This window comes from Peromyscus californicus, unplaced genomic scaffold, assembly GCF_007827085.1.
Source record: "Peromyscus californicus insignis strain IS unplaced genomic scaffold, ASM782708v3 Scaffold_22__1_contigs__length_63687245, whole genome shotgun sequence".
NCBI classification, from domain to species: domain Eukaryota; kingdom Metazoa; phylum Chordata; class Mammalia; order Rodentia; family Cricetidae; genus Peromyscus; species Peromyscus californicus.
Window position 1 is genome coordinate 26,911,463 of NW_026294525.1, and position 72,089 is coordinate 26,983,551.

Here is a 72,089-nt window from a genome sequence, read left to right on the forward strand (position 1 = left end):
TGGCAGACAGTCACCAGGCCAGAACCTGAAACTGGTTCTTCTGGTTCCCAAGCCTAGCATGGTGGTTGTCATCCTCAGCGGTGGTGGCGCACGCCTTTAATCCCAGCACTCGGGAGGCAGAGGCAGGCGGATCTCTGTGAGTTCGAGGCCAGCCTGGTCTACAGCGCGAGATCCAGGAAAAGCGCAAAGCTACACAGAGAAACCCTGTCTCGAAAAACCAAAAAAAACAAAAAAAGAGGTAAGAAAACTGAGTGTTGTCACTGTGTATAGAAAAATCTCAGGGGCTCCTCTGGGAAGTGAGGAAATTGTCTGCAAACCTTTTCATCGCTTCTTGTCACTCATTGAAGATTTTAGCACCTGGATCAACTTTTATCTTTATAAAGTAAAGTGAATAATCAGAGGCCTATTCAATACAGAGCTCATTTGTTAGCTCACTTCCTTCCTTCCTTCCTTTCTTTTTCTTTCTTTCTTTCTTTCTTTCTTTCTTTCTTCCCCCCCCCCCCTCTCTCTTTTTCTTTCACTTGCTTGCTTGCTGTTTTGCTTTTGAGCCAGGGTTTCACTATGTAGCCTCGACTGGTCTCAAACGCAGAGATCTGCCTGTCCCTGCCTCCGGAGTGCTGGCATTAAAGGTGTGTGCCATCATGCCCGGCCTGACAGCTGTCTCTTCTTGGCATCTCATTGCCCGTCTCTTTCTCCTACACACCATGTCAGCCATCCACTCTGCCCCACGGACGCAGCAGCTCGTCCTGGTTTGTCCCGGAACCTCTCTGAGGGTGCAATCTTGGTTCTGGTCACTGCTACAAGGATGCTCCGGTCCCCACCTGTACACTCCCACCTAATGCCTCCTTATTTCATTATCCCTCCTGTCTCACCGTCACTGTCCCTTAAACTATCATTTTCATCATTTCAAGGAAAGGATCTGTAACTTTCCTGGCCGCCTTGCAAATACACGCTTCTTTAAACATCAGCCGTCATAACGGCTTCTGATGTTTTTTCCTTCATTTTTCTTCCCAGTGGTTCTGGGGATCAAATCCATGGCTTGTGCATTCCAGGCAAGTATCCTCCCATTGAGCTATTATACCCCCCAACCCCCGTCCACACCTGCTGTCGTCAGTAGCTGGTACTGTTTCCACATCATGTTGTCTGTGTAACTCCTAAACATCCTGCAGGCCCCAGTTTGATTGATTTGTCGGGTCTATCCAACCTCTCGGACTTAACAAGGGGAGCTCCCCTCCCCCATTACTTCCCGGTCTGTTTCCTAAGTTGTCTTTCTGTGTATATTTCTGGGCAGCGCTTTGTTCAATATCTTTCTCCACGGTTCAAGAGTAGGCATTTCAATTACTGTTGTATTCCTAGCTGTTGACGCACATTCTGGCACACAATGGATACTTTGCAAGTATGTGAACTAATTTCTGTGTGTGTGTGTGTGTGTGTGTCTCTCTCTCTCTCCTTCCCTCCCTCCCTTTCTCCCTCTCCTCCCCCCATTCAAGACAGGGTCTCTCTATCTAGACCAGGCTGGCCTTGAGCTCACAGAGATATGCCAATGAATGAATTTTCTTTTTTCTTTTCTTTTTTTTTTTTCGAGACAGGGTTTCTCTGTGTAGCTTTGCACCTTTCCTGGAACTCACTCTGTAGCCCAGGCTGGCCTCGAACTCACAGAGATCCGCCTGGCCCTGCCTCCCGAGTGCTGGAATTAAAGGCGTGCGCCACCACCGCCCGGCTATGAATTTTCTTAATACTTCCAGTGTCACTTGAGGTTATTCAGTAGCAGAACCAAAATTTGATAACGGTTTGACCTGTCATTGTTTTCCACCACAGTTAAGGTTTGCAATTGAGCAAGCCATCCATCGGAGGCAGAGTTTGTGTTACCATTCCTAACACCCTAACTACTTCCGGAATCCCAGGGCCCCGCATGTGCCTAGTCACTCCAGGGCCTTACACCCTACGCAATCCATGTGCAGCGTGGACACGTAATCTATGCACACGCGTGGCATGGCTACGTAAGCCCTCTGCGCATGTGCAAGGTGATCCTTAAACGCAGACTCCACCCGTTCCCCCCACGCTTCCCGAACATTTCCTTTCCGGCTGGCTTGCTGCTCAAGCCCCATCGTTCCTATCTCCCCACTAATAGACTCTTAAAGTAGATTTTGTTGTATCTCGTGGTCCGTTCTCACACCCGGTAAACAACAGTTTGTTCTGTGGAGGACCCTAGAGCTAAGTTATAATGCCTGTGGGTATCAGTTACGAACCCCAGAGGCCACAGTGCATCACTGAACAGCCCTGAGGACCACAAATTAAAACAAGGATCCTGCCGGCTCGACTGTCAGCCCAGAGATGGTAGCTTCAGTTCTGCCACTGTTCAGGCTAAAGGCAAGCCGGCTTAATATGACAGTTCTTTGATTCAGTATTAAGTGGATCTTCTTAAATGTCCCTTGAAAACTTTCTTTACGTAGAATGCTTATTAGCAGAGAAGGGCTTTTGAAATTCTGAGTGTCTTCAACTTTCCCCTAAAATTATTGTCTTCTGGCAGGACTCCCAGCTTTCATTCAGACACGTTATAATGAGAAGTGTTCCTTCCCCGGGGAGAAATTCAGATCCCCCAGAAACTTCATGTTTTTGCTGACTCTGCTAATATGTATTTAGGTTCGGAGTGAGAAGACAGGATGGTAGCCACCCGGAGAATGAAGAAATGCCTCCCTTGGACCACTTCCTAAGCACAGAGGGGGCGTTGGCTGCTCACTCAGCTCATAGTTCTGGGGAAAGCAAGGAGGTAAATAACTCAGAAAAACTGGGGTAATGGCCACCCAAGGTGAACTAGGGAACAAAGACATCCTTTGTTCTCTGCTTGGTATCCCATAGGGGCAGGGCGGGATACACACTTCTGTCACACATGAGTGTGCAACAGAGCACATGGCTGGATGATCTGTAACTGTACTGTTTTCATGTAGCCTATGAAACACTGGCTTCCACTACATACTAAAGGCGATCTTGACCCTTTTCCTAGAGATCTAATGAAGAGGAGGAACAGGGGTGGGCCTCCACAGTGTTGTTCTCTCTCTCTCTCTCTCTCTCTCTCTCTCTCTCTCTCTCTCTCTCTCTCTCTCTCTCTCTCTCTCTCTCTCTCACACACACACACACACACACACACACACACACACACACATACCAGCCAATTATAGCTTTATAGAAATACCCAAGCAAGAGGCATTTTGTGATCTAGATTATGGCTTGTATTTGTTTACTGGAAGAACCACAGGACACATCCACACACCTCCTGAAGAACACATGGGTGCCCCTGCTGGCATCCCCTGCCTAGCTCCGACCTAATGCGTTGCCCATACATCTTACCATGAACAGAAACAAGTGGGATTACTCAGACCACAGGGAAACTTGGCAGTGTTAGGGATGGAGGTCCAGGCAGCCCAGGTCGTCTTTGTAGCTAGAGCCAATGGAGTCCCCGGTCTGTCTGTCTCACACAGTCCTGTTTACTTTGTCTTTCCTAAGTGCACAGTAGCATCTTTTAGCTCCACTAAGAAGTTCGGATGAAAAAGGAATGGCGATGCGTTTGAAGTCTTTTCATAGAAAGTCTGTTTACTTTTGATACAGAAAGCAGCTACAAGAAAGGCCAGCCTGCTGTTTGGGCTGCTCGTCTTTATGGAACCATGAATTCCCCTGGACCAAGGCCTAGGCTGAAATCCCTCATCCTTTACATAAATAAACGCATGAATACAAGCTTTTGGCTAGTACCTCATCAAAACACACACAGGCAAATTGGGCTTAGCACGTACCCTGGAAACTCCCAGCTTCCAAATGTCAGTCCGTCAGTCCCTGGGTATCCACTCAGTTGAAGCCCATGCACAACTCCCCCCCCCCCCCCCAATCTTAACAAATAACAAACAACAGGGTCTTTGCTTTTTCTAGACCCTTTGATGGATTAGTGGCTAATGCTGGGATTAGTGAGGAAAACTATGACTGATCTGAAAGGGTTTTTTTTTTTTCTTTTCTTGGAAAGAGGATGCAAGGAAGTAGTGAAAGGCCCTAAACTATTATTCAGGCAAAACGAAACAAAAACTAGGCGACAAGTGATATTTTAGCACAGGGACACGCCACTCTTGGCTTCTGTACTTCTTTCAAAAGGGATGTGCGGTCCTGCGATTTTGGATTTCTTTGAATCAGTTTGGGCTGAAATCACTAAATGCAGAAATGATTCCCTTCTTTGGTTTTCTTTAAAATGTTTTTATTACATTTCCTTATCTGTGCTTGGGGGGGGGGTCATAAGGGTATTGGGGGTAGAGGTCAGACAGTAACATGTGATAGTTGCCTCTTTCCTTCCACCATGTAGGTCCTGGGGATCAAACTCAGGTAATCAGGCTTGGCAGCAAGGACCCTCATCCACTGAGCAATTTTGCTAGCCCTCAGCTTTCGCTGAACCAAATTACTATATATCTCTAGTGCATTTGTCTCCAAGGCCCAAACCATGAAATGAAAATTAGGTAGAAGATTATACCTAGTGGTATGCCTTCTACATTTTCAGTTATGGAACACTGTTCTAATGCAGCATGGGTGCTCACTTAAGTCTCGGGGTCCACCTAGTTTTCTTCAAAAAAACACAGTTCAGTGGTTCTCCACTGAAAACACTCTCAGTCTTCCCAAGGGCATATGCCCGTGTCTGGAGATAGTTTTGGTTGTTGAGAATGGAGTTGGGGGTAATTGGAGGTCAGCCAGGGTCAGGGATGCTTCTGTCCCCTACCGGGGGAGAGATCAGAAATGCTGCTCTTCATCCAGTGCCCAGGGAAAACCACAACACACAGTCGTCTGTCCTCAAATGTCAATAATGTAGAGAATGAGGAACCCGGATATGCTGAGTACCCTTCGCTGACTACAGAAGTCGCTGTGGGATGGACATACCCCCCAGGGAGACAGCAAGTAATGGTGATTCTTTATTGTCCTTCGCTGGCTACAGAAGTCACTGTGAGATGGACATACTCCCCAGGGAGACAGCAAGTAAATGGTGAATCTTTATTGTCCTTCCTGTTCCAGGATCTTGACGCGGCACATTCTCTTTCTCATCAGCAGACTACAGTTGCAGAAGATCTGAGTGAAAAGTAAAGTTCTCATGCTCCTCTCCCACCCCCAGGTCCGCCATGACCATCACGTGACCCCAGTACGGCACATGGCTACACCTGAAAAGGAGATGGTGACACAATTATTTTCAAGTCCACAGTTCACATTCGAGTTTAGTGTCTGTGTTTCTTAATTCTGTGGGGGTCCGTCATCATAGAACCTCAAACAACAGCTTCTTCGTTGCCCTCCAAATCCTCTGAGCTGGCTATACCTACCCTCATTTTCCCTTCTCCCCTCCATCCTTGACGTCGAATCATCTTGTTACCCTCGCCATAATTCAGTCTCTTTCTCCTGCTCGAAAGCTTTTCAAGTTGGCATCTTTGACGTGACGGTACGCTTTTCGGCTCCTTCCATCCCACCACCTTGTCGTGGAAACTCATTTGCTTTTAGTACCGACTAAGACTCGAGAACAGGCACGTGCTGCAGTCTGTTTAGCTGCTCATCCGTGGAAGGACACTGTGTGATATTGTGTTCCCCAAAATATTGTGCACCCTAATAAACTTATCTGGGGTCAGAGCACAGAACAGCCACTAGATACAGAGGCCAAGAAACGGTGGCACTCACACCTTTAATCCTAGCCTTCTGGAGGCAGAGATCCATCTGGATCTCTGTGAGTTCAAGGCCACACTGGAAATAGCCAGGCATGGTGACACACGTCTTTAATCCCAGGAAGTGATGTCAGGAAGCAGAAAGGTATATAAGGTGTGAAGACCAGAAACTAGAAGCTTTTGGCCTGGTTAAGCTTTTAGGTTTTTAGCAGCAGTTCAGCTGAGATTTATTCTGGATGAGGACACAGAGGCTTCCAGTCTCAGGAAACAGGATCAGCTGAGGAACTGTCGAGGTGAGGAAGCTGTGGCTTGTTCTGCTTCTCTGATCTTCCAGCGCACACCCCAATACCTGGCCCCAGGTTTGATTTTATTAATAAGACCTGTTAAGATTCGTGCTACAGGACACTTTGCTGGCCTCTAAGTTTTGACAACTGTGAATAAAACTACTCTAAAATGTGTGTGCAGATTTGTGGGCAGATCTCAGTTTACAGGTCACTTGGAGAAATAGCAAGAAGTGTGATGGCTGACTGGATCACAAGAGTAGGTTCAGTTCTGCTAGCAGCTGCCACACTGCCTTCCGGAGGACTTTTACACTGTTTGCCTTCTCATCGGCAGTGAGTGAGCATGCCTGTAGCTCCACCTTCTCTCCAACACTGACTTGTTTGAGTGGGTATAAAGTAGATGTCAATGGGTTTTTTTTTAATTTGCCATTTTGTGATGACATAAATTTGAGAATTTTTAATATCTATTTTTTTATTTTAAAAGTGTGTGTGTGTGTGTGTGTGTGTGTGTGTGTGTGAGAGAGAGAGAGAGAGAGAGAGAGAGAGAGAGAGAGAGAGAGAGAGCAAGCATGTGAGTATAGTGTAGGTACCTGCAAAGGTGTCATAAAAGGTGTCATATCCCCTGGAGCTGGAGTTATGGGTAGTTGTGAGCCACCTGACATAGGTACTGGAAACTGAACTCAGGTCCTCTTCAAGAGAACCTTTAACACTGAGCCACCTCTCCAGCCCCAAATCTGAACATTGTTCATGTACCCATCTGTCAACATCTTAATCTTTGGTGAAGTGTCTAGATCTTTTGCTCATTTTAATTCTAACTAGTTAATTCAACAATTGGTCAATTTTATAAAGGACAGAATTTTGCTGTTGTCTAGACTAGCTGTGAACTCTGGGTCTTCTAGCCTCAAATCCCTGCGTACCCAAGATTGCAGGTGTAAACCACCATACCTGGTTTGACACTTTTCTTATTGTGTAGTTTTATGTTCTTTGCACATCTGTGACACCAGTCTTTCATTGGGTAAGTGTCTTGTAAAGGCCTTGTCCCCACCTTTAGATTTATTTTTATTCACGTCACATTATTTGTTTTTATAGAGGAATAGTTTTTAAGTTTAACATGGCCCAAATTGTTAGCATTTTTTCTCTATTTCTGTTATGCCATACCATTGTGAAACTGAAGACCTGAGATGTTTTTCTCTTATGTTTTCTTGCGGGATTTGAATAGTTCCATGTTTCACATTTAGGTCTTTTGATAAGTGTAGGCTCTGCCTTTATATGCACTTCACATGTTGTAGCTTGAGTTTTCCTGCCTGGCCCACAGTCAGGACAAATCTCTCTCACCTGCCAGTCCCACAGCCGCTCAGACCCAACCAAGTAAACACAGAGACTTACATTGCTTACAAACTGTATGGCCGTGGCAGGCTTCTTGCTAACTGTTCTTACAGCTTAAATTAATCCATTTCTATAAATCTATACCTTGCCACGTGGCTCGTGGCTTACCGGCATCTTCACATGCTGTTTGTCATCGTGGCGGCTGGCACTGTCTCTGACTCAGCCTTCCACTTCCCAGCTTTATTCTCCTCCTTGTCCCGCCTATACTTCCTGCCTAGCCACTGGTCAATCAGTGATTTATTTATTGACCAATCAGCAACACACTTGACATATAGACCATCCCACAGCAACATGTTGCTGATGTTAAATGATGCACACCTTAAATCCCAGCACTCACTTGAGAGGCAGAGGCAGGTGAATCTCTGTGAGTTCGAAGCCAGCCTGGTCTACAAATCAAGTTCCAGGACAAACAAAACAAAACAAAAAATAAATAAGTAACACCAAAACAAAACAAAGGAAGCATCCTTAAGAATTCTTCCCTTTTACAAAGGCTTTTATAAATCCAGATGGGGTAGGGTGGAAGGTTTCACACTCTGTGATTTAGCTTGACACAGTAGACATGACAAACAGCCAGGTAAGAGAGACAAGCATCATGGATGTGGAACTGTCAGTCACAGCTCAGGCTGCTTCTTAGTCCGCTCTCCTAGGCAGAGCTACAGGGATGTGTGGCCTGATTCTTTCAGGCTGTGGGATCAGGCTAGTGTTCTGACAATGAACATTATTTTTGATCCTTATAAATGCTTTTACCTATGTGTACTTTTTCTCTTGAGGAATTGGAGGCTTAGAAAAGGAAAGCATCATGCCCAATTTAACTTTATCCTCAGTGACAAAAGATTTGAATTTAGATATGTCTTGGGTCTTATTCTGAAAACTATAATCTTTCCCAAAACACTGAATCTACTTGCTGCATTTTGTTTTCAAATTGAAGAGAAGCTAATTTGGAGAAAGGCTTTATACTTCATTTCCTGCTTCTAAAAATTTGTGTTGCTGGACTCGGTGACATGCTGCAGCCCAGGTTACCTGGGAGTCTGACAAGAGGATCTCTTGGGCTTTAAGAGTTTGAGGTTAGCTTGGATAATGTAGCAAGACCCTTTCTCCAAAATAGAAATAAATTACATAAAACTCATGGCCATTTCTGGACAACATGCATTTTAAGTCAGATGTCTACAGAGGAGTAGCCCATGAAGACCCAGGAGCTATATTGACTCTGTTAGTGTTGCTGAAGGAAGAGGTGTCGTTTCTTTATTGATGCAGTTTCTGGGGGACTATGTGGGAGGAAAAGGGGTCCGGGGGAAAGAAAGGGAGACACAGAGGGTAATGGGGAATGAATGCAATCATTATTTATATACATATCAAATTAGGACACTTACGAGAGCCTGGGGTAGGGAATTCAACCCAGCAACAAAATAAAACACACTTTTGTTCTTCCTTGCTTTGAAGTCCATAATTCTTAGGATTGCCGTTTCTTCCCTGACTGACTGATTGGTGATGGAAGGTCAGCCAGGACAGTCCTCACTATCTACTGCCTGGGTAGAAAGAAGAGTGAGGAGATGGTCCCGGTTAAGTCTATTTCTTCTATTGAGAGAGAGATCAAAGCCCCGGCCACCCACCAGCCTGCCCGCCCGAATCAGACTTCCTGTCATACATAGGTGGCTAAGGTCATGTTATGGGGTACCCGCAGCATAAATCTTAATTGTTCTTATAATAAAAACCCAGAGTCAGATATCGGGGTAAATGCCGAAAGATCAGAGGAAACAAGCCACAGCCACTTCTCACCTCGCCAACTCCTCAGCTGAAAGGGGACGATCCTGTCTCCACGAACCCTCAGACTGAATGCTCTTGAGATCCTGTCTCCACTCGCCTTATATTCTTTTGTCTGCCCAGCCATATCACTTCCTGTCTCAACCTTCCTAGTGCTGGGATTAAAGGCATGTGACTCCCAAGTATTGGGATTAAAGGTGTGAGCCATCATCTCCTGGCTCTGTTTCTCTCTTAGAGTGGATTAATCTCTTGTAGTCCAGGGTGGCCTTGAATTCACAGAGATCCATCTGCATCTGCCTCCTGAGTGCTAGGATTAAAAGTGTATGCCATCACTACCTGGCCTCTATGGCACTACTTTGTGGCTAGCTCTGCCCTCTGATCTTCAGACAAGCTTTATCTGTGAGAGCATATACAAAATATGTAGCGAGCACATACCCCAGTTACGGGGGAGGAATAATCACTCTTGATTCAGACTTGGTATAACACTCATTTATTCACACAGTAAGATTACAAGCAATATTCATCCTGTCTTCCAAATGGAAGCAGGAGTACCTCTCCGGGTATACAGGTCCGGACTCGCCATGTCTGTTCCTCTGGATCTTGGGTCAGCCTTCCTCAGGTCAGCCACGTCTGCACTGGGGACAGGATCTCACGTCTCTGGCAGAGGAGAGTCGTCTCGCGCGAGGGCCTGACGAGCTCTGTTGGTCGGGTCTGAGGCTTCATCTTTTATATTCTTTCCTGGCTAGGTTTCTAGTCTTATCCCTACTTCCACACATAGCTTATAGCTTATCACTACTCCATTTGTGGTTTACTTACATCATTCTATTGCTTATCACTCCTGACCAGGGTTGTTCACCCTAGGCCTTACATGTGTTCCTTACAAAATACCACCACAGGTACCTTTAAATATTCCAGACTTCCAGAGCAGAGGCTTTCAAGAGAATAGTGGCTGGGGGAAAGTGTTGAATGCTACCTGGGTGTGGTGGTGCATCCCTTTAGTCCCAGAGTCGGGGAGGCAGAAGCAGATGGATCTCTGGGTTCCGGTCAGCTTGGTCTACATAGTGAGTTCCAGGCGACAAGGAGCAGAAAGATCAACCAGAGGTCAGGGAGGACCAGAGCCAGACAGAATCTTCCAGACACAACAAAAGTCCTGCACTCATGAACTCAGCAGCAATGGTTGCCTCTACAAGACCTGCACAAAATCAAGCCGGTCAGCATTCTAGCGTGGTGTTGGGAGGAACTCACAAGCCTCAACCCCTAGCTGAGGAGTTACTGACAGTTGATGCTTTCTTGGGGAAGGAAAGCCAGTTTTCTTAAAGGGTGTGGCCCAGAGTAGGTTGACTATGCTTTAGTGAAGAGCCCCACACCCATAAATATGTGAGCAGTGCAAATTGGAATCGGTGAGCTATATTTTTAAAAACAGAGGATACAAAGTTGAGAGCGAGTGGGGGTAAGACACATATCTGGGATGTGTTGGAGGAGGGATGAGGGTGGATATGACTGAAATGCATTGCATGCATGCTGGTTTACAATTTATAATTAATTAATAAAAATATATTTGAACAAATGTCTGCCTTATGGACCTCTATAAGAGCCCCTTTGCCGGGCTGGAGAGATGGCTCAGGGGTTAAGAGTGCTGACTCTTCTTCCAGAGGAATCGAGTTCATTTCCCAGCACCCACATGGCAGCTTACACCTGTCTGTAACTCCAGTTTCAGGGGACCCTGACACTCATGGCAAAACCACAAATGCACATAAAAATTTAAAAAAAAAGAGCCCCTTTGTCTCCGTGTTGTCTCTTACCCAACTTCTTCCTGTGTGTAAAACTACCAGCACAATGCCTGCTTAGCCCCATCCCTTACAGAGACCCCCAGTTCTGTTCCTTGATGGTTACTGTAATGCCCAGATTGTGACCCCAAAGAGACCACCGAAGACCTTAGGTACAGAATGCAAAAGCAAGGTTTATTTCTGTTTGTTTACAAGCCGAGGCCAGGGAAGCTCGACCCAAAGCACTCACTCATAGTAACCGTGAGGCCAGGAGGAACTTGCTTTTTCTTTGTGTGACTAGTTTTTTAAAGGCAAAAACCACAAGCCCTTCAGAGGGGTTGGGGGGGGTTTGCACTGGTGCAACTCGGATTGGTTTATTTTTATCTCTGTTCTCTTTTAATTGGGTGAGGGTATGTAACCTTTGAATTTACTGGTTAGTGGTTACATTTATCACTTTGGGGGCAGTCCAGCACAAGTCCCAGGCTTCTTCCTTGAGCCACCATGGGGGCTGGCTGGCCAAGCACGTACTGCATATAACTCTAAGTTGGTGAGGGGCCCCAGAGAGTAAACATCTGGCTGCACTTTGAGCAGTCAGAGTACGTGCAGAAAGGGAGCTACTGCAAGGACTATGTCTTTTGTTCATGGCCCTCCCAGAAACTGCTTGCTCAAGTCTCAGGAAACTGAAATTGAGGCCTGATCTCTGAGAGAAGACTGAGCAGCCTGTTATGGCATCTGCTTGGTCCTTTCAGTTACCAGCATATTTTCTCAGTATTATATATGATTCGGAGACCACTAGAGTTGTCGCAGAGACTCAAGTGAAGAAGCTCCGTTGGTAAGATGAGCAGTGCTGCTTTATAAAAAGAGGGACGCCCATCGGCCTTCTCAAACCCTGGCAGATCCATTTAGCAGTCACTTAACCCAGTGACTCTTTCAACTCTGCACTGGCACCGGAGAACAAATCAGGAGCAAAGGTAGGGAGCTGGAGATACAGCTCAACAGGTTGAATAACTATCTACCATGCAGGAAACCCTGGGCCCCGTTCCCAGCATCCCGGACCGCGGGCATGGCAACTCAGGTTTGTGATCCTTGCACTCAGAAGCAACCCATTGGAAATCCAAGGCCATCCTCAGCTACACAAGGGCCTTGAGACTAGGCTGGGCTACACGAGATCCTGTCAGAGAAAGGAAGAAAGAGAGAGGCAGAGAAGAGAACAGAGGTACTGAGGGAATAGGTGCCTGTTTATTACGTTATACACCACAGACGGTTTTTAGTTTTGTGTATGGGCACCCTCAATACTCATTAGGAGACACTCCCAAAAATGTGTACGCAATCATTTGCCCTGAAGTGTGTGCATACCTTTTTATATTCTCTCAGGCAGTTAATAATATTCAGTGTTCACAACATCAGCATTTCTCAGTGTTACTGAGTTATTAGAATACAATTGACCTTTTACTGAACCAGGGAGGTCTTGACTGGACCATTTTAAATTCAGTGTGAAACCAACACTTGCCTATAGCAAAGGAGGGGGAAGAAATGAAAGGGGAGACGTTGCTAAGTTAGAAGGGGTTCTTAAAATCTCAGGACACACAGTATGCCTCTCAGGAAGCAGCTTACCTTCCAACCCCAGCTAAGCAAGGAGTGGAAGATGGTCAGGGCGAGCGTCAGGACTCAGGTGATGCTCTGGGAGTCAATCATGATGTTGCTGAAGTTAACGTGTCTTCCCTGGAGAGGGAAAACTTCTGGTTATACTGAGAAAACACAAGAGTGCCTTTGGGCTACGTTTCCGGTGGGTTTCAAAGAGCCTGGGTGATGGGAGACAGTGGCAGCTGACAAAAAAGAAAGCCTGACAAATTTGATCCTGTGCCCTCAGGGCCTGCCCAGGAAAATTCTCTAAAGAGGAAATGAACTCTTTAGAGAATTGCCACCAGGGAAGACGGGCAGGATGGAGACAGTTTGGCTCTGCATTCTTGTTCCCCTCCGGTCTTCCAAGCTTGTCCCTCCTGCGGGGGTGGAGGTGGGAGGGGGCGCGGACTGTTCAGTAGCAGGAAGGTGTTTCCCCAGCACAGACGTGTGGTGAAGGTGCCAAAAGCAGCTTCAGCCATCAATCCTCACTTTCATTTACATCCCAAAGCCTCTTATTTTTGTGCTTGACTCAGTGGGAGGGCAGCTGCTTTCTGGAGAAAAGCCAGGTGAGGGAGGTAGCGAGGTGGGCTGGAGCAAGGGCAGAGCGGCTTGCTCCGCAAACGTGTGCGGTGGTTCATCTGCATCAGACCAAGAGTGGCCCAGCTAGAGGGCACAGTTCAGGTCTTTCCACTTGAGTTTTAACCAATCACCATTTCCCCAACATCCGGAGGAAGTTTCCCACGTCATCTGGAAGCTGTATCAGGCACGAGGGGAATGGGATGTAAACACAATGTGCTCGCACTATGGAGTTCACATTGTGGAGTCCAAGCTATAAGTAACCGAATAGTGGAAAGGAGAAACCCCAGAGCATAGGGGGGATTCACAAGCCAGCCAGAGGGTCACCCACACTTTCCAGTGAGCAAATAAGCACGAGCAAGCAGAAAGGTCACTCCTTAAGAATGAACAAACAAGCAGGGCGTGGTGGTGCACACCTTTAATCCCAGCACTGAGAGGCAGAGGCAAGTGGATCTCTGTGAGTTCGAGGCCAGCCTGGTCTACGGAGCGAGTTCCAGGACAGCCAGGGCTGTTACACAGAGAACCCCTGTTATAAAAAGTCAAAAAAAAAAAAAAAAAAAAAAGAGCAAACAGAACAAGACACCAGAAAACCAACCAACCAACCAACTTTTGTTACTTGCAGGAAAATCAAATAACAGTGGAAAACTCCCTGCTGTTAAAAATAATAAGAGGAGCCTGGCGGAGGTGGCGCACGCCTTTAGTCTCAGCACTTGGGAGGCAGAGGCAGGGGTATCTCTGTGAGTTCAAGGCCAGCCTGGTCTACAACGTGAGTTCCAGGACAGGCTCCAAAGCTGCACAGAGAAACCCTGTCTTGAAAAAAAAAAAAAAAAAGATGATGATTAAGGGGAGATGTTAATGGAGTTACATCTATTGAACTGGTGAATGTAATAAACAGTATCCAGGTAATCTGTTCACAGCTGCAGCAGGAGAAGCTGAAACTAGTGGATACTTGAAACCATGTCATCATCATCGTCTCCTCCTCCTCCTCCTCCTCCTCCTCCTCCTCCTCCTCCTCCTCCTCCTCTTCCTTCTTTTTCTGAGATAGGGTTTCTCTGTGTAACCCTGGCTGTCCTGGAACTCGCTCTGTAGACCAGGCTGGCCTTGACTTTAGAGATGCGCCAGCCTCTACCTGCCGAGTGCTGGGATTAAAGGTGTTTAAAAAGAAGGCAAGAGGTATGTGCAGTTCCTATTATGGTGTGTTACTGTCCATCATCACTGCCCCAGCTCCATTCCTCTGAAGGTGGCCTGACGCTTTGTCAGAACCATGTAAAAATCTCGGGGAGATGACAGAGACAGTTGTGAGGCACAGCTTACAGACGAGACCCCTCTGGCTGGCTCAAGGCTTCAGCTTTTTCCTTCTCCCAATGGGAGATTCCTGGGGAAATGAAAATCTGGGAGTGTCGGTCCATTGTCTCAATGGGCTGTTAGCTGAAGGGAGGGGCACGATGGTCGCTAGAGAATATCTTCATTCCTGCCAGGATGGGTACAGCACAGGCATCATAAGAAAACGCTGTTATAGATATGAATGTGCCGACCTTCCTTTAGTTGGTGGAAATTCCTCAGGTTTTGTTCCTATCAAAGCGGTATGTTTTGGAAATTGTGAAGTAAAGAAGGGGGCTTAGCCCAACAGGGGTGAACCTGTGGTGTAGGTTTCCATTTCACCCCAGCACTTCTCTCTGTCCTCTTCCCATCAGGCAAGGTGAGCAGCGCGGCCCTTCCCACACTTCCCTGTAGAGGGAAACCTGACTCATTTCTATTGGGGCAGCATTAAGTAGATTTACAGCGGGAACTTTTGGGAAAGTTACTCTGATTTCTGACTGAAAGGGTGGGAACTTTCCCTGGCCCTCAATTCCTGGCTGAGATGCTGAATCAGGGACAACGTCTTCCAACCGTGAAACAAAAGTACAAGAACAAAACCACCTTGAGGTTGGCGCAGCAGAAAAGGAGATATGGTTTGGGAGCCACTTAATGGACCTGGAAGTACCTGCCTCCAGCCTACCCTGTGAACAATATCTTAGTGAGTTTTTCTGTTTATCCCAATAAACCATCTTAATTCAGATAGAAGATTTAATCACGAAAGCGTCAGCTTGTGGGAGATGGCTCAGTGGTTAAAAGCACTGGCTGCTCTTCTAGAGGACCTGGGTTTGATTCTCAGTACCTAAGCTGCGGCATCCCACAACTATCTGTAACTCCAGTCCCCGGGGGACCAGACACCCTCTTCTGGCCACGTTGGGCACCAGGCATGCACCTGATTCACAGACAAACATACAGACACAAAAGAAAAGGAAAAGAAAGTTGTCAGCTGATAGAAACAAGATTTCTGCCCTTGATTTTGCTCCTAAATATACACTTTCCCTATTAAGACTGGAATTACGGTAGGTGAAATTCTATGAAAGATACATAACATATGCTAATTGTGCATGAAGGGCAATAAGCAATGATGTTCATGTTTAATTTGTGAATGTGTAGGCATACCCAAAGAGTTGAAGAAGGAATTGGATAGAGAGACAAGTAGGTCTGTGGGGAAAGCCACCCTCCAAATTAGGAGTCAGTCTCCTTGGAGAGTTACTGATTGTATAACTCTTGTCTTTGAGACCCGTTTGCATGTGAGAGTAGGGACATTTGAAGAAGCGTGAGAACTCAGGTTTGGCTCCTCATTCTTGCCCCGTCTTTCCACCTGGGGTAAGCCCAGGCATTGGTGTTCCATGTAGCTCTCTTTTTCCGTCTTTCTGTCTCCGCTTGGACCTCTTTGCTGCTGAGTGTTCCCTTGCATATGGCAGACACTGTCGCCTGCCTCTCTTGGGGTGTCTCCTCTGCCAGAGAGCGATTGTCTTTCCCCTCCAGAGGCCTGCCTACCTCTCACCTGGCTTTCCTCACGTTCTTCCCTTCTTATTTTTGTCTCTGCCTGCCCCATCTTCCCTGCGCTCCTTCCCTTTTCTTTTCATTCTACAAAGGACAATGAGAGGTGATGCCCTGTGGGTCGCACCCTGTAGAGAGACACCTTATCAAGCAGATTGCTAAGTGGAGATGGTCATACCACACACCACGAGGAACTCTTACCCCGTCTCATTTTCATACAGCAGCAGGAGGTGTCCTATCTGAAAACCGTGTTGCCACGAAAGAGGAGAGACTCACTCCTGCTTCGGGGCTCTCCTGTCTCCCATCTGATTCCTTTCCCTTTCTGTTTTTTGTTTTCCTTTGGAGAAGCCACTTTAACAGTCTGCAGTAGTGGACAGTAGGGTCCGCATGAGTGTACTCGTGTGTGGGGTGAAACCCGGGACAAATTACACTTGGACCTCCGTGATAGGGCTCAGACACAGATATTAAAAGGAACTTTCTAAGTGAGAAGAAAGTGCAAGCACAGAGATTCTGGAGCACACATTTTCACTCTATGAGTGACTATTAAGGTAGTGTAAATTAAACCGGGGCTGGGGATGTAAGGAAACCCCCACTTGAACTGAGAACGGTAAAATGAAGCAGGAAAAAAAAAATCTCCTCATGAGGGTACAAGGACTTCCCAAAAGGGTAACAGGGGGCTGAGATGACATGTGTGGGCGCTGCCCACGTTCAGGGGTATGCCCCAAGTTAAAACTGTTTCCAAAAACCCCTCCGTGACCACAGGCGGCACAGAGCCTGCCACACTTATATTTAGAAACAAAGCAATAAATACATGAAGGAATTCCATCAGACAGAATGAGATTAAAGCAAGCAGCTCCTCTCCACTCTGTGAAGAAAGCTAAAACTGTATGTACCTCGTCATCAGGTTTGAAAAGTGCACCAGAAATACACACGCTTTCTCCCTTTCTTTAAACAACTCAGTGGGAGCAATCATTTCTACGGTGGGTAATTTTGCAAAGTTTTCCTAGGTAGTTTTAGTGAAATTTTTAGGAAGTTTTGGGTTCCATTTAATGATTCAACCTTAGAGTAGTGCCCGTGTGTGTATGTGTGTGTGTGTGTGTGTGTGTGTGTGTGTGTGTGTGTGTGTGTGTGTGTCTGACCAAGTGAATAAGCTTTGCAGGCTTGCAGGCTGGTATGCATGTCTGGGCATGTGCAGGAAAGAAGGACAGAGGTAGGGAGAACATGATTACAGAATGGATCAGGCGCATGGCTGGTGGAGGTCCATAGCAGAACAAAGTCTGTAGGAAACATTCTCCAATACTCTCAGAGTTGTATACTGTTTCTGAAAACTTACTCCAAGAAAATCATCACAGAATGATGAAAAATCATAACTTTATCATCAGAAATTATTGAATGTTTGATATGATGAAATAAAATAATTATATTACATGTCATGTAATATACAATGGATTCATCAAAAGATGCAGAAGGTTTCTAATAACTGAAAAAAAAGGGGAAGGATGGAAAGACAGATAGATGGATAAATAGTTAGATGTCTCACCATTAGGTACATCAACGCCTGCAAAGTATGAGTGTGTTTGTGTGAAAACGCACTTATTATTTAATAAAATCTGAATGAATGGAGCATCAAAGAGCTTTTGGTGGTTGTTTACCTGAAAGCAAAATCCTTGAAACTGGGAACAGCGCATTTGGATTGCAGTGGTGATTCAAAGCGAATGCATCTAAATTTATTAACTTGTGTGATGGAATTATTAGTATTTTAATTCTTTTGTGGTTGTTGTTATACTATTTTTTCGAAATTTTTTTCAGTTATTTTATTTTATGAGAAAACAACAGGTCTTCATGATGCTTACTTAGTACACTTGTATAATCCCAGCATTGGGCGGGGAGGCTGAGGCTGGAGGAGGATGGGCCTGGGCTAGGGCAAGATCATCTCAGAAAACCAAAAATTAGTTAATTAATAAACATGAAAATGAATTTAAAAACTGACAAAAATTGTATTATGTTTATAATACATATACATATAAATGTATATGCACAGAGAATTAAATAAATACATCGAAGTAAAATTAATTTTTGTTGAGATGGTAAAATAAAGAAATGGATACATTTTTAGCCTTTCTATACACATGCATACACACACACACACACACACACACACACACACACACACACACACTGAAAATTATGGGCTCGGTGGGCAAAAGCACCAACTATACAAGCCTCATGCCCCTCATTTATTCTTTGTTACACATGTAGAAGGAGGGCACTGACCCTGCAAGTTGTCCTCTTACCTCCATATGCACATCAATAATAATAATAAGTGAACACAGGAAAAAAGAGAAAATCCTATGTCAGATGACAGAATGTTAAATGTTCATGGAGAGTCTTTCCAAATCTGTAATTTATGAAAACTCAAAATTTGTACATAAAAGTCAACAGTTTTTATGCAACTGCAAGTAAGTTAGAAAAATAAGTTTTTAAGAAGATAGTAGTCTCTGTTTACTCCAAGACAAAGCCTTGCTGTGTGGCCCAATCTCACTGAAAATTCTTGATTCCCCTGCCTCAGCTTCTCCATATGGCACCACCTTCAGTTTAAGACACCCCTTAGCTGGGAAGAGGTGGCACATCCCTTTAATCTCAGCACTTGGGAGGCAGAGGCAGGAGGATTTCTGTGAGTTCGAGGCCAGCCTGGTCTACAGAGTGAGTTCCAGGACAAACAGGGATACACAGAGAAACCCTGTCTCAACCCTCTCCTCTTAAAAGATACCTTTTAAAGAACAAGATAAATATATATAAATATCGAAGCAAGAGAAAATAGAAAATAGAGACACTTTCATTTTCAACAGAAGAGCCAAATTTTATAGGGAACATTGTGCTCTTATTTCTTAATCCAGGTCTGGCCTCACATGTTAAATGACCCTTTAAGTTGATGGATAAGAACAGGATTTCCCACCCCACCACTCCTACTCCATCGTATCTCAAAACCAATTTCAGAGACTAAAGATTTACATGTGAACAACAAAGCTGAAAACACATGTGTTTGTTTATTAGGACAGTGTTAGGGTTGCAGAGAAGCATCTGCCACTCTGCCTGGCTACGAATGAGATTTTTAAATGGCAACATAGGACGACACCTTTATGATTTCTGGAAAGGGAAAGATTTCTGAAATAAGATTTTCATTTCACAAGGGAATAAAATTAATGCAACTATAAAGTAATATAAAATATCACTTTACACTTATGATATAATGACATAATAAAAATAATGTAAATGTAAATACAATGTAAAAATAAAGACTAGGTAAAAAGTCAGCTACAAAATTTGCAGAATGTATTTGCAATGTATAGATCTAACAAAATGTAGTAATAAGACCGTGTAAGACAAAAAATAAAAATAAACAGTGTAAGACAATGGACATATTAATAGGACAATCATAGAAATGAGAAAGATACTTTTAAAACGTATTTTTGAAAAAAAAAAGGAATTCTCATTATTTCTAAGATTGACGTCATATAATCTTCAACCTGCGAAGTTCTAAACATTTTTTTATTCTCAAGAATTTCATACATTTATGCAATGAAATAAAAGCATATTATACAATGAAATAGGGTCATATTACACCCCCGTTTCTTCCTTCCAAGTGGCTCCATCAATCTGCTAATTTTAACTCTAGATATACCCCTAAGGAAATTTATAGCATATAGTACCGAGACTCGGACAAGAATGCTCACTGGTTTGTTCAGAAAAAACAAGGAAACCACAAATGTACATGAATAAAGGGATGGACAAATAAATAAAATTCATAGAGTTGGATATTAAGTAACAGTGAAAATGAATTACATACTATACTCTTAAACAGAGATTATATTTAATCAGAAGAGAAAGCCACAAAGATTAAGTATAAAAAGTTTGTAACGAAACAAAACTGACCAATAGATTATTTACAGTAAATACAGACAGAGTAAAACTGAAAGCAAACGAATTACTTTATAAAGGTTCAGAGCCTCATTTGTAGCCAGGGAGAAGGCTCATTCCCTGTCCTGGGGCCAGTCTCCGGAGTGGAGAATCCTGGGAATTAAGAGGGGTACAGGAGCCCTCGTGAGGGTTAATATGTCTGATTTCTTAAGCTCAGGGTAATTGTATGTTATATTATTTTTTCATTAGAAACTATGTCTTCATGTATTAGCTTTTTATTTCATTTCTTATGACAGTCCAAAAGCGTTAGGACAAGTTTATCAATCTATCTCTTCCTTTTGAAGGCCAGGGTAGTTTGGGCTTTTAAGAAACAAGGGTGACATTTTCAGACGTGGCTGTGTGACGATTCTGAGACTCCATTGTTTGTCAAATGGAGATAACACTTAACTCATAGTGTGTTTTTAGGATGACATTAAATTATAGTGAGAAAAAAAAAACCCAACCCTAGCTTATATAATATATGTGGGTCATCGTTGAAATATACTGATAATAAGAAGTTCTTTAAGAAGCAAAAAGTAGGACGCAGGTCTTTGAACTGAAATGGGCTAAATGGTGTTAAATCACTCCTGAACTATTTATTCCATCACTCCTGAGTCTGAGTATGTTTTATTGAAAGGACTCAAAGGTGTGTGGTCTAAACTTTCTTGCCATCCAGTTTGCATAGGGCATCACTAGTAACATGTTTTAGCCATCACCTTTGGATTGGCTATGAAGAAACGCCAGGGGTCTCCCGACAGCAGGCGTGGTGGAACATCCCTAGCAATGGTCCTCCACCAGCAAAAGCATGAAAAGAAGAAAAGTGAAGTCAAGTTCAGGGTAAAATGCTCAAGTTTGGGCAGACACGGCTAAAAGCGAAGCCTTGAATTACTAAAGAAGAAAGACGGGGAGCCCCGCTCCCCCAGAAGCCAGGGCTGCACACAGGCTACCATTGGCATGACTTCATTTGATCGAGTCATATCAAAGTGAATTGGTTTGACACCCATAAAAGGGTAACTTCCACTAGCAAAAGTCATAGTGTTATGTAGAACCAAGAAAAGGTTACTCTGCTAAAAATCTTTTGAATCAAAAGGAGAAGACAGAATTTCCTCCAATCACAAGGAACCAAGAAAAAAAAAATATCATACTTCCTGGCTGCCCACTCACCTTACCACCCCCTCCCCCAGGTCTCCTGTAGCAGCAGAGAAAGAAATCACAGAAGAGAAGCACCACAGCAGACTGGGTGAGCCAGACTTTCCTTCCCAGTGTGATTCAGCCTGGGCTGGAGGAGGGGCGGGCAGCCGACTCTTTAACTCTGTGTGCTCCGGCCTGGCTTTCAGTATTAGACATCTGGAGTTTTTGAAAATTAACACTGGAACAAAAGTTACTATCATACTTCATGTCCCCTTCACCCACCCTCAGTCAAAAGTTTATTTTAGCCTAGAAGAAGAAGAAGAGGAAGAAGAAGAAGAAGAAGAAGAAGAAGAAGAAGAAGAAGAAGAAGAAGAAGAAGAAGAAGAAGAAGAAGAAGAAGAAGAAGAAGAAGAAGAAGAAGAAGAAGAAGAAGAAGAAGAAAGCTATTGGGAAACACTGTCTAGAAATTTAGAAATAAAATCCACACAAAGGCGTGTTGTAGCGGTTACCACCCCCCATGACTGATTTTATTACAAACTAAAGGAAAAATGTGTTAAGTGACACTCCATCTCTGTAAATAGCCTCCTTCCTCTCTCCTTCCAGCATATCTACTTAATCATGCATGCCTGCAGCCAAGGTGATGCAATAGTCTCAGGGTGGCTGCCTTATCTAGGCGGAATGACAAAACCTTTGATTGAGGCCCAGAGATAACACAAGGCTCTGGGGTCCTTTGGGCATTAGAAGAGCAGAGAGAGTTTTTCCACAGGCCTGCTAGGGTATCTGAGGTACTTACCCCACCCTACCCGACCCCGACCCCAAGGTACCCTCCAGTAATCCACAGACCAAATAAGAGCTCTAGGTTGCTGGACTCTTTTATCCCGTACACATGTTCCACATTTCTTACCTAAGATCCTAATAATACATTCAGTTTCCAGTCACCTTATCTGGTTTCTGGGAACAGTGTACCCAGCACGGCCCAACTGTCCAGAGGAGATCTGTGCATCATGAGTAGGACCCATGCCTTTGAAAGGCCCGACTCACTTTTGATCAGGGGTTCCCAACACTGCTGACAGTCTGTCTGTTGGCGGACACTTACATGTGCGAAGTTCACACTTACAGGTAAGTGAGTTCTTCCCGGCCACCAGAGTAAGAATCATCACTTTTGTTAAAACCTCAACAGACTCCCTCAACCAAAAAGGGTAATTTATGGTATCAACAATATAATTGTGAAATTGCTGCCTAGGAACATTGTCTAGCAGAAAAAGAGAGAGCCCCCCCAAGTCCAATCAATATGTGAATTTCACTATTATTTTCTAAGTGCAAGACAGAACATTCTAGAAAGTGCTCCCAAATTGCTCACCGTCAGGGTAATAAGGAATCTGAATTGAAAATTTGGACAGCTGCCATGCTTCGTGCTCAGAACACAGTAGGGAGAAGTTATTTGTCCCTTCTAACAGCACGCTAGGGTCTTCCACTGTGTAGCGTCCAAGGATCAAACTCAGTTGCCAGGCTGTGGCAAGATCCTTTACCCGCTGAGGCATTTTGATGGCCCAGGCATTGAATTTTGAAGTAAAAAATCCATATGCTCCTGTTCACTAAACACATTTCACGCAAGATCATTGTAAAGTACTTGAATCTAAACTCTGCTTCCCAATTATGATATATTCCCACCTTTGAAAAAGAAAATTGGCTTTGTTTCTTAATGCTAATACTTGTTTCAAGACAAAAAAAAAAAAAAGGCACACTTATTTTTCCACACAACACTCTTGGGAACTGGAACAAATAGTCAAAGGAGTTCTTCGGATTTAATGCTGCATTTAAAAATAGATGGAGGCTTAACTTCATTGTTATTTATAACCAATGCTTTTTCTGGATGTGTGTGCTGGTCGCCAAGGGTACGCTCATTGAAAACTTGAAGTCTGGCATTAAGGCTTGGGAGTATCTTTTTGTCAAATGGATCAGTCTGTTCTTTTAGTGTCTTATGTTGGTCTTATTTAAACAAGTCCTTCCCACCCTCAAATCAGGAAAATGTTCATCTATATTTTCTTCTAGGGTTTAAAACTTTATTTTTTGACATATGATTTTCTTACTTTGTCTAGATTTTTTTTTTTATTGAAGTGCGCGTGGTGAGCCAGATCTCCAACTCAATTTTATTTATAATTATAATCTGTTCCCAACTGCTCTATTTAAATATCTCTTCATTTCTCTGCTGCTCAGCTATGTCACCCTATCATAAGACAAATTTCAATGTATACACGCAACATATGAAATAATAGTCTCGGTGATGATCAAGAAACGCAAACCGGGAGTAGGAAGACACCATCTGATAGCCATTCAGTTGACCTCTGTACTCTGGTCTATTGGAAATCTCTCTGTCCCCATGCTGCGGCCAATTTATTATTTGCTTCTGTTGTCCTAGGATGCAGCCAGCTTGGTCTTGGTGTAGCATCTTTCCATACAGACCTAGATTTGCTTTTCTAATCGTTTCTTATCTGTACACCATTGTAATGGCAACTTTGGTCCATTTTTTCCTGTTTTGTTTTATTTTTGTCAAATTTAAGCATGTTAAAGCTTTATTTATTTGTTTGACTTAAATAGTCTAGAATAAATCTATTTGTTGTTTCCTTGTGTTGGTAAGCGAACCCAGAGGCCCAAGATGCTGTCCAAGGGCTATACCGTAACTGAACTGTTCTCCCAGCCTCATGCCTGAATTTGACTGTAATAGCAAGGGGAAACTGAATTCATGGGATGGACAGTGGGGCGCTTCTTCCTTCTTTATGAATTGTAGGGATACTGTCAGGAACAGACCCTAAGAAGATCATTTTTAGGTGATTACAAACATATTACACCCATTGTTACAACACTCACAATATAAAGAAGAATAAAAGAAAGAAATGACAGCATTACCAAACAGAAGATATTGTTATTATATATTTCAGCATACTTCCTTCTGGAACTTCTGGTCAATGTCTCTAAGACATGTCTCAGACCCTTTTTAAAAAAAAAAAAAAATTGTTTTGGTTTATCTATTTTATTGTATGTCTGTCTCTCTGTCTGTCTGTTTCCCTCTGTGTGTGTGTGTGTGTGTGTGTGTGTGTGTGTGTGTGTGTGTGTGTGTGTTGTCCCACAGCATGCATGTAGTGCATGACGATGTCAGAAGACATCTTTCAGGGACTTTATTCTTTCCTTCTACCAAGTGGGTCCTGGAACTGGACTCAGTCCGTCAAGCTTGGCGGCAACTGCTTTGACTAGTTCATTATCTTGTCAGCCCTGTCAAGACAGTTTCTTGTCATCTGTCTCTCCAGAAACACACACACACACACACACACACACACACACACACACACACACACACACACACACAGTGTGATCACAGAAGCACATGCACATATATACTATTTACCAACCCTTCACTGCTTTCTTAGTATTCTCTAAACCAAATATGCCTCGTAACAGGGGTTTACATAGCTGATTTGTTAAAATCAGTCCATATTGAATTCCATTTAGGAGTCAGGAGTGACGGTTATAATCCTAGTACCCTGGAGGCTGAAGCAAAAGGATCACGAATTCAAAGCCACCCTGGGCTATGTAATGAAACCTTGTCTTATAAAAATTAACCTAAACTAAGATGCAAAACAGCAAAACAGCAAAAAAAAAAAAAATCCCTTTAGGTACAATTTTCACTATATTTCTGGTGAATAGGGTTAATGTTTAAAAACTCAGGAGGACAACATGTTAATATGTTTTCACTTCCTGTTATATTTTAGACACCTGTCACCTCTGTTCTTCCTTCATCTTAGTCCCCACACAGCTGGTGTGACCGAGTCCTGAAGCATGTCAGTTGGGTCAGCCCTCTGACAGGCTCTGTCTTGAGCTGATGCCGAATCCGAGGCTGTGGTGTCTAGAGAAGGCTCTGGTGTCTTTGTGCTCACTAAACGGTGTCCTTTATCTTCTGGCCTCCACTGAGAGTCTTGGGCTTCTTGTCTGGATTAATGCTGGAGGTTCCCACAAGAGCTCAGAAGTAGTTCTCCCAATGCACCCAACCTCTCGGGGGCCTCTCACTATCCAATATTTATTGTCTTATTCTGCTAGTCAGTAAATCAAATCAATGCAAATATGCTGATGTTCTATCCTGTGCCAAGCCACTGGAGATGGGACGATGGCGCTGATGGACTTTGATTTTACGACAAAACACCCTTGCAAACAGACCCAGTGAGTCCTGCCGATTTGAGACTCACTGCTACCCAGACAGTCAGGTTCAGCCTCAAATTAGACCCCACAGACACTGATGCCATACGGAGTTTACCACGTCCCTTTGACACTGTAACTTGGACAGCAAACCATCACATCCAGGACCATCTTCCACTAACTCTGGCTTCCTGTCTGATCCTGCTCTGCCTTGCCAAAATCCTGGCTGAGACTTTGGAGGTTTGAAGTTTATGACTTTATAGTTCACTAAAATATCTTTACACACATTTCCCCGAGCTAGTTTTGAATCTTAACACAACTCTGTGAGATGGTAGGAGAGGCTCCGTACATTTCTGTTTCTCTGATGAGGAGACACAAAGTCTGATGACTTAGCTGCAGTGACGTAGCTAATGAACGGCAGCTCAGGACTTGAACTCTGACCAAGGTTTTCAGTGTTTTCTCCATGCAGTGAGGCTTAGGGGAGACAACTTCCACTTTGAACGGACTTCACATTTTATTTCAACTTTCTAGTGTGAAGAGTTAATGGGCCAGGAAGCCCAGGAAAACACTTTAGCCTCCAAATAACCATTCAAAGGGCAGAAATATAGATATAGCACTGTGGGCAGGGTAATAGTCCATGGATGTAAAGGACGTCTGAGCCACATCCTTTCATGTCTCAAGGCCAGACCCCATGTAGCTATGTGCAGATCTGTCGAGGGGAAGCTATGTCCAACATCCCTACATACCAAGCTAACATGGCCATTTGGGAGTAGGGAAGCATACTCAGTCCACAGGACACATGGCAGTGGTAGCTGGAACCACCTGTCAGTGCTGGGCACTGTCATCAAAGGTCTTCCACAAACCCTCAGCAGAAAGTTGAAAAGCCTAAGAGAAAAGGAAAGCATTATCCCCAAGTGACAGGTCAGACAATGGACACAGACAGAGAGAGAGAGAGAGAGAGAGAGAGAGAGAGAGAGAGAGAGAGAGAGGTGATTCCTGAATTTGTACACTTTCTGAAAGTCAGCAGTGAATTGCCCTGAATGTCTTTTTCTTTAAAAAAAATTTTTTTTTCATTTTTTGTTGTGTCATGATGGTGGGGGCGGGAGTGGACAGGGTTTTTCATCAGCCTGAACTTACCAGGTAGGGGTAGTCAGGCAGAGAGCCCAGGGCTACGATTGTCCTTGCCTTCCCAAAACTGGGATTACAAGCCGGCGAGACCTTACCCTCTTTGACAACAATTCTGGGTTAGGTCATCCTGTCTGCACACCAAATACTTCTACACACTGAGCCTTGATGACATGATTTTGAATTGAAATCCAGGAGTAATGATCACAAGAAAACACACACACGCGCGCACACACACACACACACACACACACACACACACTATTCAGAGGAAACATGAAATCTTTTGTTGTTGTTCAAGATAAGGTCTCACTATACAGCTCTGGCTGTCCTGAAACTCACTATGTAGACCAGGCTGGCCTCAAACGCACTAATAACCACGCTTTCTCTCAAACACTGTCTCAAGATTTACTTCTAGAGAAAGTCCAAATGGTCTCAGACATTGAGTCATGCAATCCGGTGACAACAAAGTGTAATTTTCTTCCTTGAAAAAAAAATTCACATTTATGATGAACGCTTGAAGTCAAAATAACAAAATTATATCCTCTACTGATATACTTAGAGAAAGCAGCAAAATCCAACTTGGTAGTGTGTTTCCCAGGTGAGGAGCATTTAGGCTCAAGTCCTGAAGAATGCCTAGGTGCTAGCTAGCTGATTCAGGTTTCGCAGGCTGTGGGAAGGCAGTCACGGCAGTCTTGCATTCTGCATGGGAGTCAGAATGGATGCTGAGAGCATCCGGTAGTGGAGAGTCCAGGGTGCATGTCCCCAAGGGGCTTGTGGGTTTGGGCTTAGTTGGAGATCTATTAAAAAATAAGTCTTGTAGCTGGGTGGTGGTGGCACACGCCTTTAATCCCAGCACTCGGGAGGCAGAGGCAGACAGATCTCTGTAAGTTCGAGGCCAGCCTGGTCTACAAAGCGAGTTCCAGGATAGCCTGAGCTACACACAGAAACCCTGTCTCAAAAAACCAAAAAACAACAAAACAAAACAAGTCCTGTGGGCAGTGACATTCTGCTCAAAATTTAGGGGATGTGGATTTCACTTGAGTCCTTGTCCCTAGAAATCTCCAAATTAGGAGCATTCCATGGCCCTGGGAGAAGAATATGATTAAATGAACATTTAAGAAGATACCCCTGGCTGTGCTGCCGAGGATCATTTGGAGGGGTTTGGCTGTGTGCAAAGGACTAGTCACAAGGCAATGAGATGGCCCAGGTGAAAAGTCATCTGACTGATGGACATGGATACCAGAGGAGATGACGGTTTAGACATTCTCTGTTAAACAGGCTTTTTCATGAGTTAAACTATCATTCTAGATATTTTATTCGCATTTTATTAAATAATATATTTTATGGCATAATTTTCTGTTCCCCTGAGGGTCTAGAAGGTGTGCTTATTGATTTATTCTCACATCCATCAGCACATTTTATGACAGATACTCTCTTTAATGTGCTTAGTATATTTACTCAGATATACGACCTTAAAGTTGTCTTTTTCTTAAAAACACAAAATCCTAGCAAATGTGATGGTGAATGCTTATAATCCCACCACTCCAGAGACTGAGGAGAGAGGATTACTAATTGAAGGCCAATCTGGCTTACATATTGAGGGTCCAGGTCTACATAGTGAGATCCCTATCTCAAGGAAATAAAAACAAACAAACCAACCAACCGAATACCAAATCCTACCTAGAGAAAAAAAGGGGCACACAATTGGTGTAGATAAGATTTCTAACCTTGGTGGTGGAGTGGGCACAGCATACCTCATGGTCCTCTAAGGGATCTGTACAGCTTCTAAGAGGTCAGTGGCACGGACCCTGCGGAGTTAGAAGCCTTTGGACCAATACATTTCTCTTCCCTCTTGGAAATGACTCGTGGTTTTTCTGTGCTGTTGTTTGCACTGTGAAAAGTGACCTCCCATTTTAAACTTCTGTTTATTAAACACGGTGATTTGGTATTAGCGTTTATCAGCAGTCGTTTTACTTTCCAGCCTGTTACGGTTATTGGATATCCTAGACTCAAATAATATCCGTCTCCTGTTTGAAACCCTTCTTCATCTTAATGACATAAATGAGCAGCTGCAGGCACGAGACAGAAAACATCATGAACAACCAATTCCCAGTCAGCTGGTTCTTCTCCTTACATCAAAGTATTGGCTGTGAAAATATTAAACTTACTGATATCTTCAGATCTTCAAGGAATGATCGTCTCACCTTGAGCTTCCAATTAGCCATGTTATATTTTAGTTCTCTCTGCTTACGTGTAAGAAATTCTAAAGTTCAAGCTGATTTGAGGCTTATTTTCTAAAGCTGATCATGAGACGCATGAAGCGTGGGACTTCCTATTTTCTGACTCACTCTACTGGAAAATCTATAAAACTGGAGTTTACAGAGTAATGTTGGATACATTTGTGAAACTAATGTTCAACTACATGCTAATTGGTTTCACCTTCATAAACTGGTTGGAATGAGGGGGTGTGGAACGTCCAAGACCTGGAGGATTTTGAGGGGCAAGCCCTTGAGTGAGATCCAGTTCCCTCAAAGCTGAGCAAAATTTCAGTGAATCAGATACTGGAAAATATTTAAAACACCCAGATAAGTAGATGAATACTGTTCTGAAACAGCGGTGTGTGTGTGTGTGTGTGTGTGTGTGTGTGTGTGTGTGTGTGTGTGTGTATGTGTGTGTGTGTGTGTAATAAAAGAGAGTTTTATTTTCATTTATTTCCTTTGTTATCTCAGAACTACAAACTCTTTGCTTTGTTTGAAAGGTTCTTTATTATTTTTGAGACAAGATTTTATGTAGCCCAAGCTGACCTTGAGCTCAGAATGATCTTGAACTTCTTATCCTCCTGCTCCCATCCCCCCAGGGCTGGGATGACAGGCATGCACAGCCACACCCAGTGTAGGTGGTGGTGGTGGTTGAACCCAGGACTTGGTATATTATACTAGGCAAGAATTCCATCACCCAAGCTCCATCCCTAGCCCAAGTTTCTTAGTATAAAGAAACTCGTGCTTACGTTTGCTGCACTTTTTCAATACACACATGCTCCTTCTTGTTCTGATTCCTACAAGAGCCGACAGTGGCCAATTGTCCTTTTTAGTATAAAAAAAACGACAGGGCTAGTGAAACGGCTTATGAGGTAAAGTTGATTGCCGCCAAGCCTGATGACTTAACAGTAATCGCCAGAGCTCACAGGGTGGAAAAAGACAACTCCCAGAAGATGTCTGCTGATCTCCACACGTGCGCTGGTGGTGCATGTGTGCATCCCCTCCACTCACGGATCACACACACACACACACACACACACACACACACACACACACCTCAACTTCAAAAATTTTCAAAACTTTGTCTGTCACATTCCGTTCTAATAAACTCTAAAGATTTCCCAAACTGCTGACTTTAACTCAGGAGTTTAGTTAATAATGAGAAAAGAACAGCTTGGAATAAGATTTCCCCCCCTTCAACCCCCCCCCCTCACCCCGACACCCGTGAGTTAATTAAGTAACAAACTATCTTAGAAACGTATCAGTTTACGGGAAGAGGGTGGCTCATGGGCATGTGTTGATGGGCTGGAGGAAAGAAGGCCGCTCACAAGGTAGGGGTGATGAGGAAAAGATCAGGCAGAGTCTCAGAGGCAATGTTGGCCATGCCTCTCCTAGCACCTTTTGCAGAGACAGTGTCTGGAAGGATTCTTGGTGAATGAGGTGAAGAGGTGCAAGGCTGAGAATCTGAGAAGGGTGTGTCGCATTTGCAGAAGGATGCAGCAGTGACTCCGAGTGCATCACCAGCTCCCTTGTGTCCGATTTCATCTCACTGTGATAGGAGCATTCTCCTGGAATGTTTTTTTGAGGAGGGAGCTACTGATTATAGGTGCAAGTTTTTGTACCTCTTTAGTAGGACAGTCTGAACACAAATGATCAGTACGGTAACTTACCTCAGTTTACCTGTCCTTGGTTCTGGGACATTGATTTTGAGGTCCAGGTGGACTTGTGGCCATCTGCAGGACATACCGCTGTCTTTTAACACCCCAGGTGTGCTCTGCAGCTTTGTACCCTAAACTTGACTCACTTCCGTGAGAAGTAATGGTTCTAACCCCTTGCTGTACACTAGATCCTCTGGATTGTGAAAAAAAAAAAAAACATCTGAAGTCTACGAGTGCCATTCCAGACCAAGGGTGAGAATGTCTGGGTTGGCACCATTTAAAAGCCCTCTGAGCTCCACATGGTGGTATACACATCTGTAATTGCACTACTCAAGAGACTGAGGCAGGGGAGTTAAGAGTTCCAGGTCTGTGCTACAAAGTGAGCACAGCAACAATAACAACAACAAAAAAAAAAAAAAAAAAAAAAGAAAAGAAAGAAAGAAAAACACCTTTCTGGTAGGGTAAGGGAGAGAAGTTTCCCTATCTGTTTAAATTGTGTGTGTGTGTGTGTGTGTGAGAGAGAGAGAGAGAGAGAGAGAGAGAGAGAGAGAGAGAGAGAGAGAGAGAGAGAGAGAGAGAGAGAGAGAGAGATGGGGTACTCTAGAGAAAGAGAATCAATGAGATGAATATATATGACTCTGTGTGCGAATTTCATCAAAATAACAATAGCGGAATCACATCTGACAATTTGCTGAAAAATCTGGAAGGTTCCTCAAGGGCCCCTGGTCCTTAGTCTATGATGGAAAGGTGGAAACACTGGTTCTGCTATCAGTGAAGGAATCAGCGGCAGCAGCAACAGGGTAAATCAAGGGAGAAGGCCCCGGGAGCGGAAGTCAAGCCATCTTCCCTCTGCCCTTTTTAACTGGACTGTTCTCAGGTGCTGCCCACTGCTGGGCGGAGGTGGGGGGGGACACCAACATTAAGGCAATCTGGACAGTTCTTCAGTTGAAGGCGCTTACTGAGGTGTCTCCAATTTGTGTCAAGTTGCCATTAAAACCAACCATGAAAATTGTGTGTGTGTGTGTGTGTGTGTGTGTGTGTGTGTGTGTGTGTGCACACTTGTGTGGGGGTCGGAGGATAACACACACAATCAGTTCTCTCCTTTCTCCTTTACTTGAGTTCAGAGGATCTAACTCACGTCATTAGGTTTGTGATCAAGTGTCTCCCCACACTGAGCCATTTCACTGCCCTCCTCCTCAAACATATTTTCTGAAATATTTATTAGACGAGGAAACAGAAGCGCAGGGGCATGAGACCAGTCACTCAAGGCTGAGTAACCACAGGGCCCGGGAAGACAAATGTTTCTTTTATAAGATATCAAGCTCTTCCTGTGATATTTGGATTTCCTGTCTTCTATGATTGCAACTTCTTGAGAAAATGTCAAGGTAAATTGATTTTCCCCATCAGAAGAGTTCAAAGCTGGAAACAATGTGTTTGGATAATTTTTTAAAATAAAGATTTATTTTATTATTTGTGGTGTGTGTGTGTGTGTTCATTTGTCACTGGAGGCCAGAAGAAGGCATTGGATCCCCTGGAGCTGGAGTACAGGCAGTTGAGAGTCACCAGTATGGGTGTTGGGAACTGAATCTGGGTCTTTTGCAAGGGCTCTTAACTGTCAAGCCGTCTTTTTAGCCTCTGGTTGGGTAATATTTAAAGAAACTGAAAAAAAAAATCTGCTTTCCACACAGTAAAACACTGGCCTCGCGTGAGGGAGAGCCAGTCGTCGGGACCAGGAAAAATAAATGTGGCTTCCAAGTTTAAGCATGCATACAATAAAGGGGTTTTTAGAGGAAACTGTACCCGAGAGTAAATGAACGCAGAGGTTCATTCACTGGCACGCCTGAGCAAAGCCACTCACAATTACTCAGATGACAGTGACCGCCCATGTGACGGTGATCCACTGTAAATGCTGACAAATAGGGAGCTACCGTGCCAATTTAAATATCCATCATTAGCAGAATGCAGTTTATATCGTGCTGTTTAATACCAAAAGATGAACTCAGAGATGTCCTAGTTTCTCCTTACACCACCCAGTATATGCACCCCGTGCTTTAGGCATTTGATGGGGCATGTAGTTTTAGCTTAAGGAAAAGTGTGACCAGATAAAGGTACAGTAAGAGACGAATGTAAAGAAGAAGCAGGAGGTAAATGTCAGAAAATGGCTCAGGCTGAGACTCGAGTCCAGGACGGAGGGGAGGGAGGGATTTGAGATCCACTCCACGGGTGTTGGATGTGGGAGCGGGGGAAAATATAGAGGTGGCTAAGAAAAGGACAGTGTCCCCTCAAGCACAGGAAGAATCAGACATTGAGCATTGTGAATTCCATGTGAGCAGGATTGTATATGTTGTCCTGTGTTGTACAGAGATGGCATTCTGCAGCAGTAGGGGTGAACTTCTGGGAAACTGAGGCAATGATAACTTCTTTCTACCCAAGTTTTTGAACTGTTTGCTTTGGGGGGAATAATTTCTCTACCGCTCTGAAGAAGGCCAGGGTCCCCATTTTAACATTAAAAATAAACATACCCGTAACATAAAATGGCGAACCACATAACCCCAGAGGTTCACCCACTTCAAATAGGAGCCCTGCTCTAACCGACTCCTTGGTGTCTTCTCAACTCTCTCTGTTCCCCTGTCTGGAAGCCATCCTCTGAGTCAGAGGTTAATTATGTCACTTCTTATTTTAGAAATCCTGGTGAGTTATGGTCAAATGCTAATGTTCATCATGCTGCCCAAAGAATTGTAATTTATCATGTTGAGTGAGAGGTAAGAGAAAGAATGAAGGAAAAAAGGAGAGGGTTCTGTTGAGAGTTTATGATACAGGATGGACTGATGGACTGCAACAGGACACCCACTCCCATCACTGAGCCACAAATAGCAAGTACAGAAGAGAAGGCTCAAATTAACTATGCCACAAGCAAGCACGGATCCAAGTTCAGAATGAGGGGTATTCTGTAGAACAACTGTCTCAGGCCAGGCCTGATGGCACATGTCTGTAACCATAGCACTTGGAAGACTGAATCAGGAAAACTGCCTTGAGTTCAAGGACAACTTACCACATTGTTAGTACCAAGCTAGCTAGTGCTACATAGCAAGGCCCTGTCTCAAAAAAACAAAACAGAGCAAAAACAAACAAAAAACCTCAAGTGCCTCAATCATTCCAACAAATTGATAGTATGTAAAAGTAAAATGGAATATTAGAGAGTAAAATATCCTTATGAATAACAATCAGGAGCAGTAAGACCTTGTTTTATGTAGTAGATAATTTGAAAATTAGAATCCAGCAATACAACTTGCAATGACCTAGCTTGACCAATGACACGAAATGGTGGCCCCATAAAATTTTGTCACATAGTCATGTGGTAGCCACTTCTATTTCTGTGAGACTGCTCTGGCAGTCACACAGTGATGAGATCAACCAATGGTACAGTTCTCAGAATACATTGCCCATTAAACTACCGTGTCCTGACCTACTATGGGTTGGACCACAAGGAATGTGAAGTCATTAAGCTAGGGGTGGAAAGGTGGTTATACAGGAACACATTCTTATGAATTTGAGATACACACAAATGCTTGTGGGTGTGAGGTTACAATAACTGGGGTCTTCCTTCAGGCAGTCCATCAAATAATTTTGAAGCAGAAGAAACATATTTAACAAAATGTTGCTAGAAGAGAGTTCATTGAATTTTTTTTTTTTTTTCTGAGACAGGGTTTCTGTGTGTAGTTTTGGTGTCTGTCTTGGATCTCGCTCCATAGACCAGGCTGGCCTCGAACTCACAGAAAGCCACCTGGCTCTGCCTCCCGAGTGCTGGGATTAAAGGCCTGTGCCACCGCCACCCAACTTCATCAAATTTTTATTTTATATTTTTTCACAAGCTGAAAGTGTTTTTAGGATAATTTTTTTTTTTTTAAAAAGGCATGGGTCTAAATTACCTGAGGAACTCAATGAAAGACTCCAGTAGCTGTGCAGTGGCCTAACATAGTCTCCCATACATTTGTAGTGGGTGGGAGTAGGGGCCACACTCCATGGTTCCTGCCTTATAACTCACTAAACTAAAGATATAAAACTTTGTCTTCAAGGGAGCTCAAAAATAAGCTATAATTTTATCCCAAGTTTCTGCTTGGAGCTGGCCATAAAGAAATTATCTGACCTACCTTGTTTGCTATTAGTTACTTTTCTTAGTACAGTGACCAAATATCCAACAAGAAGCAGCTTAAGGACTGAAGTGGTTATTTTGGCTTACCATCTCGGAGGATACAGTCTCTCATGGCAGGGAAGTCATGGCAGGAGTATGAGGCAGCTGGTCACTCCATCTGCAGTCAGGAAACAGACAGAGTACATGTTGGTGCTCAACTCCCTTTCTCCTTTTTACTCCTCAGCCCATGGATGGTACCAACCACGTTTAGAGTGCATCTTGTCATTTCAGTTAACCCAATCTAGAAACTCCCTCACAGACATGCTGAGAAGTGTGTCTCCTAGGTGACTCTAGATCCTGTCAAGTTGACAATCAGTGTTAAGCATCATATTCGCAGCTTACAGAGTGTCCTGCTCCATGCCTGCAAGGAAGGAGCTCCACGCCGTTCAGAAGCAGAGACTGTTATGAGTAGACAGGCATTTATTTCTGAGTCTCTCCATACCGTCTGTTAGTATTAGGTTCGATTCTTTCTGCCCCACCATGGGTCTTCACGATCGTCCTTGCTTTCATCTTCATAGCATATGCAGTGAAGAATCCATAAAACCCTGAAGGACAGGGTTCAAAACGCTTCCATAGAGCTGAATCCATGGAGGTGCCTGGAAGGTGGTCAGTTCAGAGAAGGCCTGGAGGCTTCTAAACCTCCAGGAATACTGAGCTGTATGTTACTATCATCTGTATCCATCCTTTATAATAAAAGAACAAATATGCTTCCCTGGGACCTATGGCAGGTGAAGAAAATTAATCAAATCTGAGGAGGGAGGGCTTATTTTTGCTGGTCAGTCATAAGCACCAGGTAAAATCCACCTGTGGTGCCAGTGGCCATGTCAGAGGAGCAGCAGATGGCAGTTGACTTCAGGGTGTCAGCTCATCAGGAGAAAAATCCCTGATGGGTGAATCTCGGATAGGCAAGGCCCTGAGACCACAGAGTCCAGAGTGTCTTTTGCTTCTGCTGTGCCTTTACATGTTTGGTGCTGCCGTCTTTCTCTGGTATCTGGCATGGTGAGAATGGGTTTGGGGAGATTCCCACTGCCTGTAGTGTATTGTGTTTATTTCCTGGAAACATCCCGTCCTACTGGTCATTTTTACCTGTGAATTATTATGGAGTATAATAAGCCATACTGTCTAACTGATAATAATAATAATAATGTTAGTTTATACAGAGTTTTGATGATAAAAAGTAAAACAAGGAGGTGTCACACAGCTTTAACACACGAGTTTCTATTGAGGAGCCGTATAGACTGTGTCTTAGGTTAATAATTAAGAAAAACAACTGAATCCCAATAGGCCAGCTAGCTTAAATTCTTTTAATCTTAATGTTGGGAGATGTGTTCACAGGTTTCAAAGTTCATCATAGCTGAAACAAAGCTTTGAATATAACTTAAGGTTAGATTACGATGTTTTTGTCAAATAGCTTTGAGGTGAAAAGCCCAAGGAGACAATCTAAAGTTTTAGAAAGGCACATGGTTGAGTGAGGAACTCATTAAGGTCAGGGGACAAGAACAAAGGAGCCCAATTATCATTAGCTGATGTGCCTTTGTTGCTAGGGTTGGTTGCTGACCCCATTTCCGCTCTCAATCTTCTGATATAAAAAACTATTGATGAGTGGGTATTACCCTAAAGATTTAAAGTAGAGCTGACCGTTTTTTATGTATAAAAGTTTAGGTTTGTTATTCCTTTAAGATTCTTTATAAGATTACATTTCAAGATAATAAAGTGATTGGTCCTTTCTTTGTAGTCGCAAAACACAGCCTGCCAGTAAAAAAAATATCTTGTTTGCTTACACTGTGTTAATTTACAACAAGTTGCCTGGGTGTGAATGTACATGGGTTCTTAGGGATAGTTTGTTTTTCACCTGTAATATGTAAAATGCTTAATCATGTAAGGGACATGGGAAACATGCTGTTTTTTACTTGCATTCATTGTAGTCATTCACTCAAAAAATAGAATGTAACCACGTTGTGATTTTTATATTACTTGAAAGATTTTGCTGGGGTATATAAGCTATAAGGGAAAAAACAGAGTTAAAATGAATTAGAAGGAAAACATCAAGAATGAGAGAATTAGAGGAAAACATTAAGAGAGTTAGAAGGAGAAGGAAAACATCAAGAGAGACAGAAGGGACATTTCTGGATAGAGAAAAGAAAGGAGAACATAGAACACAGAATGAAGAATACAGAAGAATAAAGAAGGAAACCATCAAGATAGTGTGTGAGTGTCTTTTTCCCTAACCCTCTCAGATTAAAAAGTCATAGTGCACGTCAACTCTGTGGATTCCCTTTGAGTCCTGGGCTGCTGGAGGCTGGTCCCCCAGACAGCGATACTGGGGTTTGAGATTGGCATGTGGTGTGGGGGACTGAACCCCGAATTTCAGTAATCTGATGCGGTCAGTACCGGGTTAGAGGATGCCACTGCGGAATTGAACTCTTGTTACCTGGTACGGGTATTGTCCAACATTTCTGAATGATCACAGAAGCCTGTGTTGGCGATTACGGTATGAGAGATGAGCAGAGGAGAACGGTGCATTTTCCCACTGGGTGAGTTTACTTTCCTGCTCTGGTGGTTATCACAGCCAGGCTAACTCTTCTGCCCTGCCTGACACAGGACTCTCACGCCCGTGCTCCTCTTGATGATTCCCTCCTGCCCTGTCACACGCTCTCCTTACTGCTTCATTTCTCTACCTCAGGAGTGCTTCCGCCAGTCTCTGGAGACCTGGGACCACAGTGGTTCTCAATCTGTGGGTCATGGCCCCTTTGGGGGTTGCACATCAGATATCCCGCATATCAGACATTTATATTACGATTCATAACAGTAGCAAAATTACAGTTATGAAGTAGAAACAGAATAATTTTGTGGCCCGGGGGTCACCACAACAGGAGGAACTGTATTAAGGGTCGCAGCATTAAGAAGGTTGGGAACCAGTGGCGTAGGGATAGAAGCTCTCGCCCATCTACCTGGCTTCTGCGCCATCACTATGAAACCCAAGGCCCGTGCTTGAGTACCTTATTCTCACCCACTGAGTGTTTCGTGTGTGTGTGTGTATGTGTGTGTGTGTGTGTGTGTGTGTGTGTGTAGGTGTTCTTGTGTGTGCACACATGTGCAACTGCATGTGCTATCACATCTGGCTTGCACAAACGTGATGGGGATCGAACTCAGCTCCTATGTTTATGCAGCAAGCACTTATGGATTGAGCCATCTCTCTAACCCTGATTATTTTTCAGACGTTATCTCTCTTTCTATGAGAACAAGGTGCACCCGTGGCCCATTGTACACCAAAGGCTTCTTCACATTTGGGCCCATCTCCCAACACTCATCAATAGAAAACATCAGGATTTGTTCTTAAATAATTTATTTTTTTAATATTGACTTTTGTGAAGTTACAGTTCTTTAAGACAATCTGAAGAAATCCAAAACAGTTAGATCCCATCCTATGAAAGATAACTAAATGTGCAAATTTCACATACTTTCTATAATAAGTATAAATAATTTCATAGTTTCACATTAAGAATGAAAATATCAATAGACACAAAGTATTAGCCTATTAACTTGGAAAGAACTAGATGAAAACGCTGCACTGTATTTGACATCTTTGGAGAAGAAACGGACAAAGACGTAAGTCGGGGAAAGACACGTGTCAGCTTTGGAGAGAGAAGGCTATGTAGAGTTATACATCACAAGCATCTTCAGGCGCTGAGTTAGACCCCAGAATGTCAGCCCTTCCCTCGGGAGAAATGCACCTCCCTCCTAAGGCAAGTGCAAAGCACACAGAAAAGCTACAAGCCAGTGACAGAAACCTTCTCATCCTCAAGGCTACTGGCTTTGCGGTCCTGAGGCTGGGGTTGCTATCCAGTACCCCAAGGGCACAGACAGCATTTACCTAGCAAGCAAAGGTCACAAAAGGCCACATGGTTCTGTGTCCCTCCCCACTATCACCCTCCCTATCTTCTCTTCAAAGAGGTAGGATGCTTCGAAGCATCGACAGAAGACAGACAACGCTTCTGTCCTGGGCAGCTGGGGAGTCAGGGGAAGCGGCAGATTCGACAGGCTTTCGTCATAAAGCCATCCCTTCTTTCCTGGGGAGGCAATGCGTCGGGAGCAGACAACCACCCCACCGCAGCCCGAGGTCAGGAATGTGCCAGGTTCCCAGAACGTGGCAGAAAGCAAGTCTGTTATTCCAAGAGAATACTGCAGGAGAAAAATCTTCATTTAAATAACTCTGAAGTTCATAATAAATAACGTAGAGTGAGGGTTCCCTTTCAGAAGGCCGCTTGTTGAATTCACGTAACAAGCTGTATACCCAAAGGGTAACCTGACAACAACCAGAAAATAGGTTATTATTATTCAGTCTTCTTACTGTCTATAGGGCATCATTTCAATGCTTAAAAAAAACACAACTCCCTCATACATAATATAAGGGTATATTACATATGTACACACTCTGATGACGCACACCTCACTCCAAACCAATCTCTCTGGACCTGAAGACAATGATGACCAGTGGTAGCATGTCTTCCCACTAAGGTGTCCTGCTGTCTAAAAGGTGCATCCATACAGTCAAGAGCAGCTTGTTTGGTCTCCATGTGAACATGTTCTGTTTCAGCAGCCTCAGGGTCACAGTCTGTGTGTGGCTCTGCTTTCCTGCAGAACCTCGGGAACCAAGTAGGCAGGTTGGGAAGCCCACTGACGACGATGACGAGGACGACAGATGTGCTCTACCAACATCCTTTTTCCCTGAGCTTCCTCGAGCTTCCTGTGGAGGGCCTTGGTACTCGGAGGATTCAGCTTTCTGGGGCGCGGGGGTGCAATAAGATGGTCTCAGGCTCCAACCCGCCTGCCCATGTGCCTTTCTTCCTGTTTCCTGGCAGGTGGGCACGGGAACTGTTACCAGTCCCAGCATGCATGCCTTCCACGTCTGAAGATCTCCCCAGCCTCCTGGTTGATGAGCAGCAGCAGCAGCAACTTCAGGCTGAACCTGACATCATGCATTGCTTGTCACGAGGTCAACTCTCAGCCCACCTGGGCATAGTCTTGGTTACCAAACCTGAATGTCACGGCCACGATGAAGAGCTTATCTTGTCTCCTTTGCTCAAAGACACTTGCAGCCACTGTCCTAGGGCCCACCGTTCCTATGGCACTCAGGGGTCTGGAGTACAGCACCACTCTGGCTGGCAGGTTGAGGCCCCTTCTCGCTGGGCCAGTCCACTCGTCTGCACTTAGCCATACATCTGCTTGAACTGGAAGCACTCATTGCAGTAACCATTGCACTTGGCGTTGCCAAAGTGATCACAGGCGGGAGCCCGGCAGCGCTGTTTGGGGGGCTCTTCAGGAGGGGACTCACCCCGGTGGGCCACAGAGCCCACCCGCTGGCTCAGGTGCTGGCATTCCATGCACAGCTCCTCGCTGCGACAGGCCAGGACGTTCTTGCAGGAGGCCCGGGCACACTTGGGCCTGGAGGCTCCCTGCGTGGTTCGAGGCATGTCTCTGCGCTGGCTGGATCTCTGAGTGGGAAGAATAGAGAAAAGGTGTTACGTTTCTCGGGAGACCGGAGGGGGATTTCAAATAACAGCACGGACGTTACAGAGGGCTTGACCTGCCTGAGAAAGAGGAGCAAGTATGTGCCACTGAGGACCCTTAGCTCCCCACCAATCCTAGCAGAAGCTGACCCAGTCCGAGGAAGGTTTTTTTTTTTTTTTTTTTTTTTTTTTTCCTGATATGCCAGTACATGGAAGCATCCAGGATGTTCAGGATAAAGGATTGTTTGGAAAGTCTGCTTCTCCTTCAAATCTAAGAGGTCTCTGATAAATCACCTCCTGGCTTTCAGGATGCTCACAGAGGTTTCACTCTATGGCCGACTGTATCAGCATTTCCGAATAAATTCTAAGTGTCTTAGGCTGTGCAGTACATCCAGCTCGTGAACCAACAGAACGTGGCTGGTTTTTCCAGGCTCCCTTCCAGCAGACGACATTTGAAAGGGACCCTCTGTCATAAGGAGACAGACAGCCCGTCTGTCACAGATGGGCGGGGGGGGGGGGGGGGGGGGGGGGGGGGGGGACCTGACACCAGAGAAGGCCAGCTCCGCCCAACGACTCACCAGTTGCTCTTCCGTCCTTTTCGCTTCCTGAAACCTCTGGTTCTGAGCCTCGATGAAGCACTTCTGACAATACCCTTCAAACATGGTGCTTCCGAGGGCGCCGCACGCCCTGCCCAGGCACGGGACGTTGTTCTGGAACCTGGAGGCTGTGGAACCGGCTTTCCCAGAGGCAGCGACGAACTCTACAAAGGAGTGGATGCCGTTCAGTACCACGTGTGGGTTACCGTGCACACACAGACACGGACCTCAGAGAAGGAATGGGTTCTCAGCGTAGGTGAGAACAGCCTTCAACATGTACTCGAGGCCAAACTTTCAGAAACTCAGCAAAGTAACGTTAGCGAATATCTTTGGCTTAAACTGGCCTCTTGCTTTGAACACGGGGTGGGTCACTGATCAGTCAGAGAACCAAAGAGCAGGCACTAACAACTGCCCACCTGCCCTTTGAATTAGAGATTCCCAAGCCACACACGTTTCCCTGGTGGCAGTAAATACTTCCTGTCTCTTGCTAGCCCTCTTCAGACTACCTCGCCAAAGGTGCTGAAGCCTAAACTATATACATGGATAGCAGACGCTCAGTGGCCTTATTAAACCCACCCTCACAGCCTGGTGTGGCAGCACATGCCTAAAATCCTAGCACTCAGGGGGCAGAAGCAAAGATTGCCAGGACTCGGAGGCCAGCCTGGGCTACATCGTGGGTTCATCCTGGGCTAGTATGAATTATATCTATAGGGTACTTTTGATGTCAGGTACTCGGTAACTAGAGCTGACGTCATGAGATCCTGCCTCCTGCTTTCAGCCACAACAGCAGAGCAGCAGCGACTGTCCCCAAGCACAAACCAAAACGGGAAGCCGCAGTGAGAGGTGACTGCTCTGACTGCTGGGACAGGCTACTTTCTTCACATCCAAAGGCCCCTTTCTAGGCAGTAACTACCGCCACAGGCAGGCTATGATTTCTTTCACTCACGTTTATTTTCTCTGTATTCGATGAAACACAGCGTGCAGAAGCCCTTGTTTTCTGGAGTCCCAAAATACATGCAGCCGGCTTTTCTGCACTTGCTTGTCCCCGTCCTGTCTCCTGGAGTTCGTGCTGCCTGGGAAAGGCAGCCAGAGGGGACGTCATTTCCAGTTCGGTGGCAAGAGTGTGGGGCGAGACTTTGGATGAGCTGTGAGGGGTCAGACTTGGAGCGTTGGTGACAGGAGGGTGGGAGACTGGAAGTGAGGCTGGAGGAAGGCTCTGCTGTAGTCCTTTTGAAACAGGTACTGCAGATGCCATTAAACGTCCGAGTGACATCCTGAAGGCAGGCTTGGCACTTACCAGGATCTGCAGTGTGGCTGGCATTCAGCTGGCTGGCATTCAGCTGCCGGGCAGTGTGGCAACGCTCACAGAATCCATTATGCTGTACATTCAACGTAAAGGGGCAGTCGGGGCTCCTGCACTTCATCGCGGTGGTCTCGCTGAACAGGAAGAGGCTGGGTGCCGTGGGTGGGGCCGAATGAGGTCCTCCAGCTGTTTCCTCCGGGCTCCAGGCTGAGCTGCCCCCGCCTGGGAGTCCTTCAGGGCCCGCCTTCGAGTTCAGCTTTGGGAGTTTGCTCTGGTTCTTGTGGCGCCTCTCTGAGCACTCATGGCATAACGGCTGAGTGTTCACGGACATAAAGAAAGGACAGTTGGGCGTCTCGCATTTTACATCCATGAGTGACAGCTGGGGTGTGGACGGCTCCAAAGGGTTCTTCTGCGCATGTGCCCCTCTCCTGCCCTGCTCATTGTTTTCCTGCCACTTTTTGTATTCATGCTGAACGAGTTCAAAGTAATCGTCCACCAGATTTATTTCTTTGGGTAGGTTAGCTTCATCCAACCTGAAAAGAAAACAGGGAAAATAAGTGGTGATTCCCAATAACACACGCCTTTACATCATTAGCTCCTAGAACACATTTCCTGAATATAGTCTCTGGCACAAAACCAGCACCCAAATGCAGGCTTATGGCCTGGTATGGCCCAGCACACTTCCTATCATGTTCTCAGGTCGAGAAGACAAATTCAGGGAGTCTGCTTACTTGGCAGCATTAATGATGTGGGTCGTGCCGTGGTCCCAGCCTTGCACCGGGATCTCCATCACCATCAGGTATTCCTTGAGAAGCTTTTCCTTCATCTCGTTTTCAGGGTCTGTCAAAAAGTGAACTTTTAAGTCTTCAAATCTTCCCCGATCTCTGCTAACAAGGGGAACAGCTCGGATTTCTGGAGGAGAAAAAGAAACAAAAATAGCATGTGAGTGAAACATTATCCCTACTAAACGATGCTGCGCGTAAGGTCATATAGAATGATTCGAATTTGAAGAAACAGAAAGCATCATCCAAGGCACACTTAAAAGCCAAACAGGGGGGCTGGAGAGATGGCTCAGAGGTTAAGAGCACCGACTGCTCTTCCAGAGGTCCTGAGTTCAATTCCCAGCACCCACATGGTGGCTCACAACCATCTGTAATGAGATCTGGTGCCCTCTTCTGTATACATACTAAATAAATAAATCTTTAAAAAAAAAAAAAAAAAAAGCCAAACAGGAGGACAAAATGCGGTGAACGCTAACATAAAATAAATGTCTTGTTTCCAGGGATCTCACAGGATGCCATGGAGCCTAGTGCTGGCAGACTTCTTTGATTTGTGATTTTTACATGTTTATTGTAGCCAAAAGGCTGCGAGGTGATTTTAGTTTCTGTTTAGCATCCAAAGACTCTACACTTTCTTTTGTGCTATTGAACACGTATATATGTGCTCTGTATTTGAGCTTCACTGTCCCCTCCGCCTCCCCCTGCCTCTGCTTCTTTCAAAATCTGTCGCCTTCTACCTCCATGGCTTTTGACCTGTACCCTTAAAAAAAAAAAAAAAAAAAAATCTAGAGTCCATCTATGAGAGAAAATGTGTTGTTTTTCTGAGTCTATATTGTTTGTTTAATATGATTATCTCCTGCTCCATCTTTTTTTCTGCAAATGAAAAATATCCCCTTTTTTTCCTTAGGGCTGAGTCAAATTTCATTGTCCATACATGTCACAGTTCCTTCGTCCATCCGTCTGGTGGCGGTCACCTAAGCTGATTTTGTAACCACAGGAAGGAGACAGGAGCTCTGAACTGGTTAAATTCAAGGCCTCTCAGGCGGACTGACCTGAGTTAGAATCCTGACTTTGCTGATGTCAAGCTAAGCATGCCCTTTAACCTTTCTGAGATCCCATGGCCTCATTGATAAAAGAAGACAACTCCTGCCAGCATCTCACAGGGATGCTAGGAGAAGGAAAAAGAATGTTGCCTGGAGCACTGAGCGCGCTGCTTACTATACACTCAGGTATTATAATAATCGCTAACGTGACAAACATCTACTTGCTCTGTGCCAGACATGATAGATACCGAGGCTCTGCACCCCTTAATTTGTCATGTTGTAACAACAACAGGGGTGGAAGTATGCAGAGATGACTGTCCAACCTGTGTTTACCATGCTGCAAGTCCGTCCTCAGTCACACTCACAGAGATGGGGGAAGAGTACATTTACTGCTACTGCATTACTACTGGGCCAGCTAGTACAACTCCAGTCTGAAAATCTCAGTCTACAAATCTGACTGGATTTGGGAGCATTTAGATTTCTGATTAGGGATGCTCAGATGGTAAAGTCTATGTAAACATTCAGGAATATGAAAGACTCTGAAATCTGTTTTTTGTTTTTGTTTTTGTTGGAGCTGAGGACCAAACCCAGGGCCTTACTACCACTGAGCTAAATCCCCAACCCTAGACTCTGAAATCTGAAATGAGATGGATTCCAAGCACTTCACGTTAGGGAGAATGAATCTTTCTTGATTAAGCAAATGACAAAATGACAGACTTCATTAAAACAAGTTCAGCTGGGAACAAAAGAGCAAGGCCTGGAACTCCAGGATCCAGCAGGGTTATGAATAGGAACTGATGTTTTCTTACCGGGTCCACTGTCCTTCAGGGTCACCAGGGGTACAAAGTGCTGGCTATCATAGCCGAGGACAATGGGATATCTGTAGCATTCCTGGGCTGGCCAGTGGAGAGGCAGATAAACCCCACCCACTTTCAAGGGAGCAAAATTGGAACCCGATTCCAAACTTCTCAGCATTTTGTCTGTCAACGGGAAGAGAAACGAAGTTAAGACCCTGGGTGACTTCCATGAAGCCGCGGGGGGAGGGAGCCTGGGTTTCTCCTCAGAGCTAAAGCATCATGGCTGAACAGCATCTGGGGAAACAAGAAACTCTGAGGCACCTCACCCGAAATGACGATGATGGGTCTTCGGAGGATGTTGCTGAGGACAAATATGTGGATTTCTTCTAGGGAGTTATACTGAAGTCCACTGCGGGCGGCGGGCGCGTCTGCTGACGCCATTTTGACCAAACTGTCCCATTCGTCACCCCAGTTCTAAGGGGACAGAAGACGAGAGGACTGAAAGCATGGATTAGCAGGTCCCGCGGATGTCACCCTGCATCTGCCCCCTGAAGGAACCCCCGCCCATTCTTCTCCCTCCGTGGAACAACCCTGCAAATGTTCATCCTCTCCCTAATTCTGGTTGCCTTCCTTTACTTTTTTTCTTTGCAGAGTAAACTCAAAGCTGCTGGGAGATACAGACAGCATTTGCTTTCAGAAAAACTCCCTGCCTGGGGCAGGGGGATAGCTCAGTTAGCAGAGTGCTTGCCTAACATGCATGGAGCCTTGTGTTTGATATCTAGCACCCCATAAAATCACATGGTGGTGCACACCTGCAACCCTGTTGTGGAGGTGGAGGCAGGAAGATCATCATCAGCTACATAGCAAGGTCATTTTCTGCTATACAGCAGGTTCAAGACCACCCTGAGCTACATAATACCCTAGCTCAGAATAAAAAAAAAAAAAAAAAAGCATGAGGATGATGGGGTACACTCTTCCCTGGATTGGCTGGGAAGTCAGGGACGTGCCTTGAGGAAAGGCTACAGTTGGAAGACCTGACCAAGAAATGCACACCCAGGAATCTGCTGCTCCACAAGCCGGAGCCGTGAGTAAGTAGCTAACGCCTGGGGTTAATCCCACAGAAGGTTCTGGGTGTTTTCCATTGAGTGTGCACTGCTTAGCTCAACTCATATGACTGGTAAGTCATATGTTCCTCAGGGAACAGGGACTGGCCCAAAGTACCCTTTGTCCACCATGGGGCTGTCGCACAGGAACATAACATACCCGAGTGTCGTAGCAAAGTCCAGTTTCCACAAATTCCTGGGATCTCAGGGATTCCAGCTGCCAGCGGAATTTGAAGTTCCGTGTGTCTGTCTCCTTCAGGGTGCTGTAGAGGGCCTTCCTCAGGACCAGGTCCGTATCCTGAACGCCCCACATGTACTGACAAGCGGCGTGCATGAGGCAATTTCCATCACCTGAGGACAGAAGGGAGCAGTGAGGAGCAAAGTTAAGCAGCCCCAAGTGAATGCCCTGCAAAGGCTTTTGGGATAAATTAAGCCCACAGATGGAGGACTGTATGGTTGATTCTTCATCAAGGGCCAGCTGGTAGCATTCCACAGGCGATGGCAGATGTAAGGAAAAAAAAAATTTTTTTTTTTGTTCTTCTGTTTAGGGGGAGGAGCCAGGCGGCCTCCATTGTAGCAGGGCTCTGCCCCTAACTGGTTTGGATGACTTTGGGAACATTCCTGAAAGTCTCTTCTGCTGTGTAGAAGGTGGGCACCAGCTTATGAACTCTACAGTCCTTTCTTCCTACTAGTCTTTGGCCTGCTGGCTAAGGCCCTGGCATTCCTGCTCTCTAGTTCTAAGGAAGGTTTCACACCCAGGGCAATATACACACCAGGAAGCCACTGCGGCTGGGCCTACTAGATAGGGTCAGGCTATGACTCAGTGGTAAATGACTTGGTCATTCCACTTCAGCTTTGGGGACCTGGGAGTTTCCTCTCCTAGCTTACCAAGTAGGATTGACAGTACCAAATGACCTGTAGGCCTGCTATAGGCCCTACCCCAGCCTCCAGGGCGTTATGAGAACCTGCTTGTAAACAACTGTAAAGCCCCTTTAAAAGAACTAAAAGGCAGCCAGGCATGGTTGTGAAAGCTTGTAACTCTAGCATTTGGGAGGCAGAGTCCAGAGGGTCAGAAGTTCAAGGTCATCCTTAGCTCCAGAGTGAACCGAGGATTAGCTTGAACTCCGCCTGTCTCAACCAATCAGTTCTCAGTCAGTCAATCAATAAGCAATTAAAAACTAAAAGTTAAAAAGATGCCGACATTGAAAAGAATTCAGTGTTTGAGGCTAGCATTTTGAGAAAAAGACAAGTCTAATTTTCTTCCACCCATTTGTGGCTTTTCCTGGATAAAAGTCACAATTCAACGGACTGTATTCTTTCAGGTTGTTCTTGTACTTTTTTCACTTCTGGACATTAAACCCAGGGCCTCAAGAATGTTAGGCAAGGGCTCTCTCTATCAGGGAGTTACATTCAGTCTCGGAATGCATTCTTTTTCATGCCCCCAACAGTAAACACGTGGGGGGACAGTCTGATAGAAAACTAGTCAATTCTTCATTCTCCTTTGGAAAGTAGTACATATTTTTAAGTTTAGAAAAGTTAAAAGTGTGGGCTTTTTGGTTTGTTTGGTTTTCTTTTTAACATTATTCTGTCAGTAAAGCAATAAAGCTATTTGAAATTTTATCAAACTCTAATTATAGTGAAACTGTAAACAACAGTCTGTCAAATACATATCCAGGGCCAGTCAGTATTCCTTCAGTCTGCACGCTTCAAACAACTCACAGAACTAGCCAACAGAGAAGACCATTTGAGCCCAGCGTCAGGCCGAGGTGTGGCAAGGACTGCATTCTGTTGAAATTTCCCCTTTGCAAAATCTAGAGCAAAGATAAGGCTTTTTTTCTCCTTCTTGGGCTTACTTTCAGTTCTTTATTGAGATGCACCAGTATAAAATTCCCTAAGTAACATGTGGAATTCCCCAGTGCGGAAGATATTTGACTAGCAATTGAGCAACAATTGTACGTTTTGTTCTGGTGTGTAGACATTTAAACTGCGAACTGCACCCTGGACTTTCCAAGTGGGTGTGGCCAAGCTGAGCTGGAACCCGCGACTCACTAGACAAGGGAGCTCGCTGCAGCAGCCAATAGACGCTGGAATTTTCATGAAGTTTCAATTTTATGCCACCTACCCCCTTCCTCATTCACCACAGTCTCATATCCTCAAATGCAGGCTCCTGAATCACCCCCTCCCCAAACAGACCTGCCTTTGAAGGAACGCTCCCGAAGGGGAAGGAATTTTAAAAGGAAAGAAAAGTTGCTAATAATAATAAAGAGGCAGAACGCCATTTCCCACCCCTCCTCCCCCCAAGGTCTTTTCTCTCTTTCTCACGATTTTAAGAACTGCTCTTCCAAGCAGGAAAATTAGGGTTCTGGGGCCCCAGGTCCATATTTCCCCCAACACGTTCCCAAAATACCTTTGCTTTTGTAAGTTTAGATGTATCCTGAATCCTTGTTGATTTAAATGGCAAAGTGTTTAGCATTTACCCTACTTTCTTTCCTACAGGAAATCAGCGATTTCCTCTGTTAAGGAAATACTATATAATGTCTGCTAATTTGGTGAGTGGTAAAGCAGATAAGGCTTTTCTCTCTCTAGCCCATTTCTAATTCTCTCAACTCCATCTCTCTTTCTGTAACAAAATGGGACATGGTAAAAACCACAAACTGTCAGGTATGTAAGCCCCTTGATGACAAGTTAACATAATTATCTACTTCTAGGCATCGCTTGACTTAATGCCAAGAACAATGTAGATAATCACTGTCTCCAGCTCTCTTTTGACTCTATTTCTAAGAGTCTAAGCTTCATAAATATAGGGAAGATGTAGAGGTGATATACAAGAGTCCCCAGAATCAAAACAAACAAAACCCCACATCAACCCATCACCAAGTTACTCAAGTCAAGAACAGCCGAAGTTAATGTACCAATTAAGTTATTAAGTTAACGTTCCTAGCACCATTCCTGCCAACGAGGATTTTCTACTCTCTTGGGTGTATTATTCCGACCCAGGGAATGTAGTCACTGATACAAGAAAATGAGACTGTACCCTTATCAGCATTTTAAGTACTTAATTGATCTCACACAATCTCTGCTCTTGGAATAAATGTCTACACCCTCAAGGCAGAAATTTTGTAACTGCATGAAACAATATCACTGGATGTTTCTGCCAATGTACAATAGTCTTACACAAAGGATGTGATTTAAAAAAAAATAAGACAGTAAAACTTGAAATAGAAAATAGTGGTAAAGGATGTCACTTGATTTCATGCCAAGAGCAGTGCAGAAAAACTGTCTCTCATTAGCTTAGGCAACAGAACCCAGTAAGGGCCGTAGAAACAAAAGCATCCCTTGTCCTCAGCATCCACCTGTTTGTGAGTCTAGAAAATACCATCAACTCAGGAAGAGCAAGCACATCACAAGCCTTTCTCTCACGACAGTGGCGAACAACTGCCTCCGGTTTTCAGCACTCTATTTTCCTGTTGAACTTAAAACCTTTTCAATCCTTTCCATTCTGGCCAGTGAAGGTTATAGACAATTCGACCAGTGTAAGCATTAGGAAGATTAATCCCCCAACTGGGGCATGGGGTTTAGAAATGCATTCCATGAGCCTTCATGTCTTCTCTACCCTAACACACACACACACACACACACACACACACACACACACACACACACACGCTCAGAAAACATCTTAAATAAAAATATTCACCAACTGGATGTAATAATGCACACCTGCCATCCCAGCACTCGGAAGATGGAAGCAGAAAGATCACAAGTTCAAAACCAGCCTAGGTCACACAATGAAATCCTGCCTCAGTACCACAGCAGACTCATCAAACACATTCATGGCTGTCACCAACGGAGTTTCTGTAGGTGTCTGCTTAATGCCATTAAAACTTTATGAATGGGGAAGCATCACCAGAAACAGCTCCCTCCCCCCAGGTTAGTGCTGGAGGAAAGGAGCAAGGCTTACCATTGGTTTTCAAAGCCACAAGTTTCCTGACTTCACGACACCAATTGAGCTTCTTCTGGCTTTCCAAGGAAGCCTGGACGCTTCTGTCAATAAGTGCCTTGTGAATGATCTCCCGAAACTGTGGGCAAAACTGACACGTTCTGAACATCTCCAGCGTGTATCGGTGCATGGTTTTAAAATGATGAATGATCCCATTGGTAGGCTTGAAAATGTCTTCTGGGGTTCTCTCTCTTATCTTCACAGCTTTCCGCATATTGCTCAAATACAGAGCCTGAGGAAGGAGTTGTTCAGCCATGGTCCTCCTCGACAAGGCCTGAAGAGGAAGGGGAAAAGCCCATTCCGTTAGCCTGCCTTGAACACTGTTCCCAGGTACCTGTCGGCAAGAAACCCCAGTGTTTGACCTTGTCATTACTCTAATCTCTAGGCAAAAGATCTTAGTCACCTCTTCTCCCAGGATACTAGCTGGCCCTGCAGATTAACTCACACTGGACTGTTTTAAGTTACATCACTTTTAAAGATTAGTCTAAACAAGAGAAGGAAGGCGGAGCGTGGGTAATGAGGAGGAGGGGAATAACCCATGCTTTCAGTAACGTTTGTCAGGGAGCCAAGTCTGTCTGTCAGTGACAGGTACTGCTCCACAAACCAACCTCAGAACCCTCGGATGTCACCCAGGACCTCTGAATGTCAGTTCAGAGCTCATCAGAGTTCAAGTCTAGACTGTCACTGAAGACCACCACCATTCAGTCCTGGCTCTGGAGCGGAGTCTAGATCCAGGTCACTCAAACATCCCCTTCTTGAGGCTGCAAAGGCAGCAAATATTTGATGGAAACCCCATGTGGCATCGAGCTGCTGCCTGGGATTTCCTCTCTGGTACTGGCCCCAAAGAAAGGTAATAAATACTTGGTTCAAAGAGTTTGTGATATTTATAAAGAGTCAACACAGGATTGTTTTATAACCAACAACAAAATAAAGCCTATTTCTGGCAAGATGCTTTGCAATCTTAAGAGCAAATAAACGTCAGCTCTACTTCAGAAACCTGCCACTGAACTTCACAACACGAGACAAAAAAAAAAAGCGGAGTAATAATGAAGTACATCACACCTCCCAGAAAAAAAAAAATCCAAAAAACAGTAGACACCAGAGAGCTCTCTGATTTCAACTCAACCGACACCAAATTTTATTGCTGACATCCAGGTCCCAATGCTTAGAAACACCGCCCCCCTTTCACCCTAGAAGATCAAGTACAATCAAAGCTGGAAGCAAATAGGAAAAACATCTCGGCCAGGGTACTACTCGGAACAAAGAAGAACAGCCCCGCGACCACCCTAGCCGGTTGTGCAGGATGCACAGTGACGCACAGGGACATCCTTCCAGAGTGGAGCACCGCTAAGCCTGTTCTGCTTCACTGTCCCCATGGACCCTCAACAGGGCACTTGGCCGCACAACCTAATTTCCTAGAAGACAACAAATGATTTAGAGCACCTAGAAGTTTCACAGCAAAGCTGAATTCCACTTAGGCATCACGCTCTCTGCCAAGGCAAACTCACCAGGTAAAGAAGTGTTATGACTATGGAAGAAGAAGAAGAAGAAGAAGAAGAAGAAGAAGAAGAAGAAGAAGAAGAAGAAGAAGAAGAAGAAGAAGAAGAAGAAGAAACCTAGAGATTAGAGAAGCCACTCCTGGGTGGGTCCAGGTTCTCTGAACCCCGATAAAGTGGTCTAACTTCTTGTGCCCTGCTTGAAAGGGAGAGGTGGCTACTGGGGATTTGCACTGGAATTCTCGATCTAAATGCTAGTTATGGCCTCTCATTCTCTCTGTCTGATGGCAGTTATTCCTTGCAACTGGAATGAGGCAAAAACATTGCAGGAATGAGACAAAACCACACACACACACACACACACACACACACACACACACACACACACACACACATCTCCTTGGTGATGAAACAACAATCTCTTTCACAATGTCATTACTCCATCCATCCATCCATGAATCCATGCAGCCAGCAATGCAGACCACCTATTTAAGGCCAGTCTGTGTGCTTGATGCTATAGCTAAACATCTGTGACTTCACTTCCAGCCTTGATATCATACAGGTTTTCAGCCAAAGCAATGAAGGTGAAGCCCACCTTGAGTCCAGCAGCCCCAGGACTCAGCTTTGCCTAGAAGCCAAGTCTTCCTATTTCCTATACCCATGCCCTGCTGGTCTCCTAATAGTAGCCCTCGGTAACAGACAAGGAGGTGTGAAGACTTTCCATCAGTGAGCTGCATCTCCTTCTGTTTTTCTGACTGTTCTACGCTAAAGATCTTTTAGTGTAGATCTAAAAATGGTGGGGGCTTTAAACCATATGCCAGACATGCAAATGCCAATATTTGCTAGCCCACTATGATCCCATTCATAGGCTCAGCCTTGCAGTGCCTGCAAAAGTGCCTCTTTAAAAACTAATCTAAACCACTGCTCAACTTTCCAGTTCTTGGACTTCCCCACATTCAGAGAATAAATTTTCCTGACATTATTGTCATGTCTTATGCGTTAAAAAAAATACAGCATTACCCTTAACTTTTAAAAATATATTTGTTACCTCACTGCCTGACAGATAAATTTCCCAATTTTTGTCATAGGATCAATAAGGTTCTACAGAACTTACTCATCAAAGTCTTTCCCCGGGTTTTATTTTTCCACTCTGAGCAGATTTTTTTTTTTTTTGTCTGCGATGTGGAAACTTATGTATTATTTATCAACAGATACCTCGGGCAATTGTTGGGAAGTACCCCTCCAAAAAACCATATAGAGAATTGCAAAAGATCCAAGAAGCATCTCAGACAATGAGATTGGAGACCTGATTGGCTGCTCAATAATCTGGGACATCAGCGTACACAAGACTAATTAACAATGATCAGTTCCAAAGGGTGCCCCCCCAGACACTTGACCAGACTAGCTTTCCAAAGAAAGATCAGAGACCAGAACTCAAAACAAAGAGAGCCGAAAAGAGCCCTTAATACCTCAGCTTTCCTGAGAGGCCAGGTGGCAGGATGTGGGACGACCCGGACTGACAACCACTGTCTGAGTGTGGGGTCGGGCTGCAGCAGGGAGTCTTAGGTGCCACCTAAAGTGGAGTCTTCAACAAGCAGGCCAGAGCCCCATTTCTGCATGCACACTCTTCTTATATTGCAGCAACTAGGGACGACGATCTCGCAGCCCCTCCCACCCACCCCCAACACACCCCCTCCCACAGATCACTGGGTCTGAGGAAGCTGTCTCCTGGAAGGCTCTCTGACTGAAGCCTCCAGGTCGGAGTTGGTGACCTTTGAGAAACCCATCCCCTGCTGAGCTGGTTATGCACAATATGGGATGAAACTCCAGCGCGACTCTGCAAGGTCTACGTGCCTATGAGCATGTTGCACTTGATTTCCAAAAGAGAGAGAGGGAGAGAGAGAGAGAGAGAGAGAGAGAGAGAGAGAGAGAGAGAGAGAGAGAGAGAGAGAGAGAGAGAGAGAAAAGGAGCAAATCATCCACGACCACACGACCTAGGGGCCCTAAGGATGACTATTTATCAGCCAGCTGCAGCTTAGGTCACCCTGCAGGACTGGAAAGGAATTAGCTTACTAGCCGGCTGGAGATACCCAGGGCTGTCACCTCAACACCTGGCACCTGGGGACCTCAGCTCCGGCCAACAATACCCTCTCTCTCCAGGACCCCTGCAAAGCCAGAGCTAGGCAGACCCACACCGGGCTGGCACCCGTGCACCCCGGAATCCGATCTGGCCATGCACCCCGCTGGCCGTGCACCGCCCCGCATCCCGCCGGCCGGCCGTGCACCGCCCCGCATCCCGCCGGCCGGCCGTGCACCCCCGCCTCCCGGAGCGCCGCTCACCTCTTGGGGCCGTGCGGTGCCCCGGCAGAGCCCGAGTGGCGGGCGGTCAGTCCCTGGGCGGGGTGGCGATCGGGGTCCGGGTCGGGGTCGGGCCGAGGCGGAGCCCCATGGACGCCCGGGCGCTCGGGCTGGCTGTCTGGCCCGGGGTGGGGGTGTGTGTGTGCACGTCTCTGGGCTCGGCGGCGGCCTGCCTCGCCGCTCCGCCCCCGCGGCCCTGCAAGCCCGTGGCACTCCTCCGGCGCGCAGGCAGCCGACTGGGCAGTTCCCTTTTTTTGCCTTTCAGTTGTACGCGTCGCCCGCCGCGAGGGGATTTCCGAGGGACTTTCCAGTCACGTGACGCCCGCGTGGCGCGCCGGCGGCCGGCCGGCAGAGGGCGCTCCAAGCTGTTTCCCCCCCCCCCCTCCCGCCCCTCCTCCTCCTCCTCCTCCCGGAGAAACTCCTGGGTCCCGCCCCGGGGTGTCCCCGCGTGAGTCACCTGGGCATTTCGGAAGCTGGCCTCCACGTCACATCCATGTGGAAATCGCGGTGATGGGAACTGGAAATGCAATCGGTTCTTTTTTTTTTTTTTTTTTTTTTTTAATAGCTTCTTTTTCTGAAGAAAATCAGCTGTGAAAAAAAAAAAAAAAGAAGGGAAACCAGAGAGAGAGAGAGAGAAAACCCTAAAAACCACCCAGACAGCCCGGACCGCAGGCCTGAGGCCGGCTTTGAAGTCTGGGCTTGCTCACGTGAGGAGCACTTCAGGGAGAGCCCTCGGGAAGGATCCCCGAGGGGATTGCGAGGAAAAAAGCAGCAGGGTTCCCCGTGCCCCAGCTCCAGGCTGAGTGCAATGCACAGACAGAGACATCAGACCCCCACGGTCCTGCAGCTTTGGAGTTCCAGGGGCAAGGGCGATTTCAGAATTAAATCCACCCTACACGCACACGCACACCAAGGGCAATTTCAGAGAGAATTAAATCCACCCTGCACACACACACACACACACACACACACCCCACCCTCCACTCGCTCCGTTTCTCCTCCATTTCTGTCCTCCAAGTTCATCGCTGGCTTTCCCCATCGGTCTACAGCTGTTTCCTTAGGCCTGAGAATTAGTTCACCCCAAGAAACCAACTACAACCCTTGCGCAGTCGCTGTAAGGCTCTGCCTTTTTCTCTGGAAGAGAGAGAGCCCGGCATCACTTGGACGGAGGGGCTTGAGTCATTCTGCAGAAAGAAGCTGGGATGGTTTTACTGTCTTAAGAGTTTTTCCTCCTGGGTCCCCTCGGCAGGATTCCTAGAAAAGAAAGCGCAAACCAGACAGAAATACTCCGTGTTGTTGTGATTTTAGGTACGTTTGTCAGGTTGCCAGGCCATATATTTACTGCACGTTTGAATCAGAAACCTGGGTCTTCTCCTCAGCAGTGACTGGGCTAAGTGACAGTATGGTGACACTTTTTGTTGGTAAAGGGAGGCTGGGAGTGAGAGTACTGGCCACTATCCGAAGACCGGTCCAATTCTTTTTCAGCCAATGGCTGCCCCCCACCCCCATCCTCATTTCTATTTAAACCCTGATATTTGTTCTTCTTATTCACAGATGTTTCCAGCTGTCGACCCCCAAGCAGTGGTAGTAATCTAAAATGACGTTCCCGAAGTATTTATTATAGGCTCACTTAAGCTTTTATATGAAGTTCAGAAAGCGTAAGCCATATGCCCACAGTGGACACAGTAAGTGGCCTGGCAGCTTTTGGAACTGGGTCTGTTCTTGCTCCAAAGCCCACAAGAGAGGATTAACCACGTGACCATCTGAAGCCTAGGAATCCCTTCGATAAACACAGCAACCTAGTCCATAGTAGATGCAGGCTCCACCCTCAGGAAACCTCCCAGGCCTACTGAGGTGATAAAAGACACCAGATAGAAAAGAACATCGCGCATAGAGTATTAATCCTCAGACCCACTCTCCCAGGCCTGCCTCTGCAAACAGAACCAGCGGGCTTTCTGTCCCCTCACATGACTCCTCAACTCGTCCAGCGGTGTCCAGGTGCCCATCCTGGCTCCTGTGGCTCCCTAGTTCGCTGAGCCGGGGATTCAATAAGGAAGAATAACAAACCTGGAAAGCCAAGTTCAGACCCATCACTACCACTATCCCCATAGAACAGCTTCACCATCTTGCCTGCCAAGATTTGTGATTGGTTGGATTCGGGAGGGGGGTCTTCAGCCTTTTCCATTTCCTACAGCTCAACTGTGCAGCTTAGGAATGCATCTCAGCCTCCCCCAGCCTCCCCAGCTTCCCCCAGCCTCTCCAGCTCCCCAACCATCCCCAGGCTCCCCAGCCTCCTCCAGCCTTTCCAGCCTCCCCAACCTCCCCCATTCTCCTCCAGCCTTTCCAGCCTTTCCAGCCTTCTCAGCCTCCCCCAGCCTTCCTGTCCCAGAGAAAAGTGAGTGGGGGGTGGAGAGTGTATACTTCCTAGCTTTGAATGTCTTTCAGGGCACTATTTGGCTGTGCATTTAGCTTCCCTTTCTGAACGTATGGACAATACCAGCAAGGGGTGTCTTCCTGGTGCATCAGAAGGAAGAGACAGAAGGAGTGTTGGAGTGCCTCCTTTGGGGAGATAGGGAGATCTCAAGTCTGGCGATGAATGCATTGAAACTAACAGGAACCATAAAGTTTCCAAAGGGACTTTAGTTTCTGCTCCAGATCTTGTCAAGATGTTCGGGCTCTGCAAAAAGGTAGGAATATTTATGAACAAGTAGTGGATTGAGGGTCGAGAAAAAGTCTCTTAGAGGAGAGAGGAGTTCTAGGTGTGCAGACGGTTTTGGAGACCCCCGAGCTCTGTGCCATTTTTACTGTGTGCCAGCATTTGTGTTATAACTGAGTGTTGATCTCTAGGATTTAAACTGTGGGAGGATGCCTATAGCCTGTGTGTTTGAACCACACCATGAAGAAGATGAGGATCCCCAGAGGGTGGGGATCCCAGTGCCCTGCTATATATAACCCCTGAACTTGGGAGGTGGGTGCAGGAGGCTCGGGAGATCAAGGCCATCATTAGCTGCGCAGTTAAAGACCTGCCTGGGCTTCCTAAGACCCTGTCTCAAACAAACAAAATAACAACAAACACCCCACTGAAACCCCATTAACGGAAGACAGATGGGAGTTTGACCAGTAGCAGGTGTGTGGGCTCAGCTCAAATGCACTTAAGGATCTTCCTTCCTTCCTTCCTTCCTTCCTTCCTTCCTTCCTTCCTTCCTTCCTTCCTTTCATATTTAACATAATTTCTTTATTGAACCTTAGGGAATTTCACATCATGTACCCCAATTCTGCTCACTTCCCAGCCCCTCCATATCCTCCTCTCCCCTCTTCAGTGGCCCCCCCAAACCAAAATTTAAAAAAAATCAAAACAAAACAAGTAAACAAACAAAAACAAAGCAGCATCAAAACCCTCTTCACTCCTCCATCCCTCCCGCCTCTCCAACACCTCTTCGTTCATCCTGGCGACACTGGGAGCCATGGTATGGGTATGCCACCCCGTCCACCCTTTTGTCCAATCAGCTTTACATGCAGATGTTCACTGTAATGAGTCACTGGTCTGGTTCAAGGCCTCTGGTTTCTGGTACACCGTCATCATTGGACCTTCACCTAAACTTCCCTTGGATATCCTGCATCCGCCCAAGGTCGTGGAGATCCTGCAGTTATTCCACAGGCCCAGCCCTTTATGAGCTCCAGCCGGTCCTAGATGGGGTAGAGGCTGGGGTGGGCCAACCCCAGGCCCGGCTTTGGGCCTGGGTGGTAGATGAGCTGGCCAGTCAGTTTAGAAGAGAGGCAGAGCCATCTTCCTTAGGCCCATGTCAAGGTCCTTTCTTAATCAGTAATCAGGGATGGCGTCTGAGAGGCTGTGCAGTCCCAGAACACGGAAACCGTGGATCCAAGTAAATTTGGACATCTGTGCCCTCAATGGCTCCTTTCCTCCCTCCCAGCATTGTTCTCTAGTGAAGAGAGATCCCCTAATAAACACATTCCAATGGCCTAATACAAGTCTAGTGGTTTAGTTATTACAAGGCAGCTTTGAATCCTGCACACCTGTAATCCCAGCCATCCCGATCTGAGACAAGCGTTTGAAGCTACTCCAGGCCCCATAGTAAGTAACAGGCAAGCTAGGGCTACAGAGAAGGCTCTGTCTCAAAATTAAACAAAAAATAAAGGGAATAAAGGATGCTGTTTGCATTTCAGAGCCACTACCGGGCTAGTTCTGCGAAGACAAGAACAGCTCTCTGTGGGAACTGGGGATATGACATTATGGATTTCATCATCACAGGAACGCTGGCTTCTTCAGAAATGCCACCTCTTTTGTAGGGATGACAATCCTTTACAGGAGCTCTCTGCCCTGAAGGAAGAAACCCAAGACCCATTCTGGTGGAGAGAGACACCTCAATTAACTTTGTGAGTCACTAGCCCCAGGAACAAGACCCTTCACTGAAAGGGAGGCAGGAGGTTTCAAGTTAAGGACAGCTCCTCCAGACCCACATGGCCTGACATCAGTGGGTTTCTGGAATCACAAACTGCTCAGGAAATTCACTCCTGTGAATTCCAGTTTAACTTACTGTCAACGCTTGGCTGAGATACTTGGCAGGATAAGTTTATTTTATACCACAAATAAAAATAACTCAATTCTTGGTTTCATTTTTGCTACTGTGGAGGGTACTATTAATGAGTGAATGTGAACCATTAGGAAAAGTTGGGCAATGGCTTCTTAGGAACTCACTGGTGTGCTATGTTGTTTCAGGCAGCAAGCTGGCTATTAACTGAGAGAAGTTAGTTGTTTGTAAATATGTAAATGAGCCTTTGTCCCCGCCCCACCTCCACCCCCCACACAACATACACACACACTTCATCTGTCCCTCCATCCCCTTGGACCAGTTTGGGTTTCTCCATCACAATCCTCCTTACTTGCTGCTCCTTGTCTCCCTTGTCATCCTCACAAAACGGGACCTTGGCTTTAGTTCATTTGGGGATTTGTTTTCCGGAACTGACTGACAATTACAGTTGATCGCTGCTCATTTCTATTCGAACAGAGCGCAACATGTTACTGTGTCGTATTCTTGAGAAATTATCCCTCTGGAGATCAGGACATTAAACAAGCTGATGGTGGAAACCCCAAGCTCCTTGGCAGGCTGGATGAAGAGATGCTGTACTTCCTTCCTGGGAGTCCTTGGGTGGAAGTCACAGTCTAGATTTAGTAACGATGGGAAGGGCAATCTAACTGTGTTAAATGTAAACATGTTCTTTTACTCACAGATGGTAGAGTATATGTATGGATGTTGCTACATTCGTTTTTCTTCATTGCTGTCAACATGCATGTTTGATCCCAAGGCTTTTTGGAGTTTATGAATCTTGTGAGCTGATCTTGGTCTGTATCTGTTACACATGGCAGTGCATGAATAGATTGTATGATTTGACTCTTGGGACCTCTTTTAGAACTTCAGGATTGACCATGCCGGAATATATCCACTTAAGCACTTCTCCGAGACCCACTACAAGCTAACAGTCTTCAAAATGTGCTCTTCTGTGACTGGTACCTATTCCAGCATTAGTAAATGAGAATTTGGTGCTGTCTAAGCCTGAGTCAAGAGGGCTGGCCTGTATCTCTGTATTTATTACTTTTTTCCTTGAACCAAGCAACGGACAGAAGGAAGGGTTGACTTTGGCTCTCAGAATGAGGAGTGTGGGGGGAAGCCATGGAGGAGAAGCATGAGGCAGCTGATCACACTGCATCTGCAGCCTGGAAGCAGAGGTGTGTGGGTGCTGGTGCTCAGTTTGGCTTCTCCCCTTCGTTCATTTTGGTCCCACAGCCTATGGGATGACACCACCCACCCTCAGGTCACTTGCTCTTGATCAGTTAATACTTTCTGGAAACACTTCCACACACATAGCTAGAAGGATACTGTCACAGTGATACTAAATCTTGTGAAGCTGATTAACCACTCATTGAGATTAAGTAGCTTTGCCTCTATATAAGTACTTAAAAGGCTCTTGGTCCTTGCTTAACCATAAATGATGGAAGAGAGGCCTTTTCTCTGCACAGATTGCCCTCTCAATGGCTCAGCTTTCAAGTCTCCGCAGAGAAACCTCCCTAACTCACTTCCTTCCTGTTCTTTCTTATTTTCTCTGCACTGTTTATCACACTCCAAAGTTCTTTATTAATTATTTTTTTTTTCTGGGAAATTGTTGGTTATCTGCCTTTTCCCATTAGAATTGAGCGCAGGACTGCTGCCTATCATTGTTCACTCAATTATCTGCTGAGCCTAGCAGTATGTCTGATATATATTAGGTACTCAATAAATAAGATTTTGTTAGATGAATAAAACCATTGAGTGAATGAAGGGGGAGATTTACTTTTAATCTTTAAAATTACATTCATTTATTGTGGTGAGTTTTTCCCCCCCACCCCCCAAGATAGAGTTTCTCTGTGTAGCTTTGGAACCTGTCCTGGAACTCGCTCTGTAGACCAGGCTGGCCTTGAACTCACAGAGATCCGCCGCCTGCCTCTGCCTCCCGAGTGCTGGGATTAAAGGCATGCGCCACCACCGCCCGGCTATTGTGGTGGTTGTATATGTGGGAGTGATGCACCTATGCCACTAGCCCCTGTGTGGAGGTCAGAGAAACAACTTTCAGGATCCGGTTCACGCTGTAGAATCAAGGCTTGGTAGCAAGTGCCTTTACCAACGGAGCCATCTTGCCAGCCTGAGGAGATAGTTCTTCTGTGTACATTTCTATATCTGTATTTATACAGACAATAATGGTTTCTTTTCCCAGTCCATGACACTTGGATCTTCTTACATGGATTTATAAATCAGTCATTATCTTAGGAATCGTTAAAGGTTAAAAAGAGCAACCGTGCAGGCTGGGAATGAAGCTTGGTAATGGAGCCCTTTGCTAGCTCCACCCTAAGCTCCATGCCCCATATTAGAAAAAAACAGTGTGTTATAAAACTCAACATTCATGGTATTTTGAGAGAATAAACAGTTAATGCAGTTTACAGAACCTAAGTGCTGGGTTAATCCTTTAGAGCGATTTATCATTTCACACAAGGCAGAGAACAAGGACGGGACCAGAAAACAAGATGTACTGCTTAAATGTTATGTTCCCAAGCCTGCTTTTAAGTGTCTCTTGAGTGAACCTTAAATCATCTAAAAAGAAAAGAGTCCAGCTCGAAACAGGATGGCATGTTCCTGCAGTGGCCCTGACCAGTCGTTTCTCCCTTTCTTGATTGAATTCATAAATATCAGTGAGACAGACATGTATCACGCCTCTGTGGAACGCTTTGTTCCTGCTCAGTGGGCGTGATGGGTGGTTTGGATGGATGCCAGCTAAGACCTAAGAGTTGAAGGCATGGTCCCCAGACTGTAGCAGAGATGGGACCTCTCAGAGGTAAGGGCTAGTGGGAGGAGCTAATCATGTCACTAGGAACACACCCTTCAAGAGGGATCTTCTCTCATTTCCCAGCTGCTGTGAGGTGAACAGACTCATTCTGTTAGATACCATGACACCACCCTGCCATAGACCCAAGAGTAGGGGGCCAAGTGTCAACAGAGTGAAATCAGGACCCCAAAGCTTGTAAGTCAATTTTGTTACATGTGGAAAACTGACGGATACACATTGGCTGTTTTCCCATGGAAATGTTTAGAGGTTTCAAAATGTATTTTAATTTTTTTTTTTTTTGAGACAGGGTTTCTCTGTGTAGCTTTGCGCCTTTCCTGAAACTCACTTGGTAGCCTAGGCTGGCCTCGAACTCACAAAGATCCGCCTGGCTCTGCCTCCCGAGTGCTGGGATTAAAGGCGTGCGCCACCACCGCCCGGCTTAATTTTTATTCATTAATAAATTATATGGAAACTATTCATGCTTTGTTTACAGTACTAAAAGGCTTATTTCCCCCCTCCTGCTCTCGTAAAGTCTCAAGAATTAGAGTTTTACTTAATTTCTAGTTCGGGTTAGAAACTTAGAAGAAAGTTTTATAGTTGCCATAGCTCGAGTAGATCTCACAGGAAACTGGAGTAAAGAGGTGAGGGCTGTGATTTTCCTGTTGGAGATAAATCTAAGAAATGTGTTGTTAGCTCTTCAGCTCTCTATAGAATCCAGCTAGGTAAGAAAGACACTTTATTTATTTCTAGAATAAAAGTGTACTTACTCAGAGGAGAAAAGTGACTTTTTGATAATCTTATAGGAGCACCTCAACACCAAATCAACAGTAACAATTAATTAAAAAAAAACTTCAACTTGTTACATTGCCTGTCTGAAATGGATTTCTGGGGAGAGATATCTAAATTGTTAAAATTTTCGTGATCAGCTCTTAGAGACTTTGCTTATGCCTAATAGTGAGTCGGCCTTGATATCAAGCAGGTGATCTTAATATCAAACATTCAAACTTGAGCAAATGTGAGATTTGAAACTAAACAAAAAACGTAGTAGGATGCACTCATACATATTTCTAGCTTTGGATATCAGGAAAATTACTGTACTTCTTGGGTGGCTGAAAAAAAGCTTGGTCCTGTAACTTGAATCACTTGAAAGTGTTCAGCCTATTCTGTCTTACTTCCTAGATACGTCCATTGTCTTTATAACTGAACAGTGTGGTCCAGGACCTGAATCTGCTGGGCTTCCATGGGGCCTTCCTAGAGCTACCCCAGATGATGGGAGTGAATCAGCACCAGACACAGAAACAACCTCCTGAATCAGGTAATGCAGCTGGAAAGCTTGCATGTGTCCAACTTAATACTTGTTTTTAAATTTAAAAAAGCAATGAGATGTCTAGGTTGCAAATTCACACAGGAATCATTTCAAGAATCAGTATAAATGGTGGAATTTTCAGGTTCGCTAAGAGATTCTTTTTCCCTTCCTAAATTGGCTTCATTTTGTTCATTTATAAACTGAAAGATCTACCTGTACAACCTCTGGTGATGCATGCTGGGAATCCCAGCTCTTTCCAGGCAGAAGCAAAAGGATCAAGAGTTTAAAGTCAGAAAGTTGAAGGCCAGGCTGGGTTATATGGGAGCCAAGCACAAATCAATAAACAAACAAACAAATAATAAATAAGGGGAAAGACCTGGTTGGATTTATTAGTTAGAGTCATTCTAACTTCAAAATTATCATGTGACTGCATCAGGGAATTTGCTGTCAATCAATACCCCAGTGGTCAACACTGGAAACAGAAAATCTGGATACCAGAGTTACATCAGACTGCAGGGTTCATACCGGAACTCTGCTACACACCAAGACCAACAGCCTTGGTCACATGACTGCCTTCTCCACATTAGCTCTGCACTTGAAAAATGAAATAATAATAGACTCTCGAGTTATTGGGAAGATTAAATGCAATGAATATATGTGATTTGCTTAGAGCAGTGCCAGGCACATAGCAAGGCCCAGTAAATACATGTTGGTTATTAACTGGTCACTATATTGACAGGACAAGGCTTTGCCCAACCCCTCCCCAAGGCTTGTTTATAATTATTCATATTAAAAGATAGAGGCGATTCATGGTTGTTTCCATAATAAAAAGGAAGAAGTCTTTCTTTTATTCAAGGAGTTCAAAATTCCTTTATATATTTATTTGTTTTGTTTTGTTTCCCCCAAATATGTGACTATTGAATTTGAAATCCTAGATATAACCAAGACAGAGATCTTCAAACTACAACCTTCATGAGCATCCTTGACTTCCTTAGAGACGAAATCAAGGTCATCCCAGGTCCATGCAGGATTGTGAAGAGTCTCCCTGCTCCAGCAATGTCTTACTCCTCCAGACGGGCTTTGCTTCCATCTGCCTTATACGCTGTAATTCTTGATAAGAGCTGACCTGATTTAGGCAAATGTCCTGGGTGAGTTTCTTCCTCGCAAGACTGTCTCGAGTGGGGTGAATTGGTATGCGGAGGAATACTAGCAAGTACAGAGAAGGCCAGAGACAAAGCCCAGGTCTCCTGGCCATGAGCTGTGACCATAGCAGGTTTTAAACAGATAATAATAAACCAATGCCCCCCTAGAGAATATGTAGGAAATATCAGTAGGCTTTGCTAAGCACAGTTCTTTCTTTTACTTGATAAACACTAGATGCGGGGGTGGGGTGGGGGAGGGGGGCTGGACCAAGAGCTTAGTGTTGATGGTATAAATTCCTCAGAATCTTCATCTCACTTAATATTAACGTCTACAAAAGAATGGATGCTTGCTTTTCTAGGACACATGCCAATTGCTTTTCTAGGGCCACACAATTCATATGTGTCAACTACATGGGATTCAGGGGTGAGAAAGTCCCTACGGCCTAAAGCAACTACTGTAATTTGAGGTTTCTTGGCAGACTTTTATTTTGTTTTGTTTTGTTTTGTTTTTTTACCATAAAAATAAATAATACTAACCTGGCTTTTCTGGGCCAGATGCCAAGCTAGCTCCTGTAATTACCCTTTGCCCACTTTCTTTCCTCAAGCTGTTTTAATTAGATAAGAACTCTGCATTCATATCCTTCTGTGAATGGAACCATGATGTTGCCACGGACCCTTCCAGGACTGATAACGATCCTGCATGCTGAGTGCTTTTTCCTTCAGAATAGAAAGGGTTCTGCTCTAAGTACCTGGCTTTCTTCAGGGTACAAAAATGCTTTCCCAGGAGTGGAAGGCTTAGAGAACAATTTTTCAGGCTATTCAACACTCTATCTCTCAACTGGAAACTAGTTCAAGTGACCTGAAGGGGGAATAGAGAAATCGTACCTAGCCCTCTTGTCCCAGATGTTTCTAATGGGGGTAAAGGGGAAACTGTTACTGAGGTGCTCATGAAGGCCACCAAGAAAACGCAGGAGGTAAAAACACACCTGCCCACAAGGCTGACAACCTGAGACTGTGGTGGACCCAGTGTGGAAGGAGAGATCTGATTTCATCATTCGGGTCTCTCACCACCACATACGTTCCATAGTGTAAAGTGTTCACACGTGGGGACACACACACACACACAGAGGAATAAATAAAATAAGAATAACTAGCCAGGTGGTGGTGGCACATACCTTTAATCCCAGCACTTGGGAGGCAGAGGTGGAGGATCTCTGTGAGTTTGAGGCCAGCCTGGACTACAGAGCGAGTTCCAGGACAGGCTCCAAAGCTATACAAGAGAAATCCTGTCTCATTAAAAAAAAAAAAAAAAAAGGAATAACTAAATTGTTCGGTTGTAATGGATCAATATCTTGAAGTCAGTTCCTCCACCCCACACTGTTTCTCTAGTCTTTGAACAAACCATCCAAGGAAACAAATGTCCCACGGTCACAAAACTATGACATTCACTGACCTTCACCATTTTACCAACAACGTGCGTGACTTCTGCGTCAGCAGAATTACCGTGCCCACAGTGTCTTACAACCAGGCCTTGTGCTCAGACAAAGTTCCGTTCTAGTACTAATTGACCTCCTACAATGCAAAGTCCTGTAAACAACCACTCGATTTCTAGAAGCTTCTTTCCTTAGCTTACCTAGTTTTGTTGCTGTTTTAACTTAGCATGGCTTGGAGCTGTGTGTGTCAACACTTGAAATCTGCCTTATTACCTTTCTAAGGGCTGCCGTATTCTATTAGACAGCTCTAGCATCGTTTAACTACTGATGGACTCCCAATCTTTTGCTCTGGAAGGCAACTCTGGGTGGGATTTCACACATATGAACGTCTCTATAAGACCTATTGTTATACATGGAATTGCAGGGCCAAAAAAAAAAAAAAAAATCTTTCGCCTATGGAAGGGAGGAGGCTGGTGGTACTGCTCATTTTCTGTCCATTGTGGCTGCCTCTTTTTGACCAGCAACACCTGAGAGCTATTTCCACAAATGAAAAGGAAATCTCCCACATCATAAGTGGGGTGGAACAGGCTTTTATGCTTAAAGGGCTGTATTTCCCCCCCCACAAAACACTCTTATTGATTCTCTGGGAGTTTCACATGGTGCACCCCAATCACAATCCCTTCTCAGTCCTTCCAGATCCAACCCCATACCCCAGCCTCTACTCTCAACCCCCTGGCCATTTTTATTTTCTTCTTCTCTAGCCACAAGGCCTTTGTGTTGAGCACTGGTCTCTTTTTGTTAAAGTATGTGGGCCATTTTGTATAGGGAAATTAGTTCTCATTCTGAGTTGTAAACTGCAAACATAAAAGCACATTTATAGAATATGTAAATCTAGTCTCTTACCTTTGCATATGGGGTAGCTTTCCAAGCAGAGCCTTTAAAAAAAAATGTTCTGTGGCTTCTGGGTTTGTATCATATTCAGAAAGTTTTGCCCTACAATTTTCTTCATAACATTTTATGAATGACTTTTTCACATTGAAGTATTTGGCTCATCTGAACCTTATTGTCTTTTAGTCTGTGGAGTAGAAATCTAACTTTATTTTATTTCTCCAGTGGCGATCCAATAACATTTATGGATGACTGTGTCGTCTCCAGGGCAGTTCATCGTGTACTAAATTTGTCTGTGCATTTTAATTCACTGCAGGATTTTCTGGTCTGTGCTGATGATGTTTTACCTGTTCCTATGCAAATAAGTTGTTTTTACAATCAGAATGGTATGGTAGGTCATGACATCTGATGGAATATTGCTTTTAGATTTTTCTCACATGTGTGGTGTATGTACATACATGTTTGCATGCACATGCACATATGTGTATATGCTTGGAGGTCTGAGGCTGACATTGACAGTCTTTCACATAATCTATCTACCTTATTCATTGAGATAAGGTCTTTCAGGTGAACTCAGAGCCCCATGGTCCTGATAGTCTGGCAGGCTAGCTTGCTTCTGGGACCCCTCATCTCTAGCTTTTAGGATGGAATTGCACCATGACCCGACCACATCTACATGGGATCTGGAGATCCAAACTCTGGACCTTTATGGTTGATCAGTAAGCACTTTTGCCTCTGGGTCATCTCTCTCCAGCCGTTATTTTACTTTTTAATCTAGAATTCTCCTCGCTGTTATTGTTTTATTTATTTTTTTCACATGAACTTTAGGGTCTATTTATTTAGTTCCTCTTCCATCAACAAAATCAATTAGTTTGTTTTAGAGGGAGTCTGCAAACCTATCCATTAAATTAGGAGGACTATATACATTTTTATGAGATTTTTGTCTGTTTATTGAAGACTAAGATATGTCTTTCCATTTAAGTATTTTTGTGTCTCTGTAGTATTTTGAACTTTTTATATAAGGCAGACAACAGAAAGAGGATAATGATAGTACCTACCTGTTCTGTTTGGTATTTTTGTTTGTTTGTTTTTTGTCAACTTGACCCAAGCTAGAGTTATTGGAGAAGAGGAACTTCAACTGAGAAAATGCCTCCCTCAGATTAGCCTATCGGTCAATCTGGTGGGGCATTTTCTTGATGAATGATTGATGTGGGGGAGCCCAGCTCACTGTGGGCAGGGCCACCACCGGGCTCCTGGTCCTAGGTTGTCTAAGAAAGCAGGCTGAGCAAGCTGTGGATAGCAAGTCAGTAGGCAGCATTCCTCTATGGTCTCTGCTTTAGTTCCTGCTTCCAAGTTCCTGCTTTGGGTTCCTAACCCGACTTTCTCAATTATATACTGTAATGCAGCAATGTAAGCTAAATAAACCCTTTCCTCCCCGAGTTGCTTTTGGTCATGGTGTTTATCACAGCAGCAGAAACCCTCACTAAGACACTTCCTTAAGGAGTTCTTGCAAAGTTTAAGTCAGGATAATATAGAGTGCCTTAGTAGAACATGTAACATACAGTCAGATACACAATGTATGACAAATGTACACTTCTCGCCATATCCTGGAATTTGTGTGAGTAATCCAGTAAGATAAATCGCTCTTTCAATAATGTCAAATTTCCATGGCTGTGACTCATAATTGGCTCTATCATTGAAGGAGAAACTCTTTCCTGCTTGTCCCACACTCAGGTATATCCCCCCCCCCCCCCCGCCATCTTTGGTGTATGTTTGTAGAAGGTATCTGTGGGCACCCTTGTTGACTTGAATTAAACTGGTTATGGCTGCCCCACTGGCATATGGCGGTTATCAGCACCCAGGAAGAAGTGCCTGTGTAGAACTCATTGTTCATCATACAGGAAGTTTGGATGGTCATCTCAGCTCTGTGCTCCATGTCCGTGCAGTTCATAAGCCTCATGCACCCAGTATGCTCAGCACCCTGCTCCGTGTTAGAGTTTCTCATATGTAATGTGGTGAATTGAATAATGAAGTTGGTGTCATCATCCCATTTTACAGTTAAAATAACTCCCAGTCCAGGTCACAGATCTAACCAGATGATGGAGATCCTGTTGTCTCTGAAGTTGGTGCTGCTGACCAGTGTTTATCAGGTTCGGAAGAAATTAAAACCAATGGCCAGCAAGGTGGCTCCATGGGTAAAGCTGTTTGCCACGAAAGGCCTGACAGCTTGACTTCAATCCCAAGAACCCTTGTAAAGTTGGAAGGAGAAAAGCAACGCCACAAACTTGTCCCCTGACCTCTGTGCCATGGCGGGATGCACACCTACATATGTGCATCGTTTGACCATGCATATTCACATAACAATGAAAAGAATAAAATCAACTGTAAAATATATTGTAATGTATGTGACTATGCAGAGCACACTCATCTGCTGCAGAAGCATGATTATGTCAGACATGAGTATGTGCATTCTTTCTTTCAATAAAACCACACCTTGGCCAAGGACTGTGTAGTTCCTGGTTTGAACATCAGCCTGAAAAAGCCCTGGGAAATTGACCTTTTTTTTTTTTTTTTTTTTGATACATTTGCTTTCAAGGTTCAAGATGTATATTTCCACATCATCTGAAAAATACCACAGAAATATTCAGGGCTACCCTATCTTGTATTTGCCTTCACGTTTAGACATCTTTATTTGGTGAAAAACTTGTAATACTTCCATTTAACACAGATAACCTGTTCAATCTAATTACAAATTTGCAAAAAAAAAAAAAAAATTCACAAAATGACTTATTCCCTAAGGGAAGAAGCATGTGGAGCTCACGGATCCAGGGAAATAGATTTGCCAAGGGAAGAGCATTCTCCAGGAATCTCTGCATGTGTCACACAACAAGGACACCCCTCCAGTCATACATGGCGAATGAACAAAGCCAGAATTCCTAGTTTCCATTAGTGCCACCCACGCAAGCTTGCTTACAGCTAAGGAAAGAATTCGGGTTTGTCACTAGAAAGTAGAAAGAGATGCCCTGTCACAGAGGAGCTGGGCCTGGGAGCTAACCCTGGGAGAGTGGGTCAGGCATTTGAAAGTCAGACATCGTGTTGAGGGTCAGGCCCAGAGTCTGGGTGTGGGAGTATGTGGGCACCCAGAGTTCCAGAGTTGGCAGAGAGATGGGGAGCTAAGTTGGGTGTCAGAGGACCTTCTTTCTAAAAGAACATATCTAGGATTTACTCTCAGATAAGGTGGACCGTCTAGTGTGTCAGAAAGGTATTAGATACTTGGGTAAAAGAACTCAATCACTTGAGTACAAAGGGAAGGTTCCTAAGAACCATGTGTCTCTCTGTTTCATTGCCGGGATGTTTTCAAGAAGAGTCCCCCTGGTTGTCACATAGGACTCTCTCAATTGAGCATTTGTTAAGTGGAGTATAAGGTTGTCACCCAGTTTCTGAATATAGGGCAGGTGGTGACAGTAGTTCTTTAAGAGGTGATGACTTGGTGCTGAGTCACCTGAAGAGTGACTAAGGACACACTTATCCCCAAACCTGGGGTGGGGTTGAACCTGCAATTGTAGGGGAAATTAGGGGGATGGGGAATAAACAAGGGGATAGTTCCTTGTTCATTAACAGCTTCCTGCTATCGTTGCCTCTTAATTTCTGATCAATCACCCTGAAAAATGCTTTGCTACTTTCCCCAGCTTTTATGGAGCCAACACGAGACTCTAATTAGGGATGCTATACATGGCTCACATGTGTACGGTTTTTGGGAGCTACCATCCAGCTGGAATGCTGTTTTTCCAAGATGAAGTTTCTCTGTGTAGCCCTGGCTGTCCTGGAATTCTCTCTGAAGACCAGGCTGGCCTCGATCCGCCTGCCTGGGGTTAAAGGCTGTCGTCATCACTGCCCAGCTTGGAATGTATTTAATATATCTACGGGGCTGACATTGTCAAGTCTAATATGCCTAGGACCTCTCTCTGTTCCTTCAAGTAGTCTATAAAGGAAGATATTATTGGATCCATATCACCTAATAATCTAGTTGTCCAAGACTCCATGGATAGAAATTATCAGGAGTGCCAGACTCCACGGTCTTATCCAGACCTCCTTGAGATGGGTCCCTCACTTGGAAGCTCCTAGGTGAGGCTGTTGGTGGTGGTCCCTGACACACACATTGAGTAGCAAGAGTCTACAGCCAAGTTGGCCAGACAGGAAATGTTTTCGGATTTGTGGACCTTGTGGTCTCTGTTTTTATCAACTCCAGCAGTAGTACCCAAGCTTCACTCTTCCATGTGTGCATAAACGAGTGTGACAGAATGCCAGTAAAGTTCCCTTGGTGGAATTTTATGTAATCTTCATGTGTCACAAAGTTTTATTTCCCTTTTTGTTTTAGTTATTTAAGTGGAAAAAAAAAACAAAGACACAAACAAACATCATCAACAACAACAAAAACCTGGGGCTGTGTGTGGGGGGTCAGTGTTGATTCTCACCTTGCCTGTGTAAAAACCCTAGGCTGGACCCTCACCGCTGCAAAACAATAGAAAAGAAAAATGTGAAACCCTTACCAGCTCCTGGCCCATAGTTCCTTCACCCCCAGTGTGGAATGTTCAAGGGCTTTGATATCAAGGGGTGAATAATTTTTCAGAGAAGATGGGAAGTCCATTCTGTAACACTACCACCATGACAGGTGGCAGGCAGATGGCCAAGATGAACAAATTACCCTCATATCACCTGATTTGCCTCTGTGACAAATATGACTGCTCCAAGACGGTGACATTGTAACTTTATAACTCAGTGCTTCAGTTTCTTCATGTACAAAGTGAAACTAGAAAGTACCTACCCACAAGCTTATTGCTAACAAAGAACGCTATTGCAAAGAAAGAATGCAATCCATCTACATAATACTTTTGTGACATCTGGAAGAGTTGAAGTGTAATGTAGGAATTATAGGATTAACATCAATGTTTCAAACAATACCAGAGGATAAGGGTTCCCCTGGACATGAGTGGACCTCAGAACCAACCAGCCCAAAGGGACCTGCTTGAGAATTTGTGAATCAACAGACCATGGTTGCCCTTTTTGTTTTAGTTATTTAAGTGGAAAAAAAAAACAAAGACACAAACAAACATCATCAACAACAACAAAAACCTGGGGCTGTGTGTGGGGGGTCAGTGTTGATTCTCACCTTGCCTGTGTAAAAACCCTAGGCTGGACCCTCACCGCTGCAAAACAATAGAAAAGAAAAATGTGAAACCCTTACCAGCTCCTGGCCCATAGTTCCTTCACCCCCAGTGTGGAATGTTCAAGGGCTTTGATATCAAGGGGTGAATAAGGCGCTTTAGGAACTGGGGGCTAAGTATTCTATGAGTGTGAGTGAGATCTGTGAGGCATCCTTCTGAAAATGTTTTTTCAAAGTGAACAAGGAGACCCTTGGGAGAAAGGTTGGCAAAATACAAGATTAATATGGATGCCATAAAGACAATTAGGAGCTGACAGGATTCACTGTGTGCTTGGTGCTTTACAAGCAGTACCCTAGTCAACTCTCACCATCACCTAGTCAACTCTCACCATCACATAGTTAACTCTCACAACCACTTAGTTAACGCTCACCATCACCTAGTCAACTCTCACCATCACTTAGTTAACTTTCACAACCACTTAGTTAACGCTCACCATCACCTAGTTAACTCTCACCATCACTTAGTCAACTCTCACCATCACCTAGTCAACTTTTACCATCACTTAGTTAACTCTCACAACCACTTGGTTAATGCTCACCATCACCTAGTTAACTCTCACCATCACTTAGTTAACTCTCACAACCACTTAGTTAACGCTCACCATCACCTAGTCAACTCTCACCATCACTTAGTTAACTCTCACAACCACTTAGTTAATGCTCACCATCACCTAGTCAACTCTCACAACCACTTAGTTAACTCTCACCATCACCTAGTTAACTCTCACCATCACCTAGTCAACTCTCACCATCACTTAGTTAATTCTCACAACCACTTAGTTAACTCTCACCATCACTCAGTTAACTTTTACAATCACCTTGATAACTTTCACCATCACCTAGTTAACTTCCACCATCACTTAGTTAACTCTCATAATCACCTAGTTAACTCTCATAACCACTTAGTTAACTCTCACAACCACTTAGTTAACTCTCACCATCACTTTACAAGCTGGTACTATTACAGTCCCCACTGACCAGGTAAGGCACTGAGACAAAGGCTGAGTGACGTGCCCAAAGCTTTTTTCCTCAAGTGTCAGCCCAGGCTGGCTCCAGCATCCATGTTCTCAACCACCATGCTGAAGTGTTTATCTCAGGGTCTCTAGGTTCTCTTAGTAAAAGTGGCTAGGGGTGTCTCCTAGTTAGCAAGTGGGGTTTCAGAGATGCCCAGTCTTCTTATGTCACTGTGTTATGATATATAAATATGTTCCATGTGAAAACAGAAATTGCATATTCTCATGTGTCATACAAGCAACCATGCCACAGTTTTGGCCTGTACACACAGAACTGTACAAGTTCAG

The 72,089-nt window shown here is 44.8% G+C and overlaps 1 protein-coding gene across 2 annotated transcripts; it reads right to left on the minus strand.

The window, feature by feature from the left end:
- Positions 1 to 37,771: 37,771 nt before the first annotated feature.
- Tnfaip3 (TNF alpha induced protein 3) lies at positions 37,772 to 53,773 on the minus strand. Of its 2 annotated transcripts, XM_052751126.1 has the most exons (9): positions 53,404 to 53,773; positions 49,529 to 49,841; positions 45,728 to 45,918; positions 44,791 to 44,938; positions 44,477 to 44,647; positions 42,577 to 42,757; positions 41,489 to 42,378; positions 40,525 to 40,706; positions 37,772 to 39,931 (listed from the first exon to the last, which is right to left on the minus strand). In XM_052751126.1, exons 2-9 carry the CDS (start codon positions 49,821 to 49,823, stop codon positions 39,647 to 39,649), a joined length of 2,343 nt encoding a protein of 780 aa, XP_052607086.1. In that variant the 5' UTR covers positions 49,824 to 49,841; positions 53,404 to 53,773; the 3' UTR covers positions 37,772 to 39,646. The 2 variants fall into 2 exon arrangements, with proteins under 2 accessions (XP_052607086.1, XP_052607085.1); XM_052751125.1 differs by lacking the exon at positions 53,404 to 53,773 and having other exon boundaries at positions 49,529 to 49,937.
- Between the last annotated feature and the right edge of the window lie 18,316 nt (positions 53,774 to 72,089).

Excerpts from the sequence above, each read along its gene's own strand:
- Tnfaip3 (XM_052751125.1), bottom strand. The coding sequence starts at position 49,937 with ATGACAAGGTCAAACACTGGGGTTTCTTGCCGACAGGTACCTGGGAAC. Across the intron at positions 42,379-42,576 it reads CACATCATTAATGCTGCCAA|GTTGGATGAAGCTAACCTAC; the intron begins GTAAGCAGACTC and ends TTTTCTTTTCAG. Across the intron at positions 39,932-40,524 it reads AAAGGACGGAAGAGCAACTG|AGATCCAGCCAGCGCAGAGA; the intron begins GTGAGTCGTTGG and ends CTTCCCACTCAG.